The sequence below is a fragment of the Aegilops tauschii genome, chromosome 1 (assembly GCF_002575655.3).
Source record: "Aegilops tauschii subsp. strangulata cultivar AL8/78 chromosome 1, Aet v6.0, whole genome shotgun sequence".
In the NCBI taxonomy this organism is placed as follows: Eukaryota; Viridiplantae; Streptophyta; class Magnoliopsida; order Poales; family Poaceae; genus Aegilops; species Aegilops tauschii.
In genome coordinates this window covers 82,225,170-82,297,258 of record NC_053035.3, presented here as the reverse complement: position 1 = coordinate 82,297,258, position 72,089 = coordinate 82,225,170, and the positions used below count along the sequence as shown (strand labels likewise).

General features: G+C 46.5%; 2 protein-coding genes and 3 long non-coding RNA genes across 5 annotated transcripts; 3 read left to right on the top strand and 2 right to left on the bottom strand.

Moving 5' to 3' along the window:
- The first annotated feature begins 1,445 nt into the window (after positions 1–1,445).
- On the top strand, positions 1,446–2,007 carry LOC123497033 (uncharacterized). Its single transcript, XR_006669648.2, has 2 exons — positions 1,446–1,746; positions 1,946–2,007. It is a non-coding gene; the product is annotated as an uncharacterized lncRNA (long non-coding RNA).
- Positions 2,008–21,515: 19,508 nt separating this feature from the next.
- Positions 21,516–23,176, bottom strand: LOC109776361 (tryptamine hydroxycinnamoyltransferase 2). The gene is made up of 2 exons (XM_020335001.4): positions 22,717–23,176; positions 21,516–22,589 (listed from the first exon to the last, which is right to left on the bottom strand). Exons 1-2 carry the CDS (start codon positions 23,086–23,088, stop codon positions 21,645–21,647), a joined length of 1,317 nt encoding a protein of 438 aa, XP_020190590.1. The 5' UTR covers positions 23,089–23,176; the 3' UTR covers positions 21,516–21,644.
- A 17,878-nt stretch (positions 23,177–41,054) lies between these two features.
- On the top strand, positions 41,055–42,620 carry LOC120973418 (uncharacterized). Its single transcript, XR_005768243.3, has 2 exons — positions 41,055–41,455; positions 42,039–42,620. It is a non-coding gene; the product is annotated as an uncharacterized lncRNA (long non-coding RNA).
- A 7,794-nt stretch (positions 42,621–50,414) lies between these two features.
- Positions 50,415–52,354, top strand: LOC141027687 (uncharacterized). The gene is made up of 2 exons (XM_073504842.1): positions 50,415–50,975; positions 51,617–52,354. The coding sequence occupies exons 1-2, from the start codon at positions 50,415–50,417 to the stop codon at positions 52,352–52,354; spliced, it is 1,299 nt and encodes a 432-aa protein (XP_073360943.1).
- Positions 52,355–55,384: 3,030 nt separating this feature from the next.
- Positions 55,385–60,584, bottom strand: LOC120973415 (uncharacterized). Its single transcript, XR_005768239.3, has 2 exons — positions 60,213–60,584; positions 55,385–60,086 (listed from the first exon to the last, which is right to left on the bottom strand). It is a non-coding gene; the product is annotated as an uncharacterized lncRNA (long non-coding RNA).
- Between the last annotated feature and the right edge of the window lie 11,505 nt (positions 60,585–72,089).

Sequence of the window (72,089 nt, the reverse complement as noted above, 5' to 3'; positions counted from 1 at the left end):
GGTTAGAGAGAGGGGAGTGAGCGAGCGAGGAAGAGAGAATGGGGAAATGGCGAGGCGTCCAGGGGGAGAAGATGTGGCGGTAGGTGAGGGGGAGGACTCGAGGCGTCCGGGGCGGCGACCTTATCGTCTCGGCGATGGGGACGGCAAGCTGGTCTGGCGGCGACGCGCGAGCGCGTGCCCTCGGTCGATTGAACAGGGGGAGGGGAACAAGACCGGGTAAAGGTAGGTGGGCCGGCCTGCTGGGATGGGCCGAAGCCCAAGGGGAGGCCAGGGGCTCTCCCACTCCTTCTTCTTTCCTTTTCCTTTTCCTTTTGATTTTCCCTTTTTTAGCAGCTTTTGCATTTTCTTTTAGCCACAATTGACTTTGCAAAAATATGCCACTGGCCAAAACAATTTCAAAGAATTATTGGGCACTGCCACAAAAGATTGTGAGGTTTTTAGAAATAGTTTGCAATTTTTATAAATTAAAAAGGCATTTAATTTAATTGCTTTAGCCACAGTTTTAACTAGTTTAGGGCACTTGGACATTTTGGAAAAATGTTAGTTCACCTCCAATACTAACAAGTGATTATTGGCCACAAGATGAACATTTTAGTTTTCATGTTAGAGCAATTTGAATTTCACTTAGAATTTGAATTTGAGTCCAACTGAAATTTGAAAGAGATAAGAAACAATGATGAACAAACACTTGTTTAGCAAAAGGATTAACTTAACCCCAGGGATTACTGTAGCATCATTACACCGGGGTGTTACAGTTGCTTCAGGGGAAACTCTGATCGTCAGGTCGGGTGGTGGCGGCGCGTTGGTGTCGTAACCTTCTTGAAGGCGCCGCCTTGGAGCACACGGTTCGTCATATGCGGCTTCATCTCTTCGCGGTGGCGTGTTCACGGTGGACCCCGATTGCTCTGTTGTGCTAGGGGTGGTGTTGCTGCGCTCAGCGCCTATGTATCCCGCCTTGGGTGTGTGCGTATGTTGTGGTGGGGTGCGTTTGTACTTGGGTTGTGGTTGATCATTGCTTTATATATAAAGCGGGGCGAAAGCCTTTTTCGGTAATGGCCGGAGCAGTGCGGAGTAGCCACCCCGGCAAGCTCCGCCACTGCATGTAATGCTCGATGATTTGAACTTGATTCTCGTTTAATAAGATGGTTATGCGCATCATGTGATGCAAAGGCCATGCACTCTTTTTTTCTTCTCTAAACTAGAACAATGCTCGTGCGTTGCAACGGGATATCCAAAACAATAAGGTGCGGGAGAATGGCGCCCGCCGGTTGATCCACGCGATTTTACTATGCCCAGGTAACACCTCCCTCAGATAAAACTAGTGATGGATGGTTATATTCTTCAAAAAAAAGTGATGGATGGTTATCCTGTAATTCTTCTCCACGAAGCCACAGGCCTCTATCTCCTTTCCTCAAACCTGCCGCCACACCAACGCAACCCTGCCCACGCACGTGACCTCCTCTCTCTCTCTCTCTCTCTCTCTCTCTTGTGTGATCCGCCCTCCCACATAGCCGCACGATCATCGCCATCTCGAGTGGTGGGAGGAGAGGGCGACGACGAGCAGTTTTGATCTGTCATCTTCGACGCGGATGGCAGCATATCGATCCGGCGCAGGAGGTTCGGGATGTTCGTTGCTGCTGCGAAGAGGTAGCGATGGGATTCAGCGAAGGGCAAGGGTGCCGATCTCCCTCCTCCCGCTCCCAATCGCTGATGTGGCCACCATCAACCTGATCTTCACCACCTCAGGTGCGCTCACTCTTTTCCTCTCTACAACACTTGATCTCTATTCTTCTCCCTCCTTTAGCTATTAACCGGTGATGAACTAATTAGTGTGTCCCTGCATCTTAGTAGTATTAAGAAAATGAAAGTTGTTGTGAATTTGGTATGCACTATGAAAATGTGTGTGTGTGTGTGTGTACTAATATTGGTGCTCTTTTGGGTTTAGGATTGCAGAATTGTTCCCTTTGGTTTGAAGGAACTGGGCAGGATTGAGATTGAATTGTTCAATTACTATTAGGATCTGAATCTGGTGGACTCCATACCATGATGCTAAATCTTCTTACGGGTAGCTTTTGATGCAGCAGTGGACAGTAAGATTGTTTGCTGAATCAGCCCATGCTCACACGAATAATTGGTCGCTTTTTTTGCCCATTCGCTTCTGATGTTGACACAAGGAGAGGATGCCCATATTGTATAAGCCGTGGTACAAAATCCTCCATTCAATTAAAACCACAATGGTAATGTCGTGCCATAGTTTGTACTCAAATTGTATAAGCCGTGGAGACTTTCAGTTGATGGTCGTTCATATGTGTTTGTTCCATAGTTTTTGCGTCATCCTTGCATCAATTATTTATGTAATTGTACTATGTCTGGCATAATAGGAGAACGAGGCAAGCCAATAAGTTGAGAAGGTCCAAGAGTTGGCAAAAGCCGAACTGGCTGTAGCTCTTGCAAAAGAGAAAGCATCCTAGATCAAACATATTTCTGAAGCGAATCTCAATTTATTACCTGATAACTCTGTAGTACATTTTCTGTGCCAACATTACATTACTTAATCACTTTGATTAGTGGGAGCAACTAAGCTGTTGTTGTAGGTACACATCATCGGATTGAAGGGTGAGGAGGAGAAGCAGAAGCAGATCAATAGGTTGCTATATTATTCCACATATATGGTTTTGTGTGATGTTACTTTGGATTACTATAGATGGTTCATCTATAATGGATATTAGTGGCTATTAAAAATTAGTTTTGATTTACTATGGCAATAGTTGTTGGTTACAACCATTAAAAAGATTGATTAGTTCCATCAGATTATTTGAACTGCAGCAAGGAATGAACATTACAACTCTCTTTGATTTTCTTGATGTTTCCTCTTTTGTCTGGTCTGAAATAATATGTCTTGTCTATATATTCTACTCTGCATCATCATTTTCTTCTATATTACTGATAGGAGAATATTGTAATGGCACTTCATTAGTTAGCGGTAATAGACACAACTCCAGTCATACCATGTTAGTACAATTAATTTATTTCAATTCCAAACATGTATCAGTTGCAGAAGATGTGGCACGAGTTGGTGGGCAGCTGGCTGTAGCCGTAGCAAGAGCATTAAGAGACATGAGCTGCTATCCGTACACACGTATATATTAGCTTGTGCACTGTCTCTTTGTCTCTCTACTACCTTGCCTACCCAGTCATGCTTTGAATTTGCTCTCTTGGTGAGGTTATTGTGAGGTATTTAATTTATGTTCATAAACGGAAAAAATGATGCATGGTGAGATTTTAGGTGTATCTTATTGACTGCATGATTACATATATCGTGATGTTACTCAGCTATTATTCTCATTTGTGCATTTGGTTTGTTGCAGGTCTTACACACCCGCACTTCTTCCTTATATTGCATGGATCCGACTAAGCCTTCCATGTGTCTCTCCCATTTTTTGAAGCTCTCGCAGAGAAGAAATTAAGGTTTTCTTAGCATTTCAGCTTCATCTAGGAAAGTTATAATCATTGTATTAGAAAAAACACAAATGATCCTCTCACAATGATGGAAAATTAGTTGTGAGCGATGACTTGTGTTCTCTAGAGATTTTTAATTTAAGTGCATGGTTGTCAATGGTGTTAAATGCATGTACGTTGAGTGATGGAATAACACCCCGTGTTACAAACAAGAAAGTGGAATGGGCGTGTCTCCACCTGGCAACGCCCCAACTTCCTCTCAGGAGGCCCGCAATGGCGGGCCCCAACCACTAGTAAATATTCTAGTACGTTAGCTTCTGATTTACCTGTCAATAATAATGTTATTGTGTAAATAAATGTTCATCAAATTTTGATCGTGAATTGCCTTATATTTTGATTAGAAGTTTAGTAAGTAAATTGTGGAATTGGTTCAGAAGGTAAGTAAATTAAGGTGACTGATTATCATATACATGGAAGGTTGGACGAAGAGGTCGTGAGAATAAAGATGAAATGGGAACCTTATGTTCTTTTTAAGTAGTAGAGAAATACCCGTGTGTTGTAACAGGATATAAATATTCTAGTACGTTAGCTTGTGATTTACCTGTCAATAATGCGATTGTGTAAATAAATATTTATCAAATCCTGATCGTGAATTATCTTATATTTTGATTAGAAATTTAGTAAGTATATTAAAATGGTATTGGTTTAGAAGATAAGTAAATTAAGATGACTGATTATCATAGAGATGAAATGTTGGACGAAGGGATGGTGGAAGCAAAAGTGAAATGAAACCTTATATTCTTTTTAAGTAGTATAAGTAGAGAAAAGAGAAGGTTATAAGAGGGGCACTGCTCATTACTAGACATGGGGCGCATGACACTGTAGCAAAAGCCACACCAAATGAAAATACAAAACTAGATACAGCTCCTAGTGAGAATCTTGGGATGAGGCAACGGTAGGATATCCGGTGTACGTGGATATGGGAGCCAAATTGAATATCTGATTATAAGACTATTTTTTTCGTTTTTCTTTTTGCAGAAAATCTTCGGATCTATTCATCTTCAATCATGGCAGTACAAAGAAATACCAGAAATAATAAAAGTTATATCTAGATCATTACGTCACCTAGCGACAACTATAAGCACTGAAGCGAGCGGAAGGCGCGCCGCTATCATCGCCCCTCTTTTGCGAGCCGGATAAAATTTGTTGTAGTAGACAGTTGAAAAGTCATCATGCTAAAGGTCCAGCGCACAAAACAAGCAACCGCCGCCGATGAAAGAATATCGTAGATAAAAAGGATCTAACCTAAAGACACATGAATACAGACGAATGCAACCAGATCCGAACAGATCAACCAAAGACACATCTCCACACACCCACCAACGATGCTAGACGCGGGGCTAGACGGAGAGAATCTTTATTCGGTCTACAAAGGGAATCTTTCCCAATGGTCCTTGCACGCTCAACCTAACCATTGGTAGCCAAGTGGATTACATGGTGGGATCGGCTCGTCACGTCTCACCTCTACCTTTGACGAGATGTAACCGTGCATTGGACGGCATCGACGTGGTCGTATGATGCTTCCCCTCGTGCGTCGTCCAACCTTTCCCTACCTGTCTACTTGTCGTCGTGCGCGATATCCTAAATGAATAAGTGCTGCTGAAGGTAGGACCCTACGCTCCACGTGACAAAGGCGTCGCTGATGAGGAGAAATACCGTTGCCTACAATACAAAGCTAGCTAGAGGGTTGACGATGTGACGCCTCAGCCACATCCTTTGAATTGTTCACATGAGGCTCAAAGGACTGCCCCTTTTGTCAAGGTTCACATACCGGCCACCCTTCAAAAGAAAATGTTCACATGCCGGCCGGGTGAATCTGGGCTTACGTGGCCGTTCGAGAATCGAGATGACCATGGCAACTTTGCATTGGCTGGGTGGGTGGGTGTGGGTGTAGGGGTACTCATCTACGATGGAGCACGGACGCCTCTAAACGGTGCAAGACCCTTCTCTCCAGAGTCCTGAGCTCTCTACTGAAATGCACACAATCCAAAACCAATAACGAAAGGAACGTCAAACTGCGCTGAGCACCTGGTTCATACAAAGCCAGGTAGACTTCAGAATTAGAAACAGCCGGTGGTAGTCGCCCTGCTCCCCTCCCCTCCCCTCTCCTCCCGCGACGCTCCCGCGGTCGTCCGGGAGGCAACCTTAGCGCCGCCGCCGCCACCCCCCCTCCTTCTCTCTCTCCTCCCTCGCCGCCGCCAGGGGCACGAGTGGGCGAAGCCCGGTCGTCGCCGGCGGCGGCGGGGCCATCTCGTCTCCTTGCGCGGGGGGTGCGGCGCGGGCCGGATCTCGCCGGTGGGGATGCTACGCTCGATGCCGGGCGTAGCGGTGCGGCGGCGCTCCGGAGTGGGCCAGCGATGGCGGTGTGGCGTCGGGCGACAGGCCGCATGGTGGTGGTGGTGCAGGCCGGCGGGTGGCGGCGGCAGCGGCTGCTTCGCAGTAGCGCCTCGGCGCCTCGTCTGGCGTTGCGGGTCGCGGGCGACCGGGTCGCGGGCGGCCCCTCTCGCTGTGGATCTCTGGTGGAGGGGCGGCGCGGCAGCGGTGGAGGTGGGCGGCCCCTGTCCAGCCGGGCCCCTGCGGCTGGATGGCGGCGCTCGGCGCGGGAAGGCCTCCCTGGTGACCTCTCATGGCTGCGGCTCGGCGGTTCCATGCTCCCTCCTCCTCGGCAGCGGGCGGTGGCCGGCGCTCTCTTGCGGATCTGGGCGTTCGGCTTCGGGGGCGAGACAGGGTCTCGGGGGGGGGGGAGCTGGTAGGGGGGACGGGTGCGCCGATGCGTACCCCGTCGCCAGCGCAGCGATGCCGGTCGTGGCCATAGGCCGCTCCTCCTCCTCCCCCTGACCCCGGCCAACTGGGCACGGTTCCTCTTGAGGCAGTGGTCTCCGGCGGTTCTGAGGTGGTTGGGCTCATGGATCTTGTCCAAGGCGTGACCTTTGGGGCTTCTCGGGGTGGTCCGATGGTGGGGGCGGCCCTGGTGGTGGGAGTCGCGTTGGTCGTAGGCGGACTGCGCGACTCGGATGCGGGCGAGCAACCACGGCCGCTTGGGTGGCATGGTTGCAGGTGGTTGGCGGACCGGGGATGCAGCGGAAGGGTGGAGCACCGGGGTTCATCACTTACCTGTCCGTACACAGGCCGACGGTGGCGGCGTCCGCGGATGTCGTGTTCCTCCCTGTAGGCTCCGTCGTGGTGCTCTCACTCCTCCCGTCGTGTTCCGGGTGAAAACCTGATCTTTGGATCGGACGATGGCGACGGTCCGTGGTCGTGCCCTTCTTGGAGGCATCGTCTTGGAACCCTCGGTCCGGCGTGGTCCGTTGCACTTCTTCCCGGATGATCTCTCATCTTGATGGTGGTCTCCGTCGGCTACAAGCGGTTATTTTTGCTCATTTCTGTTGATACTTGGTAGTCGTTGAAGTTGTGTGTCGGTGCCCAGCATTCTTGTATCTTGCCTTGGGTTGTGTGGCGTGCGTTTGTATCTGTTACTTGGATGTAAGTGTTGGTGCTTTATATATAAAGCGGGGAAAACCCTTTTTCTTAAAACTAGGAGTACGTACTTACGTAAAAAAAAATCCTCATGCAACACAAACATGGAGGCTAGCCACTCTAACGGCTCGACGCCTCCATAAATCACATATAGATAGAAAATTACAGGCTCAGTAGCTATTAATCTAGTTGATTTAGTACAACTTTAATTCAAAGCTTCGTTAAATCAGTGACATTTATTTTAGGACGAAGGTAGTATTTAATAACTATAAATTAGAGCAGTTAAGTTGAACATCAAGCTAAAAAACTACTAGTACTGTAATCGTAAGGTTAGTCATAGTGGGGAGTAACTTAGAGTACTAACATGCATATGTTACTAGCTTACGTTACTACCTATAATGGGTAGTAACATATGTGTAGTGTCATGCATCACTTTATTTATTACTTTGAACACTTATTTGACATTGGGAACCGTTATGTGTTATGTTACTCTATTTGTCTCTCTGTTTTTTAATTATTTGCCACGTCACATTTTTTTGCTTATGTGGCATGCATGTTACTTTCATTATGACTAGCCTAATGCACCAGCCACCACTTTCCACATAACCACGCGTGCTATGTATTCTATATGTGGGAGAGAAGAGGAAGGGACACATCATGCGTTAGTTACATGCATGTGGTATGCGGCTGAGCTATGGGATGCAATGGGTACGTGTTGGCACGCAAAGAGAAGGTACTAGACACTGGTAATGATTGGCTACTACTACTGCTAGCAAATTGTTCTGATTCAGCACGTTGCATGATCATTATATGCTCTCGAGACGGAGATCCATGCTTTGATGATCGGTATGACGCTTGCACGACAATATACGCAGCAACCGGTCTGGGTGCAGTCTGATTCGTCTAATACACTTTCTTGTTTATCTAGTACTAGCTTAGATTGCTCAGTTTATTGTCATGTAATTGCTGAGATTAAGTCCTTAATGATCGATAGGGTGTTTAATCCTGAGAAACTTCATTGGTCATAAAATAGTATTGCAGATTGCCTAACAAGGCATATTCACTTTGAACGGGCTACGGCTGTGTGGCTCGACAAAGAACCCCATATACCGAGAAACTCTTGCCGTTGGATTGTAGTCTTACCCTTATGGAATAAACTACTATTGATCTAAAAAAACACCTACTAATCCTAGAAGATTCGGTTGTCATGTGAACTCGAACAAAGTGAGATTTACAAAGCGGTCTGGGCATCATGCATGGTGAGAATTATGTCTCGCTTCCACCGAGTGGATTTTCTCTTCCTTTTTATCCTTTTTCTAAACAAATCTTCTTTTCATTTGGACTAAACATACACACATAATGCATGACAATGATGTCGTAAACAGAGTCAAACCACACAACACTTTAATAATTCTGTCAGTTACCGCATCATCTCTTTTGCAACTGTCTACTGGTCGTCGATTATTATTTTATATGAGTGGTTTACCCTATAACACTAGCATGATAACCAAGTAAATACTCTCTCCTTCCTAAAATATAAGACGCGACTGATTTTTGCACGGTCTTTGATGCACGACTTTAACCGCAAATATATACCCAAGGACATGGATTAAACATGTATAAATGACGTTGTTGTATTTATCTTTCAAAATAACTTTATTTCATATGTCTGTACTGTAATTTTGTAGACATATAATAAATTAAAATCATAGTCAAAGTTGTGTAACGAAGACCAGAAAAGTCAATCGGTGGCTTATATTTTGAAAAGGAGGAAGTAGTACGGCGAGATGTTACCGCCACTAAAAAGTCACCATTGACCAGGCAGTCCAAACGTTAATCTTGGTCGAGAAGTTATTTTCCATTCTCACTAATCGCTTTTGCCTTCACAGATCTAGTCGCCCCATGGAGAGGGATGACGTTTTGGTGCTCAAAGGATCTATAATCGGACGCCTTAAACCATCTTTCATACGCCCACGGACGTGTCCGGTCAGATCAGACAGGAGAGATAAGAAAAAATGTGACCCAACCGGACCCCTCGTATCATCCTTATACGTCCGGTCTGTTCGCGAACCCTTATATCCATCTCAAATATGGGGAGGATATGAGGGCTCGTGGACGCGCCCGGGCAGTCCGCCACATAGGATACGACCCCATCCCGGACCACATTTTCTCTTTCTTTATTCATTCTTTTATTTCTCTTTCTTCGTCTTCATCAATCACGTGCGATCCGACATATGAGAAAAATAAGAAATGTGACTGTGCGGACGGATAAATAAGGGCTCAAAACGGACACACCCGGTCACTGACCAGGCACGTCCGCGGGCGTTTAAGCAGTCATATTTGCTATGTCCGGTTGTAGATACTCTAAGGGCATCTACATCCACTCATAAACAGTAAATAAAGAAAGAAAATAAATTAAAAACTGATTATTATTTTTGGCGTTTAAGATGCTCATGTGCGGTAGGAGCGGGCAGCTCTAGGTAAAAAGATTGATGGGCTCTCCGAGAAACTTTGAAAAGAAGACACTTGGAGACCCAGTTTTATTTCATTTTGTCTAGAACTCCTCGGATGTCATAGATGTCATTTCACCGTGAAAATTTGCATGCACACACTAGCATCTTGGATGACAAAAAAAATTCAATTTTATAGACTTGCATGCATTCGCTGCCCATTCATTCTCTTCTCTCTCCTAAATAAATACATCTTTTTATTTCCCCTTTGTTACTTAAATGATTCGTATCTCTTAAACCAATATTACGATTTCAAATCCTTTTACATATTTGAACTCATGGCACAAAGACCTTCAGAACAAGACTGGTTTTGGATACATTTAAAGTACTTGACAAATATTTCACACATTTCTAAATAGCATGTTTCACTCATTTCTTAAAAACTGATTTAACTCGCTAAAAAAACACCTATTCTAGTCATTTCTTAACACATATTTCAGTCATTTTGAGAACATCTTTCACCCATTTCAAAGCAATGGTTTAACTCATTTTCAGAAATTGATTTCACTCATTTGAACTGAAATCAAGGGTTCACTCAATTAAGCAAATAGATTTCAGTCATTTTAAAAAACAAGTTATCAGTCATTGAAAACACTGACTCAATTCAGAAATTGAGCCACTCACTTTTAAAAACTTCCACTCATTTCAAAAAACATATTTCACTAATTTCGGTAACTCATTTCGAAACACTGGTTTCAATCAATGTAACAATTTTACTTCACACATTTCAAAAAAAGATTTCAGTCATTTCAAAAAACTATTTCACTAATTTAAAAAGCACTGACACTTAATTCAAGAAACTGGTTTCACTCGTTTTAAAAAAACTGATTTCACTCATTCTGAGAAAAAAATTCTATTATTTCACTAAAACCGAAAACACTCATTTCACTCAAAAATATATTTCACTGGTTTCAAAAACATGTTATACTGATTTCAAATGAAGTGATTTCACTAGTTTCAAGAACACACTGATCAACTGAAATAAGTTTAATGAAATGTTTAGATATAAATATATTTAAAATGTATCCAAGATTGGTCTTGGCGCCAGGAGTTCAAATACATTAAAAAAAATCAAAAACAAAATAATAAATATATGTGTGTGGTCGAACGGCTTTGAGGTTGCTTGTACTCACATCCAACAAAGGAGTAGTATTAGGTTTTGGTGGGTGCTGTTATTACCGCTGATGGCGAGGTGACTTGGTCTATCTTCTCTACTACTTAAAAAGAACGTAAGGTTCCATTTCACTTTTCTTTTCACCACTCATTCGTTCAACCTTTTATGTATGACAATCAATCAACTTAATTTACTTACCTTCTGAATCAATTTCACTTTATTTACTTATCAAACTTCTGATCAAAATATAAATTTGATGAACATTTATTTACACAATCACACTATTATGGACATGTAAATCACAAGCTAACATATTAAAATATTTATATCCAGTTGTAACGCACGGACATTGTTCTAGTAGAACTTTAATCTTGCAGTGTTTCATTAATGTCTGTGTGGTGGTGGTGGTGTGCGTCCATATTCTGTGTTATTTTTTACATGGTATACGTGTCTCATTTATATCATAAAGAACAAAATACAAGTCACGTAAAGACCGACATGACAAAACTAAAAAGACAGCAGAACATCTCTGAGCTTCACACCAACGCACGTCACCTGCCTCCGGCACCATCATAGCAACCACCGAAGAAAAGAATGACGAATCACCTCCTCACTCGAGCTCGACGCGGCTCCATCGCTGATATGCAGCTTTGCGGACCTCCAAGGTGGCTCACCAAAAGTGAAGCCCTTGCCATTGAACGAATCAGACCGAGGCAACACCCCGGACACGTCATCGAACTCTAGATCTGGCACCCCACCACGACTAAGACGCCGAAAGAGAAAACCATACCTGCCATCCATGAACCACGATCCCAGCACATATTCCGTCATCCAGATGTCGTCGATGCAGACCACAATCTGCATCCGCTTTCGGACAAATTCCCAAGCTCCGCGCCGATGTTGAAGCAAACGTTGTCGCAACGGCGGAGTCTGAGGACACAGGTCCACCACAAGGATGCCGCCGCCGCCACGCCATCCTTACTTGAACATACTGGTTCCCAAATCCATCCCCAACCATAGGACCGATGGCCTCGCCAGGGAAGGATCTGAAGTTAAATTACACCAATCTTTTATGACATTCTGGGAGACTATGAGTACATTTGTTTCCGAAAAGGAGACCGAGTATATACATGCATATGGGTACCACAGCCTTCTATGTAGTTAAGCAAAGGCAGTTTAGGTTTAGGAGAGTGAATTGCAAAAAACATCGACATTGAAGGCTAGGGTTGCAGAAACCACAATTCTACAGTTTTGTGCCAAAAACCACTAATTCCGAGCCTAATTTTTTGCAAAAAACACTAGTCAATGGCTTAGGTCGTTTTGAGCATGATTATGACAGGTGGGCCCCGCTGTACAGGGCGACATGGCAAACAAAAAATCTAATTACATCCTGATATAATTTTCTTTCGCAAGAAGACCCCTGAAAAAAAGCAATCGGGTCCTCCGTGCTCTTCATGCGGCCACTCCCTCCCCGTGTGCGGCCGGCGCATCTGCTGCTAGCTCCGGCGGCGAGGCACAGGGTAGGTCCGGCATGGTCAGGGACGGGCAGGACGGCTCGATTGCCTGGCTCGCGGGGGCGAGGCAGTGGTCGGGTTCAAGCATCAGGGTTCGCTGGGCGGACCGTCAAGGGCGGCGGTGGCTCGATTCCCGGCTGGATCCTGCCAGAACCGGTGCAGGTCGACACGATGAGGCTGGGGAGTGGCTGGTTTGGGCGCGAAGGTCCCTGGGTTGGTGGCGCCGGTGTTGGGGAACGTAGTAATTTCAAAAAAAATTCTACGCACACGCAAGATCATGGTGATGCATAGCAACGAGAGGGGAGAGTGTTGTCCACGTACCCTCGTAGACCGAAAGCGGAAGCGTTAACACAACGCGGTTGATGTAGTCGTATGTCTTCACGATCCGATCGATCAAGTACCGAACGCACGGCACCTCCGAGTTCAGCACACGTTCAGCTCGATGACGTCCCTCGAACTCCGATCCAGCCGAGTGTTGAGGGAGAGTTTCGTCAGCACGACGGCGTGGTGACGATGATGATGTTCTACCGACGCAGGGCTTCGCCTAAGCACCGCTACGATATTATCGAGGTGTAATATGGTGGAGGGGGGCACCGCACACGGCTAAGAGATCAATGATCAATTGTTGTGTTCATGGGGTGCCCCCCTGCCCCCGTATATAAAGGAGCAAGGGGGAGGCGGCCGGCCTAGGAGGAGGGCGCGCCAAGGGGGGGAGTCCTACTCCCACCGGGAGTAGGACTCCTCCTTTCCTTGTTGGAGTAGGAGAAGGGAAGGGAGAAGGAGAAGGAAGGAAGGGGGCGCCCCCCTCCCTAGTCCAATTCGGACTAGTCCATGGGGAGGGGTGCGGCCACCCTTTGGGGCCTTTCTCTCCTTTCCCGTATGGCCCATTAAGGCCCAATACGAATTCCCGTAACTTTCCGGTACTCCGAAAAATACCCGAATCACTCGGAACCTTTCCGATGTCCAAATATAGTTGTCCAATATATCGATCTTTACGTCTCGACCATTTCGAGACTCCTCGTCATGTCCCCGATCTCATCCGGGACTCCGAACTCCTTCGGTACATCAAAACTCATAAACTCATAATAAAACTGTTATCGTAACGTTAAGCGTGCGGACCCTACGGGTTCGAGAACTATGTAGACATGACCGAGACACGTCTCCGGTCAATAACCAATAGCGGGACCTGGATGCCCATATTGGCTCCCACATATTCTACGAAGATCTTTATCGGTCAAACCGCATAACAACATACGTTGTTCCCTTTGTCATCGGTATGTGACTTGCCCGAGATTCGATCGTCGGTATCTTAATACCTAGTTCAATCTCGTTACCGGCAAGTCTCTTTACTCGTTCCGTAATACATCATCTCGCAACAAACTCATTAGTTGCAATGCTTGCAAGGCTTAAGTGATGTGCATTACCGAGAGGGCCTAGAGATACCTCTCCGACAATTGGAGTGACAAATCCTAATCTCGAAATACGCCAACCCAACAAGTACCTTCGGAGACACCTGTAGAGCACCTTTATAATCACCCAGTTATGTTGTGACGTTTGGTAGCACACAAAGTGTTTCTCCGGTAAACGGGAGTTGCATAATCTCATAGTCATAGGAACATGTATAAGTCATGAAGAAAGCAATAGCAACATACTAAACGATCGAGTGCTAAGCTAACGGAATGGGTCAAGTCAATCACATCATTCTCCTAATGATATGATCCCGTTAATCAAATGACAACTCATGTCTATGGCTAGGAAACATAACCATCTTTGATCAATGAGCTAGTCAAGTAGAGGCATACTAGTGACACTCTGTTTGTCTATGTATTCACACATGTATCATGTTTCCGGTTAATACAATTCTAGCATGAATAATAAACATTTATCATGATATAAGGAAATAAATAATAACTTTATTATTGCCTCTAGGGCATATTTCCTTCAGTCTCCCACTTGCACTAGAGTCAATAATCTAGTTCACATCGCCATGTGATTTAACATCAATAGTTCACATCACCATGTGATTAACACCCATAGTTCACATCGTCATGTGACCAACACCCAAAGGGTTTACTAGAGTCAATAATCTAGTTCACATCGCTATGTGATTAACACCCAAAGAGTACTAAGGTGTGATTATGTTTTGCTTGTGAGATAATTTTAGTCAACGGGTCTGTCACATTCAGATCCGTAAGTATTTTGCAAATTTCTATGTCTACAATGCTCTGCACGGAGCTACTCTAGCTAATTGCTCCCACTTTCAATATGTATCTAGACCGAGACTTAGAGTCATCTAGATTAGTGTCAAAAACTTGTATCGACGTAACCCTTTACAACAAACCTTTTGTCACTTCCATAATCGAGAAACATATCCTTATTCCAGTAAGGATAATTTTGACCGCTGTCCAGTGATCTGCTCCTAGATCACTATTGTACTCCCTTGCCAAAATCAGTGTAGGGTATACAATAGATCTGGTACACAGCATGGCATACTTTATAGAATCCTATGGCCGAGGCATAGGGAATGACTTTCATTCTTTTTCTATCTTCTGCCATGGTCGGGCTTTGAGTCTTACTCAATTTCACACCTTGTAACACAGGCAAGAAACTCTTTCTTTGACTGTTCCATTTTGAACTACTTCAAAATCTTGTTAAGGTATGTACTCATTGAAAAAACTTATCAAGCGTCTTGATCTATCTCTATAGATCTTGATGCTCAATATCTAAGCAGCTTCACTGAGGTCTTGCTTTGAAAAACTCCTTTCAAACACTCCTTTATGCTTTGCAGAATAATTCTACATTATTTCCGATCAACAATATGTCATTCGCATATACTTATCAGAAATGTTGTAGTGCTCCCACTCACTTTCTTGTAAATACAGGCTTCACCGCAATTCTGTATAAAACTATATCCTTTGATCAACTTACCAAAGCGTATATTCCAACTCCGAGATACTTGCACCAGTCCATAGATGGATCGCTGGAGCTTGCATATTTTGTTAGCACCTTTAGGATTGACAAAACCTTCTGGTTGCATCATATACAACTCTTCTTTAATAAATCCATTAAGGAATGCAGTTTTGTTTATCCATTTGCCAAATTTCATAAAATTCGGCAATTGCTAACATGATTCGGACAGACTTAAGCATAGATACGAGTGAGAAACTCTCATCGTAGTCAACACCTTAAACTTGTCGAAAACCTTTTGCGACAATTCTAGCTTTGTAGATAGTAACACTACTATCAGCGTCCGTCTTCCTCTTGAAGATCCATTTAATCTCAATGGCTCGCCGATCATTGGGCAAGTCAATCAAAGTCCATACTTTGTTCTCATACATGGATCTCATCTCAGATTTCATGGCCTCAAGCCATTTTGCGGAATCTGGGCTCACCAACGCTTCTTCATAGTTCGTAGGTTCGTCATGGTCTAGTAACATAACCTCCAGAACAGGATTACCGTACCACTCTGGTGCGGATCTTACTCTGGTTTGACCTACGAGGTTCAGTAATAACTTGATCTGAAGTTCCATGATCATCATCATTAACTTCCTCACTAATTGGTATAGGCGTCACAGAAACTGGTTTCTGCGATGAACTACTTTCCAATAAGGGAGCAGGTACAATTACCTCATCAAGTTCTACTTTCCTCCCACTCACTTCTTTCGAGAGAAACTCATTCTCTAGAAAGGATCCATACTTAGCAACGAATGTCTTGCCTTCGGATCTGTGATAGAAGGTGTACCCAACTGTCTCCTTTGGGTATCCTATGAAGACACATTTCTCCGATTTGGGTTTGAACTTATCAGGATGAAACTTTTTCACATAAGCATCGCAACCCCAAACTTTAAGAAACGACAACTTTGGTTTCTTGCCAAACCACGGTTCATAAGATGTCGTCTCAACGGATTTAGATGGTACCCTATTTAACGTGAATGTAGCTGTCTCTAATGCATAACCCCAAAACGATAGTGGTAGATCGGTAAGAGACATCATATATTGCACCATATCTAATAAAGTACGGTTACGATGTTCGGACACACCATTACACTGTGGTGTTCCAGGTGGCGTGAGTAGTGAAACTATTTCACATTGTTTTTACTGAAGGCCAAACTCGTAACTTAAATACTCTTCTCCACGATCAGATCGTAGAAACTTTATTTTTCTTGTTACGATGATTTTTCACTTCACTCTGAAATTATATGAACTTTTCAAATGTTTCAGACTTCTGTTTCATTAAGTAGATATACCCATATCTGCTCAAATCATCTGTGAAGGTCAGAAATTAATGATACCTGCTACGAGCCTCAATATTCATCGGACCACATACATCTGTATGTATGATTTCCAACAAATCTGTTGCTCTCTCCATAGTTCCGGAGAACGGCGTATTAGTCATCTTGCCCATGAGGCATGGTTCGCAAGCATCAAGTGATTCCAAAATCCCATCAGTATGGAGTTTCTTCATGCGCTTTACACCATTATGACCTAAACGGCAGTGCCACAAATAAGTTGCACTATCATTATTAACTTTGCATCTTTTGGCTTCATTATTATGAATATGTGTATCACTACGATCGAGATCTAACAAACCATTTTATTGGGTGTATGACCATAAAAGGTTTTATTCATGTAAACAGAACAACAATTATTGTCTAATTTAAATGAATAACCGTATTGCAACAAACATGATCAAATCATATTCATGCTCAACGCAAACACCAAATAACACTTATTTAGGTTCAACACTAATCCCGAAAGTATAGGGAGTGTGCGATGATGATCATATCAATCTTGGAACCACTTCCAATACACATCGTCACTTCATCCTTAACTAGTTTATGTTCATGCAACTCCCGTTTCGAGTTACTACTCTTTAGCAACTGAACCAGTATCAAATACTGAGGGGTTGCTATAAACACTAGCAAGTACACATCAATAACATGTATATCCAATATACCTTTGTTCACTTTGCCATCCTTCTTATCCACCAAATACTTGGGGCAGTTCCGCTTCCAGTGACCAGTCCCTTTGCAGTAGAAGCACTTAGTCTCAGGCTTAGGTACAGACTTGGGCTTCTTCACTTGAGTAGCAACTTGCTTGCCGTTCTTTTTGAAGTTTCCCTTCTATCCCTTTGCCCTTTTCTTGAAACTAGTGGTCTTGTTAACCATCAACACTTGATGCTCTTTCTTGATTTCTACCTTCGTCGATTTCAGCATCGCGAAGAGCTCGGGAATTACTTTCGTCATCCCTTACATACTATAGTTCATCACGAAGTTCTACTAACTTGGTGATGGTGACTAGAGAATTCTGTCAATCACTATTTTATCCGGAAGATTAACTCCCACTTGATTCAAGCGATTGTAGTACCCAGACAATCTGAGCACATGCTCACTGCTTGAGCTATTCTCCTCCATCTTTTAGCTATAGAACTTGTTGGAGACTTCATATCTCTCAACTCGGGTATTTGCTTGAAATATTAACTTCAACTCCTGGAACATCTCATATGGTCCATGACGTTCAAAACATCTTTGAAGTCCCGATTCTAAGCCGTTAAGCATGGCGCACTAAACTATCAAGTAGTCATCATATTGAGCTAGCCAAACGTTCATAACGTCTGCATCTGCTCCTGCAATAGGTCTGTCACCTAGCGGTGCATCAAGGACATAATTCTTCTGTGCAGCAATGAGGATAATCCTCAGATCACAGATCCAATCAGCATCTTTGCTACTAACATCTTTCAACATAATTTTCTCTAGGAACATATCAAAAATAAACACAGGGAAGCAACAACGCGAGCTATTGATCTACAACATAATTTGCAAAAATACTATCAGGACTAAGTTCATGATAAATTTAAGTTCAATTAATCATATTACTTAAGAACTCCCACTTAGATAGACATCCCTCTAATCATCTAAGTGATTACGTGATCCAAATCAACTAAACCATAACCGATCATCACGTGAAATGGAGTAGTTTTCAATGGTGAACATCACTATGTTGATCATATCTACTATATGATTCACGCTCGACCTTTCGGTCTCAGTGTTCCGAGGCCATATCTGCATATGCTAGGCTCGTCAAGTTTAACCTGAGTATTCTGCGTGTGCAAAACTGGCTTGCACCCGTTGTAGATGGACGTAGAGCTTATCACACCCGATCATCACGTGGTGTCTGGGCACGACGAACTTTGGCAACGGTGCATACTCAGGGAGAACACTTTTATCTTGAAATTTAGTGAGAGATCATCTTATAATGCTACCGTCAATCAAAGCAAGATAAGATGCATAAAAGATAAACATCACATGCAATCAATATAAGTGATATGATATGGCCATCATCATCTTGTGCTTGTGATCTCCATCTCCGAAGCACCGTCATGATCACCATCGTCACCGGCACGACACCTTGATCTCCATCATAGCATCATTGTCGTCTCGCCAACTATTGCTTCTACGACTATCGCTACCGCTTAGTGATAAAGTAAAACAATTACATGGCGATTGCATTGCATACAATAAAGCGACAACCATATGGCTCCTGCCGATAACTCTATTACAAAACATGATCATCTCATACAATAAAATTCAGCATCATGTCTTGACCATATCACATCACAACATGCCCTGCAAAAACAAGTTAGACGTCCTCTACTTTGTTGTTGCAAGTTTTACGTGGCTGCTATGGGCTTAGCAAGAACCGTTCTTACCTACGCATCAAAACCACAACGATAGTTTGTCAAGTTGGTGCTGTTTTAACCTTCGCAAGGACCGGGCATAGCCACACTCGGTTCAACTAAAGTGAGAGAGACAGACACCCGCCAGTCACCTTTAAGCAACGAGTGCTCGCAACGGTGAAACCAGTCTCGCGTAATGTCGGTCCGGGTCGCTTCATTTCACAATACCACTGAACCAAAATATGACATGCTGGTAAGCAGTATGACTTATATCGCCCACAACTCACTTGTGTTCTACTCGTGCATATAACATCAACGCATAAAACCAGGCTCGGATGCCACTGTTGGGGAACGTAGTAATTTCAAAAAAATTCCTACGCACACGTAAGATCATGGTGATGCATAGCAACGAGAGGGGAGAGTGTTGTCCACGTACCCTCGTAGACCGAAAGCGGAAGCGTTAACACAACGCGGTTGATGTAGTCGTACGTCTTCACGATCCGACCGATCAAGTACCGAACGCACGGCACCTCCGAGTTCAGCACACGTTCAGCTCGATGACGTCCCTCGAACTCCGATCCAGCCGAGTGTTGAGGGAGAGTTTCGTCAGCACGACGGCGTGGTGACGATGATGATGTTCTACCGACGCAGGGCTTCACCTAAGCTCCGCTACGATATTATCGAGGTGTAATATGGTGGAGGGGGGCACCGCACACGGCTAAGAGATCAATGATCAATTGTTGTGTTCATGGGGTGCCCCCCGCCCCCGTATATAAAGGAGCAAGGGGGGAGGCGGCCGGCCTAGGAGGAGGGCGCGCCAGGGGGGAGTCCTACTCCCGGTGGGAGTAGGACTCCTCCTTTCCTTGTTGGAGTAGGAGAAGGGAAGGGAGAAGGAGAAGGAAGGAAGGGGGCGCCCCCCTCCCTAGTCCAATTCGGACTAGTCCATGGGGAGGGGTGCGGCCACCCTTTGGGGCCTTTCTCTCCTTTCCCGTATGGCCCATTAAGGCCCAATACGAATTCCCGTAACTTTCCGGTACTCCGAAAAATACCCGAATCACTCGGAACCTTTCCGATGTCCAAATATAGTCGTCCAATATATCGATCTTTACGTCTCGACCATTTCGAGACTCCTCATCATGTCCCCCATCTCATCCGGGACTCCGAACTCCTTCGGTACATCAAAACTCATAAACTCATAATAAAACTGTCATCGTAACGTTAAGCGTGCGGACCCTACGGGTTCGAGAACTATGTAGATATGACCGAGACACGTCTCCGGTCAATAACCAATAGCGGGACCTGGATGCCCATATTGGCTCCCACATATTCTACGAAGATCTTTATCGGTCAAACCGCATAACAACATACGTTGTTCCCTTTGTCATCGGTATGTGACTTGCCCGAGATTCGATCGTCGGTATCTTAATACCTAGTTCAATCTCGTTACCAGCAAGTCTCTTTACTCGTTCCGTAATACATCATCTCGCAACAAACTCATTAGTTGCAATGCTTGCAAGGCTTAAGTGATGTGCATTACCGAGAGGGCCTAGAGATACCTCTCCGACAATCGGAGTGACAAATCCCAATCTCGAAATACGCCAACCCAACAAGTACGTTCGGAGACACCTGTAGAGCACCTTTATAATCACCCAGTTACATTGTGACGTTTGGTAGCACACAAAGTGTTCCTCCGGTAAACGGGAGTTGCATAATCTCATAGTCATAGGAACATGTATAAGTCATGAAGAAAGCAATAGCAACATACTAAACGATCGAGTGCTAAGCTAACGGAATGGGTCAAGTCAATCACATCATTCTCCTAATGATATGATCCCGTTAATCAAATGACAACTCATGTCTATGGCTAGGAAACATAACCATCTTTGATCAACGAGCTAGTCAAGTAGAGGCATACTAGTGACACTCTGTTTGTCTATGTATTCACACATGTATCATGTTTCCGGTTAATACAATTCTAGCATGAATAATAAACATTTATCATGATATAAGGAAATAAATAATAACTTTATTATTGCCTCTAAGGCATATTTCCTTCAGCCGGCTCCTTGTCCAGTCAACAACGGGGGCGGCGACGAGCACGACTGGAGTACGCCTGTAGAGGCAGGGTGCACGGCGACAGCGGTGTGTGGCTCTGAGACAACGGACGGCGCCGGTTCCGGCTGCCAAGCTGGCCTCGGCCCGCACGCCGGCGAGCTTGAGCGCGCCGGCTCCTTGATCCAGTCAACGACGGGGCAGCACGGCGACGACGGCGATTGGAGTGCGCCGGTGGAGCCAGGGTGTACGTCGACGGCGGTGCGTGGCTCTGCGGCGACGGACGGCGCCGGTTCCGGCTGCCACGGCGGCCTCGGCCCGCACGCCGGCGAGCTCGAGCGCGCCGGCTGCGGAGGCCGTTGCTGCTCTCTGTCGCGAACTCACGATTCCCTCCTCTTTCTTTTTTCTTTTATGAAAAGATGATTTTATCTTTCTTATGCCCTTTTACAGTATAGTCTATGATGTTCTATCTATTTGTGATCTGTTATGTCCTGCCACGTCACCCTATCCACCGGGACCCACTTGTCATAATCGTGCTCAAAACGACCTAAGCCATCGACTAGTGTTTTTTGCAAAAAAGTAGCCTCGGAATTAGTGATTTTTGGCATAAAACTATAAAATTGTGGTTTCTGCAACCCTAGCCTTCAATGTCGATGTTTTCTGCAATTCACTCGGTTTAGGAGCAGGTACATACTACACTTTTGTAGTGTTACTCGTGTACATATCTATATGTGTATTATTCGCAAAAAAAAAAAAAAAATCTATACGTGTACGTTGCATGGTTATTCCATGGAGTAGCATATCTGCTTGAAGGCCTGGACGTGTTCGTCATCGAGCGCCATGAAGAGGTCGACACCGCCCTTGGCGTCGCAGGACGGCACAAAGATCATTATTCCTTCGATGGGCAGGTCCGGCGGTAGGAAGGCGCAGGGCGGCCCGCAGCCAAAGTCGAGGTCGTGGAAGCGGAACCCGAGCCAGCTGTCAACCTCCAGGTCAGGGCAAAACATTGTGCCCGGCGTCGCTGCCGTCGACGCCAGCTCCTCGCCGCCGTCTTCAATCACGCCGCGCTCCGCCTCCCCGAAGTCGATAAACGACTGGATGTACTCGTCATCGACGAGCGCGACGGCGTCCCGGATGGCGGAGACCACCACTGGGTAGCTGCTGGACAGGAGGTCCCGAACCTGCATCCTCGGGAACGCCCAGAGCACCATGTTCCCGAAGAAGTCCATGGGCACGGGAGGCTTTGCGCGGCCGCGGCAGTTGACGGCGACCCTCACCTGCGTGAAATCATCCGGCGCCAGATCCCGCGCCGCCGTGATCTTCTTCCACGCGTGCGCAAGGAGGCACTGAAACGTGCTACAGCGCGTGCCCACTCGGGCCTTGAGGTCGGCGATGAACTCATCCGGGAAGTGCACAGCCAGGTTCTTGATCCTGTCCATGGGGAGGACACCATAGGAGTGGCTCCAGCTGAGCTCGCCCTTGAACTCTATATTCCGGTGATCATACGCCGGCGTCGGTGGGCTTCGTGGGACAACGGTGGCCGAGCGATCGACGAACGGCGACGTGAGGACTGCCGAGTCGGTGCGGACGGCGCTGGCCCAAGCGGTGTAGAAGACGCTCATGGACTGACCGTCGGCGACCTGGTGATGGCAGGCGGTGCCGATCACCAGACCGCCGCACGCGTACCTCGTCAGCTGCGCCTGGAAGATGGGCTCATTCGCACGTTCCTGCAACCCAACAGTGTCAGAAATCATCAGCATGTTTTCAACCCTAGAGTACTAGATATCTGGTATGCTTTATGTTACGTGTAGAAACTCTTAGTTGGACGTGTAAAAATACTCTTCCTCTCATCACCTTTTCGGCCTTCGGGTAGAGCTCGTTGATGTGCGCGGACACGTCGTGCGCCAACGCGTCGGCAAGGTCGGTGTCCGCGGTGGCCTCGAGAACAAGCACACCGGCGTCGTTGAGGTGGAAGCACTTCCGGCCGTGGTCGTCCGCAGCGAACCTCCCGGCGAGGTGCGGGAACCTGGCGACGGCGGCGACGAGGCCGGCCTTGAGCGCGTCGTTGGTGGGCGCCGGCGCGTTCCAAGCGAAGACGGCCGGGATATACCCGTCGGTGGAGGCGCGGTCGAAGACAGTGAGAGGCACCTTCTTGCCGCCGCCGCGGGCCGACTCCCGGGAGGGCTCGAGCACCGTGCTCTGCGTGATTTCGACCGTCACTGCCATTGCTGGAGCAGCCAAGGTAACTAATGATCGCGTGTGTTTGTGTTGTGTGGCTCGTTGTCTTGTGTTGTGTTGGGTTAGCGTAGGTTAGTGTGTGCATGTATATATAGGCGGGTTTTTCTTTGGGGGTCAGCCGGCCAGGCCGAATACCCTCGAATAGGGAAATTAATAGGTTGGCTGGTTAGTCAAAAATTGGGTTGGTAACGTTGACGGCACTAGCACCAACCCCCGCCAGGTGGGCATGCGTGTGGCTACTCGGTTCCCAAACGGCGCAGAGATTAGTAAAGCAGGTGAACGGTCCTGCTGGCATGCCAACAGAATGGTGTTCATACGTACGAGCATTCCCTCCTGACTCGTCGGCCTTCCGAAAACAGTCCCCTCGTCAATACAACGTACTATCAGTCTACGGCATGTTTCATTATCTAGTTGTAGATGAGCTAGCTTAACCTTGAAGTTGCGCGTAGATCGATGTTCAACCGTAACTAGACCCCACTGACAGACTAGTATGTAGTGGCTGGAACATCAGTAAACTTCGTGTCTGTCGCCTCTGAGTTTTTGGGGGAATATATACGGAGCTACCTTACGGTGTATAATTCGTTTTTGTGTTGTAGTCCTGAATACAAGAGTGATGATATCATGATGTGTTTGATGCATCACGGACACAATTACACAAAGCACAAGATTAAGCGTCTCCAGTGTATGCTTGGTTAGTCAGCAGTGTAATATCTTGGTAGGTAAGATCATATCTACCTTGGTGTGCCCAGGTGCACGATCAGGCCGGTAGTAATAGTATGGATGAGATCGACCGGCGCTGGTCTCATGGTTGCACGGCTACGTGCAAAGGTAAAGGAAAGCGATGCGCACCTAACTCTATCCAGTGAGACGATCTTCCTGAATCGATTCCGCGCGTAGCATGTTTTGTTTACTCACAAGTGCGCGCAAGTACATCTGTGACGCGAGCGCCTGAAGATGAGATGGGCCGGTGTGAACCACTTCCCTATCTATACATTGTAAGTTGTTTTAAGCTGTTGTGCGTTTTTTGTTGTTCTATACTACCTGTTTCATTATGTAGTTTCAAAAGGCAAATTTGTTCTTTGAGAATCACAGGTGGGGACTTCCCCCATATGAATATATTATTTCCTTCATTCCCTTATACAAGGCCACAAACTCATATTACAGATACCAAGGTAAAATTTAATAACTGCTTTGCAAGTCAATTTTTCTTTTCGGTTCATTAATATGCCTGCATGCATGCAAGAAAGGAATGGAAATGAAGTAGCACAGTGTCATTATGACTATATGCATGCAAGTATTAAACAAATTGCTAGTATGAGTAAATATCATTAATTTTTGTCTCGGTTATTGTTTATGTCCTTGTATAGATGCAAAATGTATTTTTTATAGTAGTCTTATATAAGGGAATAGAGAGTACTTAAAATGGCCAAATGCCAAAGTGGTGATCCGGTTTATAAGAAAAACTGGGTTGAAAAACTTAACAAATTGACCCATTAAAAGGCAAATTTTACAAACATTGATCAAGATTTTTGTAAAAAAAGTTGTCTATATTTTTTGTAGATAAAAGTTGTCTACATTTAATATCAAGTGCATATGATTAGATACTCATGAGACTAAAAGAATAGAAATGCACTACACTGCAAAACGAAGGAAGTACATTTCCCTACACATACGCCTACGCGCCCTCTTACATTGATGCGAGTGTTAGACTGTATATACGTAGTCTTGTATAGGCCTTGTATTGTACCTCTTGATACATCTATATAATGAGAGAGCCACACCCCGTTTTAGGGTGTCGAGCCAGTTTCCCAAACCCTATGTTTTACATGGTATCAGATTAGGTTACGATGTCTTCCGCTGCACCACCTCCCGCCGCCGCCGCGCCGATCTCGACCGCCGCCGCCGCGACGGCCCTCGCCCCGATGTCGCCCTTCCTGGCCTCCCGGCCCCTCGCGGCGATGTACGGTGCCTTGCCGCCGCCGCCCGCTTCCCCGCAGGCCTCGGGGGCTCCGGACGATCTGATCGCCCCGCCCGAGCCCGCGGCGCTGCCGGCCCATGGCGGCCCTCCTCCGCCGAGTTCGCACCCTGGTGCCGGGGTGCCATGGTACGGCGCCCCCGCGCCATCCTATGGTGCGCCCCCGCCGCCGTCGTCCTTATGGCCGGGGTCGGCCTATGCTGCGCCGCCGCCGCAACCCTACACAGCGGTGCCGCATCCGCCGCCACCGCACCACTACTACCCGGCGCCGCCGCAGCCGTCCTATGGGGGCGCGGCCACCTCGCTGTATGGCGCCCCTGCAGCGCCCGGCCAAGGTGCTTCGGCTGCTGCGGGTGCTGGCCCCTACGCCGCGCCCGGCACCTACGGTCCTCCTGCAGCGCCCGACCACGGCGCTTTGGCAGGCGCCTCTCCCGGATCCTACTCCCCGCCTGGCGCCTACGCGATGGTCCCTCGTCCAGAGATGGCCCTGTCCATGGATCCCTATGCACCACTGGCGCAGGCGTACACTGCCCAAACCGCGGCGCCTCCGCCGTTTTATTTCTCGCACCTGCTGCCGGTGAAGCTCACGCCGGACAACTACCTGTCATGGCGTGCTCAAGTCTTGCCTCTACTCCGCAGCCGCTACTTGGAGGGCTATGTCGACGGGTCCATCCCGTGCCCACCCCCTCACCATCCGGCATATCACACGTGGGTGGCGCAGGATCAGGCCATTCTCTCCGCCATCCAGTCTTCGCTCACGCCGAGTATTTCGTCGATGGTCATCTTCGCCGCTACGTCCAGGGAGGCATGGGCGGCCCTCCACACTAGTTTCGCCTCTCAGTCTCAGGCGCGTGCACACTCTATACGCACCGAGCTGGGTGAGACCAAGCTTGGAGATCTCAGCATCACGGAGTACTTCAACAAGATGACGAGCCTCGCCGACACCTTGGCCTCTGTTGGTCAGCCGCTTCAGGACGAGGACTTCACCACCTTTGTGCTTAACGGGCTCGATGATGATTATGACAATCTCATTGAGAACGTCCATGGTCGAGAGGATACGCTCCCGCGTCTTGAGCTCTATGCGCGCCTCCTTGGGCGTGAGCAGCGCATCAAGGCGCGCCGTGTTTCCCCCAGCTTCGTCTCCGCCAACGCCGCTACACGCGGCAAACCTCAGAAGCCAGCCCCATCAGGTGGCAAACCACCAGCTTCCTCGTTGCAGGCCTCGCGGGGCAACGCGCCGACCATCACTGGCGGGAGTCGCCCAGTTGCTTGTTGTTCTAGTTGCGGTGCTCCTCAGGCATGTCAGCTTTGTGGCATAGATCGTCACCTCGCCTCTCGCTGCCACGGACTCTACAAGCAAGACTTCCTTGGCCTTGGTAACAATGGAAAAGGGAATGATAAGCAGGTTGCAGCTGCTGTGACGGGGCACGAGCACGGACGCACCCAGTCCTACTCTCTTGATCCGGCGTGGAATATGGATATAGGAGCGACGAATCATCTCACCAGTGAGATGGGCAAGCTCTCCACTCAGGAACCATATCGTGGACATGATCAGGTGCACACCGCCAACGGAGCAGGTATGCGCATCTCCCATGTTGGTCAGGCATCACTTCTTGCACACAATTTTCGCAAACTGCATCTTTCTAGTGCCCTTCGAGTTCCCTCTGCTACACGTAGTTTGTTGTCTATTCCTCAACTTACTCATGATAATAATGTCCTTGCTGAGTTTCACCCTTATCGTTTCTTTATCAAGGATCGGGACACGAATGCCGTTCTGCTTAGTGGTCGTCTTCGCCATGGCTTGTATGCACTTGACGCACCGCCTGCATCTCCTATGCCGTCTTCTCCTCGGGTGTTCAGTGGTGTTCGTGTGTCGCCTACGCACTGGCATGCGCGCCTTGGTCATCCTGCTGCTCCTATAGTTAGTCATGTGCTGCATCGCCATGAACTACCAGTTGTGTCAAATAAAAGTGCTGAAACTATCTGTGATGCCTGTCTGCAGGGCAAGAGTCACCAACTACCTTTTTCAGAGTCTAGTCGTGTTGTGAAACATCCTCTTGAGCTTGTGTTTTCTGATGTATGGGGTCATGCCCAAACGTCTGTTAGTGGTCACAACTATTATGTCAGTTTCATTGATGCTTACAGTCGGTTTACTTGGCTATATCTTATCAAGCGTAAATCTGATGTGTTTGATGTTTTTGTTCAGTTCCAAGCACACGTTGAGCGTCTCCTTAAGCACAAAATTATTCATGTTCAATCTGACTGGGGGTGAATATCACAACCTCAACTCGTTTTTTAACAAGCTTGGGATCTGGCATCGCATATCTTGTCCTCATACACATCAGCAAAACGGCACCGCTGAACGTAAGCATCGTCATCTTGTAGAGACTGGACTTACTTTACTAGCTCATGCCTCCGTCCCGTTTCGGTTCTGGAGTGATGCTTTCTCCACCGCCTGTTTCTTGATAAATAGGCTTCCCTCGCGACTACTGAAAATGAAAACCCCTCTTGAACTCTTGCTCAATGATATCCCAGACTACACGTTTCTCAAAGTATTTGGGTGTGCATGTTGGCCGCACTTGCAGCCGTACAACAAGCGTAAGTTAGAGTTTCGGTCTAAGAAGTGTGTCTTTCTTGGGTACAGTTCTCTCCACAAAGGGTACAAGTGTCTTCATGTTCCCACCAATCGTGTCTACATTTCCCGTGACGTCGTGTTTGATGAGAATGTGTTCCCGTTTCGTGCTCTTCCGAACCACTCTACCATTAGTTTACCACCTGTGCACTCAGCTACACCTTCGCCTGATCAATTTGTGGATGTTGCAAGTGCTCCTGTGTTGCTTCCTAACCATGTTGCAGGTATTGGACGTGGTGCCCGTCTTCAACTCCTGGATGATGAGGCTATGGACAACACTCACGATGGTCACGTCGGTCCAGTGCATGGCCCATGCATGGCGGGTCGTGCCCGCCAGCCCGATGCATCCACAGCCGCCCCGCGGGCGCTCCGCCCCGTCGCCCGGCTCGCCTGGCTCGCCCGTCCCGTTGGCCGCGTCACCTGGGCCTGCTGATGAGTCAACGCCGCCAGCGTCGCCCTTGTCTGGCCCAGCGGCAGGCGGCCCAGCAGCCACTGGCCCAGCGGCAGGTGGCCCAGTGGCCACGTCAGCTGCACCGGCCAGCCCCGCCTCGGCCCCCTCGGCTCCTCGCGAGCCGGCCTTGTTGTCGGCTGGGCTCGGCAGCCCCGTCTCGGCCACATCGTCCGGTGCTAAGCCTGATGACCCTGGCTCCTCCAGCTCAGGATCGGTCTCGCCTTCGTCTCCTGTGGCAAGCCCCGTGTTGCCGGCGCCGCCTGCTGTGGTCGCTCATCGTCCACACACACGCAGCCGGTCTGGTGTTTTTCAGCCCAAGGAACGCACAGACGGCACTGTGGCGTGGCTTGCCGCATGTGTGGCTCATGCTGCTGCGGATCCGACGGCTGAGCCGCGTCATTTTCAGGCCGCATTGGGTATTCCTCACTGGCGTGCTGCGATGGAGCAGGAATTCCAGGCTTTGCTGAAAAATGGCACTTGGCAACTTGTTCCTCCGGTCTCTGGCATCAACATCATTGACTCCAAATGGGTGTTTAAGGTAAAACGACATGTAGATGGTTCTATTGAGCGCTACAAGGCACGGCTGGTTGCCAAGGGTTTCAAGCAGAGGTATGGTCTTGATTATGAAGACACGTTCAGTCCAGTTATCAAGCCTACTACTATTCGTATACTGCTGTCTCTTGCTGTTACTCGTGGTTGGTCTCTTCGTCAGCTTGACGTGCAGAATGCCTTCCTCCATGGAGTTCTTGAGGAAGAGGTTTATATGCGTCAACCACCAGGCTTTGTTGATCCTACACGTCCGCATCATCTTTGTCGTCTGGTCAAGGCGTTGTATGGACTTAAACAGGCGCCTCGTGCGTGGCATGCGCGCCTTGGTTCTGTTCTCCGGACTCTTGGGTTTATTCCCTCCACTGCTAACACATCACTGTTCCTCCTTCAGCGTCCTGAGGTGACGATGTATCTATTGGTTTATGTTGATGATACCATCCTTGTCAGTTCCTCTGATGCTGCTGCTGATCGCCTTGTGGCTGCATTGAGTGAGGAGTTTGCTGTCAAGGATTTGGGTGCCCTGCATTACTTCCTTGGTTTGGAGGTGTCACGGTCTTCTGCTGGGTTGACTCTGACTTAAAAGAAGTATTCTTTGGATTTGTTGCGTCGTGCTGGGATGCTCAAATGCAAACATGCTATCACTCCGATGTCTGTGACTGGTCGGTTGTCTGCTCTTGATGGAGATCTTCTTTCTACTGATGACGCCACTGAGTATCGCAGTCTTGTTGGCGGTCTGCAATATCTCACTATCACCAGGCCTGATGTCTCTTATGCAGTCAACCGTGTGTGCCAGTACCTTCATGCACCTCGTACCACTCATTTCTCGGCAGTTAAGCGCATTCTGCGGTATGTCTCTTCCACTGCCTTGTATGGTCTGCTTCTTCAGTCTGCACCGTCTTGTGAACTTTCGGCTTTCTCTGATGCGGATTGGGCTGGAAGTCCTGATGATCGGCGATCCACAGGGGGATATGCAGTGTTCTTTGGTCCTAACTTGATCGCCTGGAATGCTCGCAAGCAAGCCACCGTGTCTCGTAGCAGTACTGAAGCTGAGTATAAAGCAGTTGCTGATGCCACCGCTGAGATCATATGGGTACAGTCCTTATTGCGGGAGTTGAGAATCTCTCCAGGTCATCCTCCAGTTCTGTGGTGTGACAACATCGGTGCTACATATCTTTCATCTAATCTGGTGTTTCATGCTAGGACGAAACACATTGAGGTTGACTATCACTTTGTTCGGGAACGTGTTGCACAGAGACTACTTTGTATCAAGTTCATCTCCTCAAAGGATCAACTTGCTGACATCTTCACGAAGCCTCTTCCACAACCACAGTTTGTAGGTTGTAGGCGCAATCTTAACTTACTTTGTACTTCAGGCTATAGTTAAGATTGAGGAAGGGTGTTAGACTGTATATACGTAGTCTTGTATAGGCCTTGTATTGTACCTCTTGGTACGTCTATATAATGAGAGAGCCACACCCTGTTTTAAGGTGTCGAGCCAGTTTCCCAAACCCTATGTTTTACCGCGAGCGACTCCCTCAATTCAGCATGAGGGTTGTCCTTGATTACCTCACCCTATCTCAGACTCGCATCACCTCTATCTATATAGTACTTGAGCAAAAAGAAATGCTCTCGAGCAAGTGCAACGTCCTTCAAAATTAATTATTTATCTCTAATCGACGACGGTCACCTACATTAATTTCCTTTCAGAACACGTCTCGTTAAGTGGAAGAGAAGGCATCATATCATCACACTCGGATCCTGGATACGGCCAAGATGGAAATTCTGGCCAAAACATGCAAAAGCAAACGCAGGATGCGACAAGCCCCGCGACTTGGATGACCAACACCAACTTGCTAGCCATGGCTTAGGTAGTGCGCACACGTGTTGATGGATGGATAGATGGGCGCGTGAAGACTAAGCGAGAGCGGCTAGAATCATGAAGCTTTATGGTCAGATAGGAGGAATCCCAGCGTCACGAGACGTACGAGACGCGGCCCTCGCGTCGCCCCCTGGCGACTCGGGGGCGATCCGATCTTTCGCTGCCCGCCTTCCCTCATCCCCCTTCCGTCCCTCGCCGCCGCCGGAGATGGCCGCCGGCAAAGCCCGCACGGACGCCGGGGAAGGTGGCGGCGGGGATCTCGGCGTCCGGATCGATCCCGTCGGTCTACGGGCCGGAGTATCGCATCGGTGGCATGCGGATCCTTGGGCGGCGGTCCTATCGGCGAGGCGGCGGCGTCCGTCGGCTAGAGACGTCTGCAGGCGACGCTGGCCAGCGTACTCGGCCGCGCGGGTGGCGGGTCGCTGGTGGAGTCCGGCCATGGCGCGGTTCTCCGTTGCGTCAGATCTGAAGGTTCCCCTTTCTTCTGTTGCCTCTGTCGTCGTCCCGGTGGTTTGCGGCTGCAGGCTCCGGTGGTGGTGAGCCCTGGTGGTGTACTTTGGGTCCGGGGGAAACCTTGGCCAGTCTAGCCGGCCCGGCGGCGGCGACGCCCATGGGCGCCGCTTTCCTTCATGAAGGCGCAGCTGAGGGCCCAATCTACCTACCCCGATCCCCGGCCGGGTGAAAACCTTCAATCCTTTTCGGATCTGGCGGCAGCGGCGCTTTTTGCGTCGTGACCTTCCTGGAGGTGTTGTCAGGGGCACTGGGGCTCGGTTGGGAGTGCAGAGGATCTGAAGGTGGAGGGAATAGGACCAGTGGTAGCAGGTGGTGTTCGCGAAGGAGCGGCGTTGCATCTGACACGTCGACAATGGCGGGTCTCAGCGGCATGGAGGAGCGGGGCCTCGCTGCTGGGCGTGTGTTGATGGACGAGCGCGGGATGGTGGCGTTGTCTGGCGTCGTGGTGGCGTCGACGGCAGCTAGACCTGGCAAGGTAGATGCAGCAGTACATCTCTGAAGATGGATTGATGGCAGGTGGTTGCGGCGGCCTCATACCCGGCAGGCGTCCTGGTTGAGGAGTGCGCCAGACCGGTGGGTGACCCATACCCGACAGGCGTCCTGGATGGGAACTCAGGTCTTAGATGTTAGGTTTGGCTGCAAGGTCTGTTTGGTATTAGGCCCAGACTATCAGCATCCCTTCATCAAATGGATAGGAGTAGCGACAGATGTTGCCTAGATGGTGGCTTCAGACTTACTGCTGTATTTCTTTGTAAGGTCTTTTAAGAATAATTAATAAAGTGGCTGTATGCATCGTCCAGATGCAAAGGCCGGGGGTCTTCCTCCTTAAAAAAAAAGAATATGAAGCTTTTGGACTGGCTGGTCACTTGCTAGTGGCAGTAACATCTCGCGCTTACTATTAACCTCGTGATCAAGCTAGTGTTATGGTAACAACCCACTCACACAAAGTCATATATAGTCGACGACGTACTAGGTAGGCCGTTGTAAGATGTGGTTACTAACTAACTAAATTAGTAAAGTGTGTCCTGACTCTGTCAATGGCATCAACGGTATATGCATTATGCATGCATGTTTAGTCCAAGCAAAGAAAATGAGAAGAAACTTTCAGTTCGTGGAATCGTGGATCCTCAAAGCATGCATCACGCTGGGAGACCCCATGTCAATCCTACTCCCTTCCTTTGAATTTTTATGGCACGCACATATTTAAGAACTTTTTTATCATGAAGTTCACAACATGTTAGTTATATGCCACACAAAGCATATAACTGGATTTACATTGAAAAGAAGTTTCCAGTGTTATAATTCTGGCATATAACTGATATTTTATTAATCAAATTAATCAGTGAAGGTTATTGTTATAATGTATGTGTGAATGTGTGCTTTATAAACCCAGACGGAAGGAGTACAAATCGAAGCACAACAAAACGATTTGGTGTAATATTGGTGGTGGCATGTTGCATACCGTGGGAAGCGGGTAACAACTGATGCCCACTTCTAGCGGGGGTCATCGGGGCTCAGGCGGATGGGATGTTGGATCCTCTTGCCCGCCGGTGAGGACATCAACAAATAAGATAACGACAACTCTTTGTCCCCTCTGACGGTGTCGATGCCTACCTCATAGGTACCGCGCTGATGGGTTCTCGCTCAAACGTACTATGAACAGTTCAAAATCATCTCTCTAGTCACTTCCCCTTTGAATTGTTGACCATGACAATTTTCCTGGACCGAGTTGAACTTTTGTTGACCATCTTAGACCTCATTGACTAACTTGAACTATAAAATTCTACTTTTGGAAACTTCTTTGAATGTGAAACCAATTATATATTTTGTGGCATATAACTAATATTTTTCCAAAGTAATGGTAAGATAATTCTTAAAATATGTGTGTGCCTGATAAATGCGAACAAAAGAAATAAGATTTACGTGGGGGTCTCCACGAATGATCCATGGTTTTAGTACCGTGAATTGTCTCTATTGCATGGAGTGAATTTTGTACTCTTTTTTCTTGGTCTAAACACACATGGAGTGAATTTTTTCTACTCTTTTTTCTTTTACTAAACACGCATGGAGTGAAAATATTTGCGGCCTTATACTCCGGACCGCATGGTTGGGGGGCCGGGGGTGCATTTCATTTTCAGTTATATTAGATTTTCCTTTTTTTATTGTCTTTTTTTTTGCGGGGAACCACTGATATATTAAAGCAAGGATTTTACAAAACGGACCTCCACAAAGATACAAATTACAACCAAGTCCCCCTGTAAAGTGAAATCGCCGACGAGGAACAGCACGTTCCGATGGCGCGCCGCCGCCGCATCTTTACACGAGCCTTGGATCAGAAGATTTCCCCTGGCGGACGAGAAGTCATCGGTCATCGAACTCTGGAGAGCCTCCATCCTGCTCCTCCGACCGCAACGTTGCCTTGCTTGAACACCAGTCGCTTCAAGATCTCGATCTGGAGCCGCCGCGTCGAGCTCCAGTGTGGGGATAAACGCACACGGCGGCCACCGGGGACCGCGAGCGCGAGGAAGGAGGTGCTCCGCCGTGAAGCTACACCAAGCTCCACCGCCGAAGATGCTGAGCGCCACCTGCAAAACCAACTCCGACCACGCCTCCATCTCCAGGACGTCGCCGGCTAGGAACCTAACAGAGTCTACGCTATACACACACCGAGAAAACGAGGTTCCCCCATCCTCCCGCCGCCGGAGCAACCGGTGGAGGAAGGGGGAACCGGCGCTTCGCCGGAGGTGAGGTGGATCTGCCAGTGAATATTCTGATGGGAATGAAATTAAATAATACTGAAAGAGAAGAGCTAGCAATTCGGAACCGAATAAATAAGTGTGAATACATAAACTTTATTCTATTTTTTGAATAAATAAATTTTATTATTTCTTTTTTATCGGGTTAATAAATATTAACCAATTTTTCTTTAGCGGGGTGGGGGGGTTAAGATTTACGTGGTGATCTTCGCGTGGCGCATGCTTTTAGTAATTGTGTCTCGATTCCATGGAGTGACTTATCTCTACAAGCATGCATGCATACCAATGATTCCGTTCCATCGACTGAGTCAGACCACACTTAGCTAATGTAGTTAGTTACTACCACTTCTTGCAGCTCTCTACCTAGTCCTGGATTACGACTTTATATGAGTGGATTGTTACCATAACCTAGCTCTACAACCAAGTAAATTACTGGTGTAGTATTTAAGTGGGAGATGTTACTGCCACTAGCTAGCTAGTGACCAGCCAGTGCCCAAACGTTGATCTTAGTCGAAAAGCTATTTTTTACCTTCCAAGCATAAAGTTTTTTTTTTTAAAGGACCTTCCAAGAATAAAGTTATTTTCCATACTTACCCGCTTTTTCGGCTTCACAGGTCTAGTCGCTCTCGCTTAGTCGTACGCGTGCGTGCCAATCCGAATCCATCCACCAACACGGATACGCCCTACCTCGTCGACGGCACGGCTGCTCGTTGGTCGTGGTCATGCAAGTCGATCGCGGGGTAGATAGATGCACCGCATCGGCTCGTCGCGTCGCGCGCTTGGTTTTTGCGAGTTTTGGCAAGAAATTTCCATGGAAACGTTGGCTTCCGTTCCCACTAGCCATCTTGGCCGGTCCAAGCATCCGACTACGGGTGCTTTTAGGAGCTTCGGTGCTGTTATGATATGCCTTCTCCTCCACTTTACGAGAAGGTTTGAAAGGAAATGTAGGCGACCGGCGTTCGTTAGAGAAAAATGGTTAAAGGACGTTGAACTTGCTCGATCGAGAACGTCTGTTTCTATTTGCCCAAGTCTAAGGTGATGCCAGTCTGATATTGAGGTGAGCTAAGAACGTCATGATGCTCGTGCATCAACGCGTACGTACGAGAGAGGACGTAGTTCATTTGTATTGTGCTCCTACACTAGTGATTGGCGAACTCGTTTCCGATGCCCGTCAATCATAATGCGTGATTAGGGAGGTGTCTGCGTGACCGTGGAATCGTGTGTACGCGTGCGCTTGCGTCCTCCTAATCTATAACGAAAAGCATGCAATGTTCACACGGGCTACTGGTGAGAGATCATACATCATGCATCTTCGAGCGCTCGCGTCACAGGCGTTACTTACGAGCACTCGTGAGTAAACAAAACATGCCGCGGAGAATCGATTCGGGGAGAAGCCGCCCAACAAGACAAGTTAGATCGTCTCTCCGGATTGAGTTAGGTGCGCATCCCTTTCCTTGTTGTTACCCTTTGCCTTTGCACGTAGCCGTGCAGCCGTGAGATCAGCGTCGGCCGATCTCATCCATACTACCTGATCATGCACCTTGGTAACTATTATCTTACCTACCAAGATAACATTGTCGACTAACAAAGCATATATTCGCTATGAGGAACACGATTTGTGGTACACATCGGCGGGGCACGCGTGCATGTAGTATAGATTAAGCCCTAGATTGCAAAATCAAAATTCATATATATATATATATATATATATATATATATATATATATTAAAACAGAGGCAAAAGACTTGCCTCATTCATTAATTAAGAATAAGAGTTTAGAGTACATAAGAACCGGCTTTACAACATAGCCCATCAACATAAGGTGCAAACGAATTACTCTCACGGCATGATGATGCTCAGATGTCTAGCCCCCGCGGTGACCCACGCCCTGGCCTCCTCTTGGATGATTTTTAGAATGTAGTATGTCGGCGTCGATTTCTTTCGGAAGACTCTAATGTTTCTATCATTCCAGATGACCCAACATACAAGCATGGTAAGTGAGGCCATGGCCTTCCTGTTTGTTGTACTTGGTTTGGACATGCTTGTCCAGCAACACTTGATGTTGCGTTCCGTCCCCCACCTGTTCATCTCCAGCGCCCCAATCCAAGCCATGCTTTGACCATTCTCCAAATACGCAGGGTAAACCGGCATTTAAAGAAGAGATGACCGGATGTCTCGTTGGCCCTCCTGCATAGGGTGCAAAGGCCACGATTCTCCCAACCCCTCTTCTGCAGCCTATCTGCAGTCTATACCCTGTTTTGAATGGCCAACCATGAGAAGAACTTGACCTTGGGAGGCGCCCCAACTTTCCATATGGTCTTGTTCATGACTGTGGACGTGGAGCCCAGAATTGTGCCCTATAAGCAGAGCCTGCTGAGTATTCTTCATTTGTTCCAATTTTCAAGTGATGTCGTCTTCAACGTCTATTTGTAATTGTATACCTAGAAGCCGCATCCAGAGGACAACATGTTAGAAAAAATTCTTTAGTATTAACATAATAGGATCTTGATCTCTAGATTAAAACACCTCTTTCTGTAGAATATTGGGAACTAACCGTGATTGTTCAGAGACCATCAGGGGCTCCATGCAGCTGCCGTGAGCCTCCAGGGGAGTGGAGTTTGTTGGGGAAGAAGCAGCAGCATGGAGATGGACGTGCAGAGTGCTGGACGCCGCCGGCACTACCCTCCTGGTGGCCGGCGGTGGTGGACGGTCTTCTGGACCCTTGGCGCTTCTTTAGGATCGGCAGTTGAGGTTCTGTGTGTTTGTAATCGTCATCCCTACATGGGACATATACCTCCCTTTAATGTATAAGCACTAGGGAACAGGGACCGGGCCAAAACGTTGGTTTGGCACCTCCGATCATGGTGCATCTTTACGTTAGGTGAGGAGACTTTGTCTCTCCCTGATTTCTCTCAGTTTGTTACACTGAGATCAATTCCAACATTCTTCCCCTTGATCGTAAGGTTAACAAACATCATAAGCCCACTCTTATCATAGAAATAATATACCAAAGTAAGGTGTTGCAATGACCAATGAAATGTCATTGAACCTCAATAATTATAGTATACCATTCTATCTCGAAATGGATATCATTTTACTTAAAGGGAGTTGGTTCATTTGACGGTCCTAAATTCCAGGATCAAAAGGCTTTCTAAACCCATGCTAGCAACATGATCATACAATTGGGTGGTAAGCCTTTGATAAACGGATCCGTAAAACATTCAAACATACTCATACTCTCAACTTCAATAGCTTGATCCTGGATTCTATCTTTCACAACACTAAACATATTGTCAACGGTTTTGGCAACACCATTTAACTTGTTGTTACTCACATAGAAAACTGCGATTCATATTGCAAAATGTGGTTACAAAATGCTATCTACCACCATAATTTTGGGAATAAATTTCTTGACATACAACCTGCCCAATAGCCTCTTAACATGCCACATAATTAAGTGCATTATTTCTAATGCCATCAGCGTCATTATGGAGCTTTTCCACGATATAGCTCCATATGCGAGAGTGAGGGTGTAACATGACGTGGAAACTTTAATATCCACACATCTCGCAGAAACAATGTCTAAATAACCTAGGATAACCAGGTTATCAGACTTCTCATTAGTGAGCATGTAAACTTTATTGTCTTGCATATCTGCAAGACTTTTGATGGCTTTTCCAGTGGTCCATTTTTGGACTTACTTGTATATTTGCCAATCTTCCCGATCACAAATAAGGGAATGTTCATACCTGAATACACATGTTGCTTCTGACAGCTGAAGCATAAGGAACCACATTATCTGATCAGTTCATAATGGTTCCTTAGACACTAAAATGTCCACCTTTATTGCCCTTAACTTTAGCAGCAGGTGAGATAGAGTACTACCACATAATATTTTCTTTCGTACTCTATCGAAGTATGTCGTCATAAGAGAACTTATACTCCTTTTGGACCTATATCTTGATGAAGCCCAATACAAATAAAGTATAAGGCATCACCAAGTTCCTTTTATGTCAATAGAAGATAGAAATTTCTTGGCCCGCCAAAAAATATTCCAACTTCACATTTAGTGAACTTACTCCCATTTGTCCCAACGCTCGTCTTATTTCATAATTGAATTTCTTGAGGCAACATACCTTATGTTAACTTCATCGATTTGACAAAACCCGATGGTTGAGTCATATATACACTATTAATTAGTCAACACAAGAGCATGTTATAATCATAACACAAGCGTCATAACAACTTAATGAGGAAACTCTATTGAGTTCCATACATCATTAGAGCTCACTATCAGACAAGCCTCTAAGATGATCATTCGCACACATTATCAATCACAGGGAAATTGTTAAGTCTCAACATTAAGTGTTGCAATATGTATTTCTTCTCACCTTCCCTGATGCATATGAACAAAGATCTAATGGAGTTATCCTTAAGATTCATGCTCATACGCTCCAGGTTCCCTGATGATCACTTTATTTAAAAGATGAAAAACATACCCAAAAACTTAATAATAATCATTTTAGTTCTAAACCACAACACCGTCGGGCTGAAGATGGAAAAGGACTTAATGAACTGTGACAAATGATTATAAATGAACTATAACCACGAGCCACATGATACTAACAAACTTGCCACTTGAGTGAAATGTGACATATGATTATAAACGATGTTGGTCAAATATATAATCAACATGTTACATCATGATGGTCATTACACCAGCAACCTTGTCACTTTAGCATTCATGTGTGCTTCATAATGCTCATAAGGGATTACACATTAACATAATAAAGGGAGTGATTTTTCGTTCATTCTTCTAAATAAGACTTGTTGCATCTTAATTAGAGAACCAAAATTAGTGTGTGCTTTTCATACATTCTCCAACCAAGACTTCTCGTTGGTTCCATCTTAATTAGACAATTAACGCACATATTTTTCTTAGCTTTATATGATATAAGTAGGAGAAGTGAACATGATATCTCATATTAAACAAGACTTCCATTCTCCCCCTCGAAATGTGGCCGAAAACCACAATTTTGATAAGGTCTCTTAAAATTCTCTTATATCTTTAGTTATACCATATCACTTAATCTTTACAAATGATTCGTTCAGTGAAAACATAACTTGTCTCATCCTAGAGTGGGACTAACATTATATAATTGGAGATGACTTAATACAAAATCATGTCATCTGTTCGAGAGACAAAATTAAGGTTCTCCAATAACTGGAACATGAACAAACATCATCAATAAGATGAAGAATGAAGTTATCTCCAAAATCTAGTGGAATAAATCCAATAGTTTTGACTTTAATATCATTTGCATTAGTAATATGCATGATGGCACATGCGTCTTGAGATCTCTCCCAATGTCTGCCTTATCATCATGATTAACATCCTTCAACCTTAGTGGCAAAGAAAACACTAGGAGATTCCTCCATGTGCAAAAGTTATTTACATAAGGTACGTCTATGCCAAAACGGAAGTTTGGCATCATTATTAATGTTCATTGCTAAAAAAAGAGACGCCATTATGAGCATCACAACAAAACATCAAGCATGAATTAACCATCCAATGAGATGAATCAAAGAGATGCTTAATTGTTATTCTGATCCATATTCATAAATGACACATGAAAATAATCAACGTTGGTCAGAATATCATCATATGCCATTATAACATTTTTTTTAGATCTCTAATCAAAACTTCCCGTTGGTTCCATTTTGACTAGAGAGTCATAAAAGCACATAATTATGAGCAAGAACTTTGGCTAAATTAATAGCTAAATTACCATAAAGCAACAACATAAAACCATGTTTGCCATCATACACAATGATACCTTTTGTCATGAAAGTTGACACTGATAATAATAGTGAACTTAAGTGTCAAAATTATCATAAAACTTTCTCAAAGACATAAATGAAAATGGCATAGAATTAACATAAAAATATAAATGTCTTTGCCACTGAGTAAACATCGATATTAACATTCACAGTGAAAATGACATTAACATTACCGTAAGGATATCATAAGATTTTCCCCGAAAACAATTATATAAAATTTGAACATAAGCTTACACAAGGATTCACCAAATAATAATATTTGGTAAATTGTAACGGTCAGATAAAAGGCAACACGTACTTTGGATAGATTTCATAAAAAATTCATATAATGACTAGGATTTTGCATATCACATAAAGTTCTTTAAACAAAATTTCTTTGTTTAGAGAATCAACCATAATTTTATCAATACCATTATGGTCCATTTAAGCTTATTTCAATAGTGCATGTTTTAATTATACAATAGAAATGAACCAACATAATCTTTAGTATTTGTCAACGAGCACACAAGCTCAACATTATTAGATGCACCGTGAGGTACAGAAAACCACACCACGCGACCATTTTGTGACGGTCACATCATTAAAAAAATGCCATAAGTATGGCATCAACGTAAAATTCACACTCAATTAAAATTTTCAAATAAAATTTTCAGAAAATTCAATGAGTGATTCACATTAATTTCATCATTGAAATGATACCGAAAATATGATCATCATAAAAGGTGTCATTAAGATGGCATCAACATTAATGTCACATTAAATTTCCAAATAAAATTCCTTTTGGCACAATTTTATTCAGAAAATTTTAAACATAATTATAGGCAATTTCTAATATATTAGTGCATAAACATAATTATAAACTTAACAAGTGCACTAAAACTTCATAAAATGCCCATAACAACCCACAACGTTCTATTAACAAAATCTTATCATCATTGAAGGATTCCATAAAATGACATAAATCTTAATTGCTCAAAAGATGACATAAGCAAAATCTTTAACACATTTTCTGGCAGCTCTTAAATTTATTATAGTGGATAGCCAAAACAAAAAAAACTTAAACGCACTGCCAAAAATACAGAAAACAGCCACAAAAAATTGGCCCAAAAATACCCACGGCTACCCAAAGTAAGCCCAGTAGCATAGCAGCTACACGTAAAAATAAAACAAACTTTTCTGCTGAGCTGAGGCAACTTGGGCCACAGTTCGGTCGTGAAAACAGCCCATATGGCGCCCGATGGCCTGCTCGGAGCCGCGATTTCTTGTGAACCGTCCGATCGAAACGGACGGCCGGCATCGCTCGCGAACGGAACAAAATCGCCGCGCGAGCTAACCCTAGGTCATTTGACCTCCTCCTCCCCCGGATTTCTCACTCTCGCACAGAGCGGCGACAACAGCAGCGGCTCGATGAGCTCGCCAGCCATGGCGGCGCAGGAGCTCCGCTCGCCGGCCAAGCGTGCAGCCGATTGGATCCCGCGCGCTTTGCCGTCGAACAAGGCCTCTGCGTCCGCGCGCCCCCGGCGGCTCGTACGGTGGGGAGGGATGCACCGGCCACCGCGGATTTAGGGGGCGATGGCGGCATGCACGGCGATGGCCTCACACGCGCACATCCATAATAGCGGCGCCGGCGGCTCTAAACACTCGGCGCCTCGTCCTTTAGCAGCTCAGCGGCGGCCGATTCTTTCAGCGCGTCGTCCCGGGAGACGACGACGTCACGGGCGTCGGGATCCCGAAGGTGCACCGGCGCGGCATCATGAGGTGTGCCCCAAAAGCTCTTCTTTTTCTCAATTACATCATTTTTGGGCGCTGATTTGCGGAATTCCTAGTTCTAGGGTTTCAAATTGGGGATTTTCTGGAGTTTGCAATTCCCCCTTTCTGATTGCTTAAACAGGGCTAGTTGAAAGATCAACATAATGCGGAAGCATGGCTCAATTAGTCTAACCGTTGAACATCATCATCATCGAATTAACACTAACCAATAGCAATTAGAATCTTAACCGAAGAAATTAACCCTAATCATGGATCGTCAACTTAACAGAGTCTTATACTTCAATCATTAATCTTAAGCCTGCATAATACGATCTTAACACATAATCCTAATGTGCTAACAGTAAAACGTTATAATCTAATCATGACCAATTAACAGCACTAATACAAAAGTTAGACCATGACATTAATAATTGAGATTTAACATGGTCTAGTTAGGGTTGTAAACAGAGATCAATCATGCTTTAATACCAATGTTAGAAAACATTATTTAGTATTAACATAATAGGATCTTGATCTCTAAATTAAAACACCTCTTTCTGTAGAATATTGGGAACTAACTGTGATTTTTCAGAGACCATCAGGGGCTCCATGCAGCTGTCGTGAGCCTCCAGGGGAGTGGAGTTTGTTGGGGAAGAAGCAGCAGCATGGAGATGGACGTGCAGAGTGCTGGACGCCGCCGGCACTACCCTCCTGGTGGTCGGCTGTAACGCCCCGAGACCGACGCTTCAGAAGACTTCCATATATTTCGTGATCACCGCGTGTTTCTTTTGGTGCTTGCTCTTTTATTTTTGCATTGCATCATGTCATCATGCCATCATGTCATTAATCTTTGCATCAAAACTCAACTAAATAAATTGCATGGATCTTCGATCCATTTAAATCGAGGGAATTCACATGGTGATTTCTCTTTATAACATATCCTCCTAATATTTATGGAGCTATATTATAAATATTCCATTAGTTTGGAATTAACCGGAACACACTTGCAAATTAATTCCCATGCCTATTTCCACTCCAAGTTTCACCTCCAAGCTTTGCCAACAATTATTTTCCCTCTTATCGAGGCCCTTCCTAAATGTTCAACATTTTGGACACTTTGTAACCCTACTTGTTCAAAACATTTGAATTAAATTCAAATGCATTTGAATTTAAACCGTGCAATCTTACCCACTTCGTTTTTCTCGGAACAAGCATATTTTTGTTAGTCCGGGAAAATTACCCGCATGCGCAATTCTTTCTCTAACCCTCTCTTTCTTTTCCTTTTCTCTATTTCTTTTCTGCCAAAGAAATAAGGGAGAGAGAAGAGAGAGAACCCCAGCCGGCCACTTGGGCCTCCTGTAGCCGCAGCTCATGGCCCAAGGCCCAGCAGCCCCCCTCGCTAACCTAGCCCGAACCTCCTCCTCTCTATCTCTCCCTCTCGTCCCTTCCTCCAGCGCCGCCATCTCCCTCGTTCGTCCCGATCCCCATCTCACTCTCTCCCTCTCGATCCCGCAGCACCACTCCCTGCGCTCGATCCCCTCGCCTCCATCCTCCTCGAGCCGGCCTCCCCGCCTCTGGCAACGGCCGCCGCCCGTCGCGCCTCTTCGCCGCCGCAACACACTCATCGCCAGGGAGAGGAGCTCCCCGCGCCCTTGCCCCGTCCCTGACCGCCACTCCCCCTGCTCCTCCACGCGGTGCCGACCGGCGACCAAGACGAACGGGAACCGCACCGGAGCTCCTTCCTATACGCCCTCTCCTGGAGCCGCTCGCTCCAGCTGCTCTTCATCGAGGCGCAAATCCCGCCGCGGTTGCTGCTCTGCTCCTGCGCCGCCGGTCGCCTCTGCCTCGACCCCGCGTCCTCGCCTCCGGCGACCGTCACCGCTCCGTGCACCCCGGCCCCCTCCTGCCTCAACGGAGCAGGTCCCCGCGCCCCACGACTTTGTCTGCGTCGTCTCCTGCTCCTTGCCTCGAGCACCGACGCTCTAAGGCCGGCCTCCTGCAGTTCGTCTTTGCCGGAGCTCCCCACCACCAGCAAGCAGTCGACCTCGCCGCCCGTCGCCATCAACCCCTCCACCTGCGTCCTGCACATCGCTGCCCCGAGCGCCCCTGTCCTCGAGCACCTGTTGGCTTCGGTTACTATCAAGCGCTCTGACCCGTTGCTGCCATGGCCTTGCATCCATCTGGCCCTGTTGTGTTCATGGAGCCACTATACCATGGCCAAGACCGAGACCCGTGAACGTCAAGTTCTTCCACGACGCTCGAACGACTACACACCGAAACGTCAAGTACCTCGTCAATACGTGTACGACTACCGTCGCCGCAAAGACCGCGAGTTCAACTACTTCCACAACGCGTCGTGTACGACTACCGTTGCTTGGGTTCGACAAGACGTCGAGTACCACTACGTTGGCCAAGTACACCTTCGTCAAGACCGATGCCCGAACAAGCACCCTTTGCATGGATTGCGTCAAGTACCTCTACCGACGACCCGAACATCTACGGAGTTTGCACGATTGCGAGTACTTCTAATACCGTCGCCGTGTACAACTACTTCCTCTACAAACTTGATCCGTTCCGAAAAGTCATGCCTCGAAGGTATAACCCGAGTCGACGTCCGTGGAACGAAAGCATGTGTTGTTTGAGTTGCTTGCGTTTGCACCGTGCTTGACTTGTTCGTCACACGCTGTCACTCGTTTCCTTGCCATGCCGTCGAACCGTGGGAACCCGGTAACCGGGAGCACCCCACCATTCTCTTGCGTGTTTCACACATCCGCACAATTCTCTTTGCGCCGGTATCTCCATGAGCTACCGGAACCGATATGTTGCCGTGGCATCATTTTCGTTATCGTTTCCGTGGCACCCTTTTTCGTTCCACCACGGTAACAAATGCTTCATAACATGCTTTTGCCCATGTTTTATAAAATTGCTTAAAAACTTGCATATGTCATTCGTATCATGATAACAACATTTAAATGTTTACAATTGATGTTTGCATTAAAATTGCTAAATGACATGAGGATTTTCCGGAATTATTGTTTGTTGTTCCGGCCTCATTTAAATTGCCTAGATAGTTAGTTTACTTATGCTTCACCTCTTGCCATGGTAATCAACATTTAATATGGTCGAGTACATAATGAGGGAGAACTAAATAATTGATGTGGTGTTTCGTCAATATGCAAGTCGTTTCATATTGAGCTCCACTTAATTTGTAGTGTTGTTTGTTGCACTTTGCCATGCCATGCCTTTGTAAACCGGACATGCATCATATTTGTTTGTGCATCATGCCATGTGTATGTGGTGGTTGTTTACTATGTTGCTTGTTTCTTTCCGGTTTGCTTCTCTCGTTAGCTTCGGTTTCGTTGCGGTTGTGAGGATCCGTTCGACTACATCCGTTTGTCTTCTTGATGGACTCGTTCTTCTTTCTTGCGGGATCTCAGGCAAGATAACCACCCCTCGAAATCACTTCTATCTTTGCTTTGCTAGTTGCTCGTTCTATTGCCATGCTACGCTACCTATCACTTGCTATATCATGCCTCCCATACTGCCATGTCAGCCCCTAACCTTTTCACCCTTCCTAGCAAACCGTTGTTTGGCTATGTTACCGCTTTTGCTCAGCCCCTCTTATAGCGTTGTTAGTTGCAGGTGAAGATGAAGATTGCTCCATGTTGGATTATGTTTATGTTGGGATATCACAATATCTCTTATTTAATTAATGCATCTATATACTTGGTAAAGGGTGGAAGGCTCGGCCTTATGCCTGGTGTTTTGTTCCACTCTTGCCGCCCTAGTTTCCGCCATACCGGTGTTATGTTCCTTAATTTTGCGTTCCTTACGCGGTTGGTGATTTATGGGACCCCCTTGACAGTTCGCTTTGAATAAAACTCCTCCAGCAAGGCCCAACCTTGGTTTTACCATTTGCCTACCTAAGCCTTTTTTCCTTGGGTTCTGCAGACTCAAGGGTCATCTTTATTTTAAACCCCCGGGCCAGTGTTCCTCTAAGTGCTGGTCTAAACTAGAGCCACTTCCAGCGCCACCTCGGGGAAACTCGAGGTCTGGTTTTAGTTGTACGTAGTGTTCATCCGGTGTGCCCTGAGAACGAGATATGTGCAGCTCCTATCGGGATTTGTCGGCACATTCGGGCGGCTTTGCTGGTCTTGTTTTACCATTGTCGAAATGTCTTGTAAACCGGGTTTCCGAGACTGATCGGGTCTTCCCGGGAGAAGGTTTATCCTTCGTTGACCGTGAGAGCTTATAATGGGCTAAGTTGGGACACCCCTGCAGGGTATTATCTTTCGGAAGCCGTGCCCGCGGTTATGTGGCAGATGGGAATTTGTTAATATCCGGGTGTAGAGAACTTGACACTTGACCCTAATTAAAACGCATCAACCGTGTGTGTAGCTGTGATGGTCTCTTCTCGGCGGAGTCCGGGAAGTGAACACGGCTTTCGGGTTATGTTTGACGTAAGTAGGAGTTCAGGATCACTTCTTGATCATTGCTAGCTCCACGACCGTTCCGTTGCTTCTCTTCTCGCTCTTTTTTTGCGTATGTTAGCCACCATATATGCTTAGTGCTTGCTGCAGCTCCACCTCATTACACCATCCTTTCCTTTAAGTTTAAATAGTCTTGATCTCGCGGGTGTGAGATTGCTGAGTCCTCGTGACTCACAGATACTTCCAAACAGTTGCAGGTGTCGATGATACCAGTGCAGGTGACGCAACTGAGCTCAAGTGGGAGCTCGATGAAGATCTTGTCCGTTGCGTTGTTTCTTTCCTTGTTGATCAGTAGTGGAGCCCAGTTGGGACGATCTGGGATCTAGCAGTTGGGTTGTCTTCTTTTATTTTGGGTCCGTAGTCGGACCTATGTGTGTATCTTCAATGATGTATGAATTCATTTATGTATTGTGTGAAGTGGCGATTGTAAGCCAACTCTTTATCCCATTCTTGTTCATTACATGGGATTGTGTGAAGATGACCCTTCTTCCGACAAAACCACAATGCGGTTATGCCTCTAAGTCGTGCCTCGACACGTGGGAGATATAGCCGCATCGTGGGCGTTACACCGGCGGTGGTGAACGGTCTTCTGGACCCTTGGCGCTTCTTTAGGATCGGCAGTTGAGGTTCTGTGTGTTTGTAATCGTCATCCCTACATGGGACATATACTTCCCTTTTATGTATAAGCGCTAGGGAACAGGGACCGGACCAAAACGTTGGCTTGGCACCTCCGATCATGGTGCATCTTTACGTTAGGTGAGGAGACTTTGTCTCTTCCTGATTTCTCTCAGTTTGTTACATTGAGATCAATTCCAACACAACAAACTGGACAATGTGCCCGACCGCGAGGTTGGTGGAACGGTTAATCTTGTGCGCCCGAGCCTTGTCTCGCATGGCCTCCCTCAATCACCATTTTTTTGCGCTTGCAGGCCACAAAAATGAGTGGGGCAATATTCTTTGGCCTTTTCCCTCCTAACCATGGATTGCGTCAAGATTTGGAAAATGGTTTTATGGTACGGCTTAATCCATACTACTACCCATGGCCGTGCACCCAAGAGATCAGCGTTCGTCCATCTAGTCCATACTACTACCCGCCTGATCATGCACCTGGGCACCTAGGTAGATATGATCTTACCTAGTACCAAGATATTACACCGTTGACTAACCAAGCAACAAGCGTGTACTGGAGATGCTTAATCTTGTGCGTTTTGTCCTTACGTGATGCATCAAACACATCATGCTATTGTCACTGATATTTAAGAGTGCAAAAAAAAAGGAATTATACACTGAACGTTCCGAAATCCGTTGGTGCTCCCGAGAGCGCACGCTCCTGCACGCGAAAAAATATTTCAAAGTGTGAAAAAATTTCAAACAAAAATTTGACGCATACATCTTGACATATATGTGTGCACGTCAAGTTTCGGAGAAAATCGACTTTTTTTGTGCCTTGCGTAAAAAAGACAAAATGATGTCTTGTGAAAAACATTTTTAACACCGGATTTTATCTTTTTCACACGCCACACGTAAGTTGTCTGTTTTTCATGAAACGACTTTATGAGCATGTATAATATTGAGATGTACGCGCCAAGTTTTTATTTGAATTTTTTTAGTATTTTTAAAATATGTTTAAAACACATTTTAAAAACCAGGAGCGCACGCTCCCATGTGTCAAAATGCCACTCTCCCGAACGTTGCTATACACAAGACACCATGTGCACGATTTATGGACGAAGCTGTTAATAGGGTCGTTGGGTCAAGTTGTCTAACCAGCGGCCTGAACCGTTTTCTAGGGTTTAGTGGCAGGATAGGCGGCGGCGGCGGCGATCCCGATCTCCCACGCTCGCGCACCCATCCTGGACGATCTCCGCACCGTACCCAAGCTCCGATCGGCGCCTCCTCTGCTGCTGCTCTCGGGGTGATCAAGGGGGGTCCTGGTACCCCTACCCACCCTTGGAGCACAAAGGGGAGGTGGCATCTAGGGTTTGCAGGAGGTGCGACATGGCGTCAGAGGAATCAAGGAAAACGAGGGAGAAAGTGGAGCATATGATGGAGAAGATGAAGTTGACGGACAAGGAAAACAAGAAGCTGGTAGTAGATGATCAGGAGGTGGAAGGAGAGGCACCTCCAGTGGCGCTGGTGGGTAGGGTTCTGCACTGTAAGTTCATCCATGTAAACTCTATCGCAGATGCCCTCCGACCGGCCTGGGGAAACCCGAGGGGATTGAGTTTTAACCCGGTAGGGGAGAACACCTTTGTGGCAAACCTGGAGAATCAGCGAGATCGTGATCGCATCTATGGAGGTGGGCCGTGGATGGTGGGGAAACACGCAGTGATCTTGGAACTGTTTGATTTTAGGGCCCGGCCATCCGACTGGAAGTTTGAGAAGTTGCAGATTTGGGCGAGGGTAATCAACCTGCCCTTTAATCTCCGATACCCGCCATGGCCTGAGAGAATTGCAGGGATGTTGGGAGAGGTAATCAAGCTGGATGTGGACTCAAAGGGTTTTGCTTTTGGCGAGTCCCTTAGAACACGTATATGGATAAGAGTGCAGGAACCCCTAATGAGGTGGGTGCAGCTAGAATCGGCGAGGACGAAGGAATCTGTGTTGTATGATATTCAGTATGAAGGACTGCCGTATTTTTGTTTCTCGTGTGGCCGGCTTGGACATGCAGACGCTTTTTGCCCGGACCCAGGGGAACGGGATGATGATGGATGCCTGTCGTACGGAGAGAAGCTTAGATGGGCTGGATCTCGCAAGAACTGGGCGAATGCACCCCCAAGGAGCAATGATGGGGGAAGGCAGGGAGCCAGGGGAGAGGAGGAATGGGATGTTGAAGAAGAGGAAGTAGAGAAGGGAGAGGAGGTAACATCACCACTGAAGAATAAGCAAGGAATGGTCAGGAATGCAGTGTATCAGTTTAATGCCCGGGGCGGTGCTGCTGGTCGCGCTGGTCCTGGGAGGGGCTACGACAAAGGTAGAGGCAGAGGCCGGGAGAGAGTGTATCGTCGAGTGGAGATGGGGCCTGAGGGCCGCACCAATACATCAAATCAGCTGATGATCTTGGATCAGGATACTTGGAATAAGAAGAGATCCATGGAAGGCGATGAACCAAGTACATCCAAGGAAGATAGTAGGGATTCAAAGAAGAAGAAACCTGTGGAAGGAGGAATTACTAGTGAGCAGGCGGTGGCTGATGTACAGCCCCGCCGGGAGAAATGAATTGCATAACGTGGAACTGTCGCGGGCTTGGGAACCCGGAGACAGTTCGTGAACTCCACCATTTGGTGAGGATTGAAGCACCCACCTTAGTCTTCTTATCAGAGACGAAGATTGAGAGAAACAAGGTAACGGCTATGAGAGCAAGACTTGGTTTTGAAGGATGTATTCCTGTCAGCGGTAATGGGCTGAGCGAAGGACTTGCCCTTTTCTGGTCTAGAGAGGTGGATGTTAAGCTCAACAATTTGTCTAACCAGCATATAGATGTTATGGTGAGGAATGTGGGCAGCGACCAGAAAGAGTGGCGTTTTACGGGCTTTTATGCCAAAGCAAAGAGGAGTGAAAGGAAAGAGAGCTGGGAACTTTTGAAGTGGTTACGGTGTCAAAGTGACATTCCTTGGTTGTGTGGTGGGGATTTTAATGAGATCACGGACAACATGGAATACTTCGGGGCCAATGAAAGAGCGGAATGGCAAATGCAAGGCTTTCGTGAAGCCATTGATGAATGCAAGTTCCAGGACTTGGGTTTTACCGGGATCCCGTATACTTGGGATAATCGTCAAGAAGGAGCCGCAAATGTAAAGGTTCGCTTGGACAGATACTTGGCCGACCCGAGTTTCATCCAGGAGTATGGAGATACGGGAGTGAGGCACGTACCATCTCCACAGTCGGATCACTGTATGCTAGTCATTAAAATCAAGAAGCTGGTGGAGTGGGATGACAGCGGTCCTCGTCGTTTTGTTTACGAGGAAGCGTGGAGACGGGAAGAGTCGTATGAACCCACGGTGGTGGCTGCATGGGAGCAGGGAGCTTTTACACTTGAGGACCTCAACTCCTCGTTAAATAACATGCAGGTCCACCTAACCGATTGGAAACAGAAGAAGTTTGGGGATATAAAGCGTAAATTGAAGAAAGTGAGAAAGGAGTTTGAGAGGGAGAAGGCGAACTAGCTCTACCGCGGCTCGTCCAGAAGGGAGAAAGAATTATCAAGGCAGCTGAATGATCTTTTGTTAGAGGAAATCATGGCGAGAGCGCGGTCGACAGCTGACTAGCTTAAGGCAGGGGACCGGAACACTGGATTCTTCCACGCTCAAGCATCAAGAAGGAAGCATCAAAATAAAATCCTGGTGCTCGAGAGGTCGGATGGAACGATCGTTGATAGTAGGAATGAGGTGAGAGCTGAGGTACAAAGTTTCTATACACAGCTATACACAGCTCAAGATGAGGTGGTCATGGATGAAGTATTGCACCATGTACCAAGCATGGTGACTAATGAGATGAATGACCGGCTGAATAGGCCTTTTTGTGCAGATGAAGTAGAGAAAGCACTGTTCGCCATGGCACCGGCGAAGGCGCCGGGAGCGGACGGATTCCATGCGGGATTCTATCAGCACCACTGGTCACTTATAAAGGAGGATGTAACCCGAGCTGTGTTGAACTTTTTAAATGGCGGGTACCTGCCGGAAGTTATTAATAAGACTGTAATAGTGCTCATACCAAAGGTCAAGAATCCAAGGAACATTACACAGTATAGACCAATCTCCCTCTGTAATGTCATTTACAAAATATGTTCCAAGGTTTTGGCTAACAGGTTGAGGGAGATCCTAGATGAGATCATCGCGGAGGAGCAAAGTGCCTTTGTTCCGGGGCGGTTGATTACAGACAACGCCATCACAGCTTATGAGTGTATCCACGCAATGAAGAGAAAGAGAACTAAACAAGGGTGGTGTGCGGTCAAGTTGGATATGATGAAGGCGTACGATCGGGTGGAATGGCCGTACCTCCAAGGAATCATGTTGCAGCTGGGTTTCTCGGAGGAATGGGTATCTCTAGTTATGAGATGTGTAAACTCTGTTACTTTCCAAGTGAAAATGAATGGAGAACTGTTGCCCTCGTTTCGCCCCTCCAAAGGCATACGGCAAGGTGACCCCGTCTCCCCGTATTTGTTTCTACTTTGCGGGGAAGGTCTCTCATGTCTGTTAAAGAACTATGATGCTGGATGGGTCGATAGAGGGATACGACCGGGTTTGAGAGCCCCTTGGATCACACATCTCTTATTTGCAGATGACTGTCTAGTCTTCATGAAGGCGGATTCAAGGAGTGCACAAAGGTTGAATGGAATCCTTCAAGCCTATAAGCTGGGTTTGGGGCAGTGTGTAAACAAGGCCAAGAGCTCGGTTTTTTCAGCCAAAATACAAGGGTGTCGGCGAAGGCAAGGGTCAGGAGCAACTTGCAGATCTACAGAGAAACTCTTGCAGAGAAGTACCTAGGCTTGCCCACGGCGGCGGGCCGGATAACAGAAGAAAGTTTTGTACATGTGAAAGAGCAAGCAAGGTCCATGGTGCAAGGATATTGCGAAAGGCTAATGCCAATTGCGGCTAGGATGGTTCTTCTCAAAGCGGTGATTCAAGCCCTACCGGCCTATTCTATGAGCTGTTTCAAGCTCAATAAAGGCTTATGCCAGAAAGTCACGGCAGTGATGTCAAAGTTTTGGTGGGATGAATCTCTTGACAAGAGAAGAATGCACTGGCAATCGTGGGAGAAGATGGTTGTCTCTAAATCCAAAGAAGTCTTGGGTTTCCGGGATTTGGAGCTGTTCAATGATGCAATGATCGCCAAACAGGCGTGGCGACTGCTGGATAAACCACACAATTTATGCGCGCGTGTTCTTAAGGGCAGGTACTACCCAGATGGAGATTTCTTGCAGGCAGAATGCCCCGCCAGCGCCTCCACTACGTGGAAGGCGATAATCACCGGCAGGGAGGTGCTCAAGAAGGGTCTAATCCGTAGAGTTGGTGATGGAACTACTACAGAAGTATGGCATGACAACTGGATACAAGGGAGCAATACTTTCAAACCAGTGTGCAACATGGGAAGTGATCACATACACCTTGTGTCTGATTTGATGACGGATGATGGTGAATGGAATGAGGAAATTATTGAGAGAACTTTCATTGCCCCGGATGCACTAGCCATCCTTAATATGCCGAGGCCGCGGGTAGCTTTACCTGATTTTTGGGCATGGGGCTATGAGAGGTCTGGGATGTTCACGGTTCGATCAGCGTACCGGATGTTGTTGGAATCCCAGGAAAGTGAACTGAATCAGGTTGGCAGCTCCTCCCAGGGGGGAGGAGGTATGGAAATCACTATGGCGCTTGAAGGTGCAGCCCAAGATACGAATTTTCTGGTGGCGGGTCCTTAAAGGGTTCCTACCGGCGAAGGAAGAGTTATGCCAACGACATATAGGGGAAGATCACACATGTCCAATGTGCGGCAACCAGGAGGAGTCGCTGTTTCACTCTCTGGTTACATGCGATCATGCAAAATTATTTTGGAGGGAGGCAAAAGATTTCTTCAAGTTTAAGACACCACGGCTACACCCAGCAACGTGGTCGAGGGACTTGCTTGATCCCAGCTTTATTGGAACAGACCGGGCGGCCATCATTATTTCAGTCATGTGGACAATTTGGTCAAGTAGAAACAAATACACGCATGAGGAGGTCAAATATCAACCCGGGAGGTCGATGGTCCTAGTGAAGGAACTCATCCAAGCTTTGTACATCCCGGCCGATGCTGCCGAGGAGAGAAGTCTTGTGAAGGAGAGATGGAAACCACCGGAAGCGGGATGGTGCAAAATCAATACGGACGCTGCGGTGGACGTGAATGGGGTTTCCTTAGCGATCGGACTGGTGGCTCGGGGCCACGACGGGGAGCTCAGGCTAGCCGGGGGCCGCAAGCTATCCGGGGTGACTGATCCGTATTGCGCTGAACTGTTAGCTGTCAGGGAGGCTGTGCGTCTGGCTATGGAGAAGGGCTGGACGCGGGTGACCGTCGAGACGGACTGCAAAACTGTTATAAATGAGTACATGGCAACGGAGTGCAGGTCGACAGGAAGCCCGATCATCAGCGAAATCAAATCCTATCTCCAACACTTTCAAGGTTTACGACTCAATTATGTTAGTAGAGAGGCCAATAAGGTAGCTCACTGGTGCGCCAGAGAGAGTCTGGCTAGTACTTCGACTGTAATCTCTTTTGATGTTTTCCCTGCTTCATTGATTGCCCTAGTGCAATCGCATGCAAACCGTCTTATTATTGAATAAAGGCCTTGAGGGCGGTTCCCAAAAAAAATAGGACCGTTGGTGTGTGGGAGTAAACTGCAGGACACCGTCTGATTTTGAATCGTGCATGAATCGGCCACGCAGCCGTACGTCATGCGCAAAGTAGTTTCGCTATACACCAACCCGCAAAAAAGAAGGGTTTCGCTATACACCGTACGGTTAAGGTAGCTCCGCTAATTCCATATATAGTCCCCGGAACCCAGAGGTGCCACGAAGTTTGGCTGAAGTACGACATGGTTAGGCTGGCCATAGTGGAGGTAACATAAGTAGTAACATGTACTTGAGACTCACAAACATGCTTATGTCGCAGTCAATTAAAGAAGAGAGAGATAATTATAGTAACATAGATAGATACCGTAACATAATAAATGTTATGCTACTATGTGTCATGCATGGCAATAAATAAGACCGCCTATGATATTAATATATGTTACTATGCACTATGGATATAATATCATACACTAGTATCACTAGTAAATGTGCCCGTGCGTTGCTACGGGAGAAACAACCCTCGCACCCCTTCCGTGGAAAACAAATGATACTCAGCTTAACTAAATCTTACAATTACCGCACATAATAAGATATAAGTTTCCATCTTGTTTTGTTCATCTACACATGGGTCTGTTTTCAACGGAGCTCCGCTTCAGAATATAAATCTTCATCATCCCTTTCTTTGTCTAATCATCACCCCTTGCTCTGGTCACCAGCATTACATATCATATTAATCTTTAGCCAAGACAATTATACTCAAATGGTGTTTGATGACTTGATACTTTTTACACCGAATCTTCAGCAATATTGTTTTTTTTCTACCTATCTTCAATAGAAAGGACAAGAGGAAAAGAGAGAGAATGCATGCATTTGTTGCCTTAACTTAGGAAGGGAGTCTATTTCTAATCCTAAACGCTTGTTATATCATTGTATATTTCGAAAATCATCCCAATCTTCTTTATAGTATGATCTTTGAGGCAGACTGCAAGTTCCCATACATAACATAATCAGTAACATTTAAAAAAACAACTTCCATCAATTTCCGTTGTAGCCGGGTGTGACTTTCCGTTTTCATGTTCTAACGCATAACCATTAGAAGCAAGTCTTAATAGCCCAGGTCTATGTTCCAGCAGCATAACATTTGTTAAGCACAACTTAGAGGGTGCTTGGATCCAAGGGACTTATTTTAGTCTGACTAAAAATAGTCTCTTTAAGAGGTTAAAGTTCCAAGCACCCCTGACTAAAGAGGGGCTAAAACTAGTCTTGAAACTAAAAAAATTTAGTCAGGGGTACCCCTACTAAAATGTGGATTAGTCCTCTCTCTCCTCATTTAACTCCTCTCCTTTAACACGGGCAAGATCTGGATTGAAGGGTTTGGAGGATAATAAATGCTCATTAACTTGATTTTAGTCTCTTTACTACTTGGATCCAAGCATGGGTGAGGCTAGCAAGTTTTAGTCCCACTACTTTTAGTCATGAGACTAAAACGTATCCAAGCACCCTCTTAACATGCACGATAACATCACCCATCCTCCGTATAGTCTAGACCTGTCATATATGCAGAAACTGAAATAAATAGATAAAGTTTCCCCTTTAGGATGTGTCAAAGCGTACATTTGATGTGGTTAGAAATGGTATGTCCAATAAAGCAAACTACTCTAAAAGAGATGGATAATTGTTATGTTATTCAGCAGAATATAACATAAATGGATGCAGTTTTCAAGTTTTACCAGTTGTCACTGATAAGGTTTACCGTGAGCTAACACCTTGAAGCAAACATGAATCTTTAGAGCCACAATCAAAATTTTGCACAACTGAAATTAAAATACTGGTAAAACAATTATTACGACCATAAATATTCTGCCTAAACTGTTTGAATAGAGACAACCTATTCACTCAAGGATTCCGGGGAGCAAGATGCAAGGAAAAGGACTAAAATACTGGGGGTAATGTAAGTTCCAATGTAGAAAAACTTGCCATTTTCATATTCTTTGGTAAACACATATTGTACTCGAGCAATAAAATCATTTCTACAGAATCGAAGGTTTGAATCTTCTCCATTATTAGATGAATATAAAAAAATTGTCAGTGTCATTTATATAGAATGCAAAGAAGCAACTCCATGGACCCATAAAATAATTGTAATTAATGAATTCCATATAACAACAGAAAATTTGTACAACAATCTTTGTAAGTAAAAGATTTCATTTAATAATAGAAAATTTCTTCCACCAGGCAAGAACTGCTTGAACAAGCCCCTCCTCCTCAAGCTCTTAAAAGTTTGAAGTATTCCCGTGCTTCATCTCAGCCAAATGCACTACTATACTCCATCAACTCAAGCAAGGAGAGTATAAAAGAATATGTTCCATCAATGTTCTTCTAATTTGATGTAAATAAGAAATAACGTTAGAAGTACATCGGTCCTTGATTTTCTTGTCTTAGCTAGGGTAACTTGTAAGTTGTAATAGATGTATTGATGAACTTAAATAGATCAAGTTTGCCTTTTTGTGCCGGTTGGGGATCTACTGCTTCTGTATCTTATTGTATACAATTCAAAGGATGCAGAAATTGTGAACTTGAGACTGAGAAACCATGTAGTCGATTGGATATTGTTTGACACCAAACACGGATCGGGTACTTACCGCAATCTCTTGTAAGAGGGCTACTAACAACGAAGTGAGAGTAATGCAACATAAGATTCGTATGCATACAGTCTACTGCAAATATATAATCCATGGATAGAACAGTACAACACAGGAAAAGAATGCAATGCCTGGAGCTAAATCTATCAGTTTTAGCACATAGTTTTTACTTGTTGTTCTCTAATCATCTATTACTACACCTTGTGTCTCCACAAACAACCAATTTCTGCTAAAATTGACAGTACAAAAGTAGAACAATGGCTTAGTCCAGAGGGGAGCTCAGGGGACTTCGGTGTGCCAGATTTGCAGCTACTACTCAAACTTGCTCTGGACCAGCATTTCCATCACAATCCACACACTCTTTCCTTCCCCAAGAGAAAACGTAGAAGCTATTAAATAAGTTTAGTTGTGCTTTATATGCTTGGATACACACATCATGAAACTGGTATATACACCATACCATGCTACACATTATTTCTCCTTTATCCTTTCATAATTTAAGCTTCAAAGAAATAGCCAATCGAAAGGTATTGAAAATGTCAATACGTTGGTTGGAAAAAATTGCCAGAATGTCTGCTAGTAGCAATAAAAAAGACAGATAGATAACTAAGCACTAAATAAATGGTAAGCCACTAAGCATGGATGTGATTTTCAACCAAGCCCAATAACGTGGCCTAAATTAAGCGAAAGAGCCTCTGTCAATACTACATTACCTCTTCAAGCAAACATTTCTGAGTCTCCGACGTGATGAAAACAAATACTGCAACAGTCCAACTATGCTTTAAAAATGGAATCACGACTGACTCGGTGAAAACCTGTAAAGATAATTAATCAATACAATCATTTTTGCTTTCAGACGCAATAGGGAAATGAGTTAGCATAATGGAATCAGTAAGCAGCAACACGAAGAAGACCAAGTTTTACAGTAATTTAGAGCTCTCCACAATCTTAATTTTAAAGATTATCCAACAAACAACTACAAGAAAATTAGGGAAACCATCGGCCACCCTTCAATCACCAATTGTGAACATGCAAACAATTCTTCAGCTCACATGCATAGACTGGGTCGAGAGGACACATGAACTTCAATGGCGAGGAGACAATCTACGTTACCCTAGATGAGAAGGCGGGTCATGGTGAGCAGGGCATGAACTGCAGGTTGCAGTGCTGCTAAATGGTGCCCTCCATCAGGGCGAGGAGTGAGGAGATTAGCACAACTCAAACGAATTGTAACAGTATCACCATCTTAGCACCTTCAACCAATCGAACACTAAAAAACAGAACCAAGCAAGAGAATCTTTATGACGCAATGTAATTAACAGAAAATAACATTAATATATAAGCAGAAAAATTATCTCTATTATTTGTTCTATGTAAGCTAAGCAACAGCAGCACACAGAGCCCAAAATTGCATCATTGCGAATAGCTAGAGAATTAATTAAGAAGAACAAAAGAAGCAGACAACGTCGCAGGTGCCAATGTCCTTGTAATCTACCACCCACTGTGCATATGGACAGCAGCTTATGTGTGTCCCCTCCACTACCTCTCCTATGAGAAAACTGAAAATAGTCATGTACTCAGGTTTAGTCAGTAAGGAAATGGCAAGTAGAAAGCATACTGTGTCTGATTCATTATACATGTCTCTGAGTCTTTCAGCAATGTTAGAGCACTGATCCTTGTATCTTTCTTTAGCAACATTGAAATTTAGACTTGTGTAAAAAGCAAGCCAATTATAGGATATAACATAACATGGGCTGAATAAATAAGCAGAATACAAAAATGAACTTTATAAGGAAAATTCAGTGTAACACATACTGTGTTTTATCTATCTGGCTATTTAAATAATCGTAGAACTTATATTTCTTTTTGTACTCCTACAAATAATCTGTGTACCTGAAAATTAATATAATCAGTTTGTTGCATGTATATGAACACAAATTAAGACTAAAACAAAAATATTCCCCACACACGGCAAGCAAGCAGCATCACGCAGAAAGCAAGCCGTCCAGAGAGGCGCATGTGGTTGGCTCCTCCTGCTTGTCCAGATTAGACATGGCATGTGTCAGGAAGTGATGCAGGAGATTGGGGAGCATACCACGCGGAAAGGGGAGGTCGGGGGGTGGCACGCAGGTGGAGGCGAGCCGCTGGAGTGGGAAGCGACAACAGAGTGGCGGCGATGTTGGCCACGGGAGCCAGGCAGACAGGTCCGACGGCTGGCCGAGCGCGCAGGGAAGAAGTTGTTGGTGAAGAAACCGGCAGGGTTGGGGGAACCAATCAGAGGTCGAAGCAACACGGAGGAGTCCCGGCGGCGCCGTGGTAGCAGGGGCGGCAGGAGCCGGCACCGGCTGTGGCGTCGAGTGTTGTCGGTGATGGAAGGCCACGGGGTGGACACTTGGGGTAGGGCTAGCCGGTTGGCGCGCCGGCTGAGTAGGCGGAGAAGCAGGGGCCGGCGGTGCGCGGCAGCGTGGCAGAGGGTGAAGGTGCGCCGGCGGAGTTGGCGGCTCGGCGGCGGTCGGCGGCGCGCTGGAGGTGAGATGGGATCGGGAATTCAGAGGCAGGGGTGCGTTTTTTTCTTTTTTTTTTTCTCCCGCTCATACCGGTTCGGGATCAATGAGTTTTATCTGGACTGCGGGTTGATTTCCATAAAAGTCAAGGGTTGTTTTGCAAAACTGCCGCAACGGTGAATCCAACAAACTCAATCCGTACTTTATTATTAAAATTAAAATAAAAAAATTAACTAGGACAAATGCCCGCGCGTTGCAACGGAAGAAAACTTTGACGTGGAATCAAATTTAATGAGAGTTGTAAAATGTGGCTCATTTTACAAATCTGCTCGGCGCGCCACTTCTGACAAATCCGAATATTGTACTCCCTCCGTCCCAAAATTCGTGTCTTAGATTTGTCTAGATACGGATGTATCATTGTCTAGATACGGATGTATCAAGTCACATTTTAGTATTAGATACATCCGTATCTAGACAAATCTAAGACAAGAAATTTGGGACAGAGGGAGTATAATCATCAAACTGATCCTCCTTTTTGATTTCGACTTCTTGGTTTTATTTTTTTTGTAACGGAAAAAATCATAGTTTTTTTTAATAAACATTGTGTATTTTTTTAAATTTGAACTTCAAGGTTTTTTTACAAAACCGTGAAAATCCCTTTTTTATTCTAGCAACCTAAAACAAAAATTCTAGCAAACTAAAAATGCACACATAGTAATTAAAACACCACTGACAGCAACTTGCAATTTTTTTGATGAATCCTTCGGTGTATCTTTTTTGTGCAACCATTTTTATTGACCTTCTCTAGGATGCGATCCTGAACTTTTCAAAAAGAAAATTATAAGTGAATTCCCTCTACTTACTTTGTCAAACAAATCGTCAAAAGAACAATTTAATGATGCTTTTGTGTTCTTGTTTTTTCTGAGCTTTGACTTTGCATTCTATATGTCTGAATAGTTGGCATAACTATAGTCTGCTGATTTATTTTCCACCATGTATATTTTCTAAATCTAAAATCGTATTAGTCAACATGGCCGTAAATCAACTTCTTTTGGGCCCAACTTATCTCTTCTCACCCATGGCCCAGCTTAAATCAATATGTTTTGAAGGTAGCGGCTGCTACACAGATAGGGTGATTAAGGCCACTAATTGTCTCCACATAAACATGAGATTTTTTGCCTAGTTGACTACGAGTCCGTTCCATCAGAAAGCACACCATATTGTTAAGTAACGGAGGAGATCGGGGTACGCCTCTTTACTATAAGCTCTGCAGGACTTTGGGGGAATGAACTCAGCAGTTCAGTTTGATGCATGGCGGCCGGTCTAAGAGAAGCTTTGCGGCCGTAGGGATGGTTCGTGAGACAGAGAGAGCACGGGTACAGATTGAGTACAGGGCGTCGCGGGACAGCGTATTCCCAGCAGTAGCAGGTGCAAGCAGCGACACGAGACAGACAGTTCCGCACGGAGAAAAGCAGAGGACGGGAGGTGCACTGGGTCCCGTGGCAGCAGCAGAGCGCAGGAGCCGAGCCATGCACAGACGGCGCTGAATCGATTTGCGTTGGAGGTGCTGACCGCCGTCGACGAAGACGAAGGCGTGCGAGGTGGCGTCAGTCGCGTTGGTGCAGTTAACTGCTGATGGTCCAACCACTGATCCGTTCAAAGTTCACACCGCTCCCAACCTGCAATAGAACACAAGGAGAATCAGGGCTGCATGAACTTGGATGAGAGAGGAGCACATGGAGTGGTGGCTCTCGCCGGCGGCGTCGGGGCGTGGACACCAGTGGAGTGGATCGGACAGGGAGCACCTTAGGAGGAGGGAGGTGGCGTGCACCAGCGAGGTATCCCGGTCACGTGCAGCCGAGCCCGGGGATGCGGTCGCCAGCCGAGGTCCGATGGTGGGGGCGTGCTGGGGATGGAGGGCGGAGTGGGAGGCGATCTGGGAATGGAGAGAGGTGCGTCAGGGCCGGGGCGACGGCGGCGAGAGGCACGTCGGGGGATGGGCGCCGGTGGTGGGAGGCATGCCGGGGCCGGTGCCGGGGCGACGATGACGTGAGGCGCGTTGGGGCTGGGAGGGCCGTCGGCGGGAGGCGCGCCGAAGCCAGGGGATGGAGGTGGGTTAGGTGGAGCCTCACGGCAATGGGGATTTTCAGATCGTGATGGGGATTTTTGGACGAGCGAACGGGAACGACGACGTACCAAATTTTATTAGTACCACCTCGTGTATATGTTTTAAATTCCCAGTGAAAGCGTAAACTTACGGAAAGAAGCATATTGTGACGGTGAACCTGACAAAGTCAATCCGTGCTTTATTATTAAAAAATTAGGGAGAGAATAATATATATATATATATATATATTATTATTATTATTATTATTATTATTATTATTATTACTACTAGCACACATGCCCGTGCGTTGCAACGGGAGAGAGAAAAATAAATTTTGCGATGGATCAGCTCTCAAACACGTACTACTAACAATACATGCTAAGTGTGCAACCCGACCACTGGCATATTGCGGCTCACTGATCTGAACTCGTAAGGATAAGCCTAACAAAATGACACGGAAAGATCATGCGAGAACGACATTCTGATGGCCACATAAAAAACGCATGTGCTTCACTGAGGAGCGAATACCAATTTTCATGAAGCAGGCTCGGCCATATTATGGAGACGCACATCATAGCTCGGGGCTTGACTGACTTTGGACTGGCCAAACAATCTGGTGTTGGCGGAGGTCACAGCTATCCCCTTCACTATCCAGTTCTTTGGATCTTTTGTGACCTTGACGCGGGTGAGTATGGTGGCTGGGGTGGCAGAGATAATCTTATACTCGTGCATGATAAAGTCTTTGCTAAGCTCATCGTGTCAAGGTAGAAGGTGAGGTTATACCACTTATACTTGATGTCCACTTCAACCGTCGCCGTCGAGGTACACCAGAGTGACGATCGCAAAGTATTCTGCCCCTGCCAGTTGCCACCTTGACTATGCAATTTTAATGGTACCCAAGGAAGAATACTTCATCGGTGTTGTCAAGATCTTGCTTTTGTCCCCTCGCAAAGAAAAAAAAAATCTTGCTTTTGTAGGAGCTCCCATGGCAATATGCAATGAGACGTGAGCATGCTGTTTGGGGAGGTTGCACATACGGGGAGGAGGAACTACCCAAAGCGACGTTCATAATTTAATGTTACTATTCTTTTGCTTGAAGCAATTGGAGATAAAAAGATCAAATTGGTTGTATTTTAAATACAAATGATCTGACAATTCGTCTTTTTTGCTTGCAGATGTTTTTGTTATAATGTGGAATTGTATGATATGTTAATCATATATAATAGAAAATAGAAACTGAAAGCCAAACTCTATCGAAAAGATATGGTCGACTGTTTGTTTTACTTTTGTTTCAGGATATGGGTGCGTGTGCATCCCATTAATATGTGGATAACTCACCACAAAATGAATAACTCACATGTGCATCTCTCATAGAGCACGCGGCAGAACCTGGCGCCGCCTCGTTCGCCTCGCATGCGAGCTTGCAACACCCGTCCCTACTACGTGTTGCATTTTGCATTATGTACACCATCTCATGGCAGACTTCACGAAGCTTGCTCCTCTCCGATACAGACCGTACGCACGCGTCGGACTCACACAAACTCCACATCTCCACAGTACAACACATAATGCCCGCACGGACACGCCAGTGACAAGCGAAAGGAGGACACGTGCATGGGCGCATGGCGAAGAGCGGCCGACACGGAGGAGTGGCGTCGCAACGCTGACATGCAAAGGATGAGCCCGGAGGAGGTACAGGCGGCGGGGGTGTAGGAATCCAGCCAGCCAGCCGCGGTGGCATCCCACGGAGGTCCTGCACCAGCGAGGTGGCCGCCTGCTGTACGGGCTTGGGACGATCGTGCGGATGGGGTTCGGCATGCATTATCAGTGTCATCAGCTATCTAGAGCTCTACCAAAATCCTGAAAGGCACGGCCCAGCACTACGGACACAGAGGTCGCCGACGTGGACGTCGGACACGGCAGTGGCCCATGGGAGGTCCTGCACCAGCTAGGTGGTCGATTGCCGCTCGGGGCCGGGACGATGCCGCTGACGGGGTTCAACATCATTGTCGTCATCGGCTATTTGGTGATGTATCACTATCAGAAGGCAAGGCCCGGCACTACATATAGCCACGGAGGTTGCCAACGTCGTTGTCTGGCACGGCGACCCTGCCATCGGCCTCCTAGCCGTCTAACTGAAATATTTCTTCAAGGGCCTTGCTACCAAGTGCCGTTCTGAAACCGCACGCGCGCCTGACATGATTGGGCGATCCAATTTATATGAATCAGAATTTCGTATGGACGCAAGTAGCACGATTTAATTCTGAATTTGCTTGTTGGGATTTCTTCACCGGGAAGGTTAGGCCGCCCCTCCTCCAGCACTGAGCTCGCCTCCAAAGCTTCGATCTCGTTGGTTCGGCGGGGGAGTTGTCCTGACTGGGGCGATGAGTCCATCGTGATACTGCAGTCACCCATCCTGCTACTGCATAGTGTGCCTGCCTGCACGCTCCCACGGCGGCGCCCAGCTCACGCCCGCCTTAAAGGAATTCCTTGGTGTGTTAATTGGTCTCTGGAGTGTCATCGTCGCCGCCCATGATGATTTCTTGTGAACTGGGGATGCAAAATTAAGCAGGCGAATATGAATTTCATGGTGCAGGAGGAGACCTCGTGAGACGACGATGCTAGCGGTCGGCCAAGCTCTGTGCGCCCATGCTCGTCGTCGGGCTCCACGATTTGGTCTCATGTGCCGTAGTGCCTAGGGTACCGAGTGCTCGCCGTCCGGCAACACTGCACGACGTGCACGGGGCGATGGAGGCCAATCCCACCCAGATCGAGACCATAGGCCGTGCTTGGAAGAAGTGGAGGAGGAGGCTTAGTTGCGGCTGTATTTATTGAAGGAGGGCCGGCCGTGGCTGGGTGTATTTGTGTCGTTCACGGCAAGTTGTGGCACCTTATTGTATTAGGACTTTGCTACGGGTTGTGTTAGCCCTCGATGTGGCCCAGGGAGTCTGGCGGGGAAGGGAGCAGGTGCGATTGTTCGATGCACCCGATGTGGTTCCTCGAATTAGTACCACCTTGAGTATATGTTTTAAATTCAAACTGAAAGCGTAAATTCACGGGAAGAAGCGCATTGTGACGGTGAACCCGACAAAGTCAATCCATGCTTTATTATTAGGGAAAGATAGCACAAATGCCCGTGCGTTGCAACGGGAGAAAACACTAGTTCTTACGACTCAAAATTGGTCAGGTCGAACACAGTCTAGCTGCGTGCTAGTGCTCCAAATCTTCTACTGGAAACTTTCATTTCCACTGGCGTTGATGCTCGCACAACCACAGTTGTCTGACTTCATCGCTAGGGCTGCTTTGTTATGGGCAAATGGTTAGACATGTACTTGTTTTAACTACAAAATTTAAGTAAAAGAAGCACAATCCACAATAGCACATTCTCTAGAAAAAACTAATTATGCATAAGAGCACAAGCTTGCTGCCCAATAACGCAATCTCCAAGAAAAATAGCCATTTCTTTTAGGGCTATATACACAGAAAATAGCGAGGTAAAAATTCTTCACAGAGAATGCACATTGGTACTTTTGGATTTTTGGATAAAAAAATGCTTATGATGGCACGACCGATATATGCACATAAGATGATTCTAGGCAGCTAATTGTCTATTTTTAATGAACTAAGAGGGCCTGATGTACTATTTTCTAATTAAGAACTTTTAGGCAAAATAAGTAAAGGAACGCTTTGGATGGATGAGAAAATTAATTGGAGAAGCAGATGATTAGAAGTTGTATCTAGGCCATTGTTGTACGTACGTGTTTAGGCTGTATGCAGCATCAACTTGTATCTGAGCAGCCCGGCGTCTTGTCCTTGCCGTGTCCGCCTGCACAACTTCGGCCGGCGTCGTGCCGGCGTGCAGGATTGCATCAACATGTTGTCTTCGCCGCTGTGTCCGAGCAGCCCAACGTCTCGTCCTTGCCGTGTCCGGCTACAACTCCGGCGTGCAGTACCGACCATGCTTCCTTTCTCTTTCTCAGCTCATTGTTTGTTTCATGGGACGGCTGGTTGATGTTACAAAGAACTTCAAAACGTATATAAACTGATGAGAATCGATTTAACAGGGCGAGGTGGGACTATTGTGAAAATAATAAGCAAGCAACAAACTATTTTTTGCGGCCTTTGTAAGTCGAGGCGTGGCTGCCGGCCATAAGGCCCAGCAGCGTAGCGAGCTGGCAAGTCTCCGGTGATAGTTGGGCTACGGTGCGATTTTGGGGAATAGATGGGCTAACGCCTAGGTGGGAACGACCAGCCTATGCGAACCATAGATGGGCTGAGGCGCGGGTGGGGGCGACCAGCCTAACCGGGACGGACTGCTGGGGATGAACAAAGGTTTGAGGAATTGAATCGTTTTAGTACCACCTCGCTTATATGTTTTAAATTCAAACTGAAAGCGTAAATTCACAGGAAGAAAGCGTATTGTGACGGTGAACCCGACAAAGTAAATCCGTGCTTTATTATTAGGAAAAGATTATTATTATTATTATTATTATTATTATTATTATTATTATTATTATTATTATTACTAGCAAAAGGGCCCGTGCGTTGGAACAGGGAGAAAAAATCATAAACTTCAATGGCCATGACAACATTTTGCTGCATCACCGATAACATTTTGGCGACCATTTTGTTCAATTTCATTAATAATTTGTAATAAACAAAATTTTAAAAATAATAAATATTTTTTATTACCCAAACATTTGTTTTAAAAATTGCAAACATGTTTTGAATATGCACACCTTTTTTTAATTCACAATCATTTTATGCTTTATTCAAAAATTTATTTAAAAGTTCTTTTCTTAATTTTCGGAGCTTTTTTGAAGTACCAAATTATTTAAAGGAGAAAAAAGATAATGGAAAAGAAAAAAGAAAAATAAAAAGCGAAATTTAAAAACAGGCCGCTCACACATGGGCGGCCCTATTGGGAGCGCTGCGTCTTCTCGCTGCGTGCAGAGCGCAGTATAGGAGATCACTACTGCGTGGGATGGCCCAGGTAGGGGATTTCCCAGTGTGAAATGTTTTTTGTCAACTTATAAATGACATTGGTGGGTAATATTTTGTCAACCTTACAGCGACGCGTGCCGCTTGCAGTGTAGTGTTTGCCGTTTGAAGCAGCGAAACTTGAGCGAAGTTGCACGTAGATCAAGCAGGTATATTTTCAAAAAAGGAATTTTTATAGCAGGAAAAATGCCGAGTAATGAAAAGATTTACGTTTGCAGCTCCAAACCAAATGCTTGCAGCACTTAAAGAAGGACGTGCATGCGCGTGCATGAAAAAAAGGAGCTACCCCGAGGAGCATGCCACGCATATCATCATACGCCAGAAGTTGCAATCATTACCAGGGTTAGTTTTTTTTAGACAAATAACCTGGGTGAGTTGGTTCCGAGCGTGGAGACCAGAATACGATCCCCACGCTGCTGATTTTTGGATCGTAATCCAATGAAGCCTGGGAGGAGGCCCATCAGCATATATCGGCCCAATATATGGCTAGCGTACGAATTTGGAGGAACGACGTAGCACAAAGCAGCTATTCGAATCGTTTTTTAGCAGAATTAGTACCACCTTGAATATGTTTTGGATTCAAACTGAAAGCGTAAAATTACGGGAAGAAGCGTATGTGACGGTGAACCCGAGAGACTCAACCCATGCTTTATTATTATATATATAATAGCAAAAGGGCCCGTGCGTTGCAACGGGAGAAAAATAATAATACATGTTTAATGTGTTTACCACTTGTGCTGAAACATCACCCGCTGACCATCAACACCACCGAATCCCTACAGCTCATGGAAGCCCTCTGACACGTTGTAAAGCATGTGGCACAACATGTTTGTACATAACAATGGAGTTGAAAACAATTAAAATATCTTTCCCGAAATTGAAAGCTGAATAAAACTATTGCTTATTGATGATTTGGTGCGGCATACAAGAGTATATAAGAGGGTACAAACCGACTTGGGGTAGGGGTACAAAACTGACTTGGACTAGAAGTCGTATACCATAATGACTACTCTAACATCCCCCCGCAGTATCAACGGCAGGCTCGACGACGTTGAGACTGAAACAGATATCTTGAAACGGCTTAGTAGGCAGTGCCTTGGTGAAAATGTCAGCAAACTGAGCCGTAGAGGGAACATGAAGCACCCGAACCTGACCAAGAGCAACCTTTTCACGAACAAAATGAATATCAATCTCAATATGCTTTGTGCGTCGGTGTTGAACTGGATTGCTGGTCATGTAGACTGCTGATATGTTGTCACAGTAGACAATAGTGGCCTGCTCAATAGGCCTGTGTAGCTCGGAGAGTAACTGCTGAATCCAGATTGTATCTGCAACGGCATGTGCCACAGCGCGATACTCAGCCTCGGGCGACGAACGTGAGACTGTAACCTGTCTTTTCGAAGACCAACAAATCAAATTGTTACCAAGAAAAACACAAAAACCGGAAGTGGACCTTCGAGTGTCAGGACAACCAGCCCAGTCTGCATCAGAGTATGCGGTAAGCGAGTTTGGAGAAGAATTATTGAGGTGGAGACCATGATTGAGAGTTCCTTTTAAATACCGAAGAATGCGTTTAACATGATTATAGTGAGGAACCCGGGGATCATGCATATAGAGACATGCTTGTTGAACAGCAAAAGAGATTTCAGGACGAGTAATGGTGAGATATTGGAGAGCACCTGTTAGGCTAGGATAGAGAGTAGGATCGGAAAAGGGTTCACCGGTAGCCGAAAGTTTAAAACTAGTATCGACAGGAGTGCGAGATGATTGACAGTCAAGCATACCAGCACGATTAAGAAGATCAAGAATATACTGGCGTTGGGAAAGAAAAAGGCTGGAGGAATCTCGAACAACAGTAATGCCTAAGAAATGATGAAGGAGTCCTAGGTCAGTCATAGAAAATTCAGATCTAAGAAGGGAGACAATATGATCTAAGAACTTTTGAGAGGAGGCGGTAAGAATGATATCATCTACATAGAGAAGTAAATAGGCAGTGTCAGAAGTTTGATGATACACAAAAAGAGAGGTGCCGGAGAGAGATGGAGTGAAGCCTATTGTTTGAATGAAGGAGGAGAAGCGTTGAAACCAAGCTCGTGGGGCCTGTTTAAGACCGTAGAGAGATTTCTGAAGAAGACATACATGAGTTGGAAAGGATGGATTTTCAAAACCCAGAGGTTGCTGGCAGTAGACAGTTTCTTGAAGGGAACCATGGAGGAAAGCATTTTTAACATCAAGTTGGTGAATGGGCCATGAAGAGGAGACAGCAACACTAAGAACGGTGCGAATGGTGCTAGGTTTAACAACAGGAGAGAAGGTTTCTTCGTAATCAATTCCTTGTTGCTGAGAAAAGCCACGACAAACCCACCTGGCTTTATATCGTGAGAGGCTCCCACCGGAGTGGAACTTTTGGCGAAAAATCCATTTGCCAGATATAATATTTGTATTGGGAGGACGAGGAACAAGTTGCCAGGTGTTGTTTTGAAGTAAAGCATTATATTCTTCTTGCATGGCAGCGGCCCAATTGGGATCAAGTAGAGCAGTTTTGTAATTCTTTGGAAGAGAAGTGAGAGATACGGAGGTATGAAGGTTTAGGCGGTCTTGGGGTTGATGAAATCCTGATTTGGCCCTAGTACGCATGCGATGATCATTAATCGGGGCTGCTGTAGGAATAGCACGAGGGGGTAAGGTGGGTACTGGTGAGTCCGGCGCAGCGGAAGAGTCGGACGAAGGAGTAGGGCTGGGTGGTGGAGTGGGAGCAGGGCTGGGTGGTGGAGTGGGAGTAGGGGCCGGGGGTGTTGGGGAGGGAGCAGGGGTCAGGGGTGTTGGGGACGTCTCGGGTGGGGTGAGTGTATGGTTGGGATTGGCTATGGTGGTGTTAATGGTGGTGGTGATAAGTTGTGTTCGGCAGGTAGGGGAGTATATAGTTGGAAAGGACGGGGAGAGGGGGTGTTTGCGGAGCTAGGGGTGTTGGATGGTGTAGTAGTGCGTTGTGAGAAAGGAAAAATATGCTCAGCAAACGTGACATGACGAGAGACATGAACGTGTCCGGTGTGAAGGTCGAGACAGCGATAGCCTTTGTGCTCGTCAGAGAAGCCGAGAAAAGCACATGGGATAGAGCATGGTGACAATTTATTTGCAGAAGTGGCGTAGGCATTGGGAAAACAGATACAGCCGAAAACACGAACCGCGGAGTAGTCGGGGTGGGAAAGAAAGAGGGAATAATAGGGAGTAGTGTTGGGTTTAGTTTTAGAAGGTCGAATATTTAGAAGGAAGGTGGCCATGTGTAGGGCTTCAGCCCAAAACTTGGGAGGCATAGATGATTGAATGAGGAGAGTGCGAACTATATCATTGAGGGTGCGAAGAGAGCGTTCTGCTTTACCATTTTGAGGGGAGGTGTAGGGACATGAGAACCTAAGCAGGATGCCATGTTGTAAGAAGAAAGTACGATTTTTAATGTTATCACACTCGCGACCATTGTCACATTGGATAAAGCGAATTGGGAGGAAGAAGTGAACAGACACATAGCGTTGAAAATTAAGGAAAAGAGAATGGACCTCGGATTTGTTGCGTAGAGGAAAAGTCCAGACAAAGTGGGTGAAATCATCTAGGATAACAAGGTAGTATTTAAAACCCGAAACACTTGCAATGGGAGAGGTCCATAAATCACAATGTATTAATTCAAAGGGATAAGTGCTACAAGAACTAGAGGAACTAAAGGGAAGACGCACATGTTTGCCTAATTGACAAGACTCGCAAAACACAGAATTATGAGAGTCCCTATTACATGGTATGGTAAATTCACTAAGCATAGAAGCTAAGACGGCGGGGTTGGGATGGCCCAGGCGACGATGCCAGAGATCGACGGAGGCCAGCATGGATGTTGGAGGGATGGCGGCAGGAACTCCATTAAGAGAATAAAGATCACCGGAGCTATTGAAGCGAGCGATCTCGGCCTTGGTCAGGTAATCCTTCACAGATAAACCAAAAGGGTCAAATTCAGCCAAAACTAGATTGTCGCAAGTAAATTGGCGAACAGAGATAAGATTTTTAATGAGGGCGGGTGCAACTAGAACATCGCGAAGTAAAAGAGGTTTGGTGGAAGAGGGAAGTTGAGCCTGACCAACACAATATATAGAAATAGATGATCCATCTCCAAGGATAATGGAAGGGAAAGGAGATTTAGTGCAAGAAGATAACCAATTACTAGATGCAGACATATGACTAGAGGCCCCTGAATCAAAGATTCAATCCGTACCTGAGTTTCCTTGTGCAGCAAAGTTATTCATGGCCTGGAGAAAGGCAGCTTGATCCCAGCTCGGCGTCGCAGGTGAGGGTGGCGTCGGAAGCAGTGCCGGCGGATACGATGGTGAAGGCAGTAGGGCCGGCTGGGGAGTGTAGTAGGCATTGGCCGGCTGTGGTGGGGGTGGCGTCGGGAGCAGGGCCGGCTGAGGTGTGTAGTAGGCGCCGCCGTCGGTGGTGTAATGACCATAAGGAGCATACGTCGGGGCGGCGTGATAGGCGTTGGCCGGCTGTTGGGGGTTGAGAACCCCGGGAGCACCAGTAGGCGGCCGAAGGCCGGGTTACCAGGCACCTGAGTATGCCGGCGGAGCACCGAGGGTGGACGGAGCGGACCAGGGCATGGGCCATGCTTGAACAAGCCCCGTCCAAGGATCATGAGGAGGCCGCCATACAACCGTAGATGGAGCACTGGTGGGTGGTGCAGGACTCGGTGCTGGTGATGTCGTAGGCGGAACCGAACGAGTCGACGGCGGCCTGTAGATAGGGTTTTTGCCGCGGTAGTTCGGACTAGGACGCCAGCCTGGGGGCGGTTGAACAGATGACGATGCGGACGGCCCGACGGCAGGAGCCGGCATGGAAGGCGGCGCTGGTGTAGACGACAGAGGAGGACGAGCCGCAGCATGAAAGACCTTGGGGCGAGAGTCCTTTCGAGCTTGTGTTTCTGCCGCGAGTTGTAGCAAGGCACGAACTTCAGCGAAGGTAGGAGGGGGCCGTATCATCGGTATGAACGAGGCTTGCTTGTCAAAGTCTTCGCTGAGGCCGACGACGACGATATTGATTAGCTGTGAGTCGCTAACTGTATCGCCGAGTTCGCGGAGCTCATCACCAATGGTCTTAACGCGCTGGCAGAACAGGTTCACCGGGGCGTCTCCTTGCACCATATTGCGAAGCTTGGTGTGGAGAGCGTTTTTCCGAGCGTCGGTGTTGCTTTGGAAGAGCTGACGGAGGGAGTGCCAGATGTTGGCAGCGGTGGCGCCGTCGTGATCGAGCATGTTGAAGATCTCGGTGGTGATGAGGGTGTAGAACCACTGGACGATCGCGAGATCGTCTTTCAACCATTGCGGATCGTCGGGGCGGGGAAGACAGTTGGCGGCGACATGCGAGCGCAGGTTGCAGCGGCCGAGGTGGAGATCGAAGAGATGTCTTCAATGGTAGTAGTTGTGGGCGGCGAGATCAAGAACTATGGGGATGTAGGGGTTGACGTCGGAGATTGTGTCAGCAAGAGATATTGGTGCGGCGAGGATGGGTGCAGGGTAGTTTTGTGGAGCTATGGTGAGGGCCGAGAGAGAAGCGGCCGCGGCGTTGGCAGCCTTGGCGATGAGTGCGGCCCGGCGCTCGAAGTAGCCGGGCGGCGGCGGCGGCGGCGGCGTTGGCGGAGCCATACCCTAAACCCTGGGACCGGTATCTGATACCATGAAAGCTGAATAAAACTGTTGCTTATTGATGATTTGGTGCGGCATACAAGAGTATATAAGAGGGTACAAACCGACTTGGGGTAGGGGTACAAAACTGACTTGGACTAGAAGTCGTATAACATAATGACTACTCTAACAGAAATGACATAACCGTCTTTAGATTGGCATGAGATAGGCGTACCTCTGCTGGAGCATGGTGGTCCAGCGATGTTGGTAGAACGCCGAGATTGTACGACGGCGTATGGAGTATGGGTGGCCTGCGGAGTTGGTAGAGCGGTGAGATTGTATAGAGGTATGTCGGAAACTTGTGGACAATGATGAGCCAAATAACTGCAGATTATCTCAGAGAGTTAGAATAATTATTTAACCTTGCAATTAGAACCCAAAGGGCTTAGGAATGTCTTTTTCCTTGATGACAGATGCAAATTTTCTGGATGTGAATTGGGTACTATTTATTATTACATATAGATTGATCGATGGGAGTGTAGCAAGCTATATCTCTGTTCTCTATCTAAATGTGCATCAATCAGTAGCAACATACATTATACAAGAAGCACCATACATCTATCTAAATTTGCAGCAATCAGCGCCCCCTCTCTCTCTGCTCTCTCTATCCCTCATCTCTCTGCTCTCTTCCTTGCCTATCTCTCTCCCTCAAGCAGCAGCGCCAAGCTTGCCATGTGCTCTCTCCCCTAAAGCAGGATCTCATCCCTTCGAGTGCCTCCCCGTCTTCAGCCACGCAGTAGCGCCACCCTTGTATCCACTCGCTGGCGGCGCCATCTCTCCCTCTCCTCGATTATCAATTTGGTCGGATGTGAAAGAAAATTTAGGGAGGAACGAACCTGTGCTACGGTGGCTGA

Coding starts and splice junctions, on each gene's coding strand:
- LOC109776361 (XM_020335001.4), bottom strand. CDS start 23,088: ATGGCAGTGACGGTCGAAATCACGCAGAGCACGGTGCTCGAGCCCTCC. Junction 22,590..22,716: donor TCTACCCGAAGGCCGAAAAG/GTGATGAGAGGA, acceptor GTTGGGTTGCAG/GAACGTGCGAATGAGCCCAT.
- LOC141027687 (XM_073504842.1), top strand. CDS start 50,415: ATGGTGACTAATGAGATGAATGACCGGCTGAATAGGCCTTTTTGTGCA. Junction 50,976..51,616: donor TGGGTTTCTCGGAGGAATGG/GTATCTCTAGTT, acceptor GGCTTATGCCAG/AAAGTCACGGCAGTGATGTC.